Genomic DNA, 72,089 nt, shown 5'->3' on the forward strand with positions numbered 1-72,089 from the left:
TTTCACAGAAAAACGCTTGAGTCTTAATATAAAACTATGGAATGGCGAGGAGTCATTCCACTAATGAAAACAGAGACAGCTGAAAATGACACCAGATCGGCGACCACTACAGGCTTAAAGTCACCTATTGATCAACCGTTAATCAAGTTCTATCATCTACACGCGGTACTATTATCTTTTCAAGCTGGCCTTTCTGCTCCTATCTCGGCCACAATAGAACAAAGGCAGGCGACGTCCGATACCCATCTACCACCATCACCACAACCACCAACATTACATGTGTTCCTAGAGAATGATAACTTCGCTTATCTAAACATCTTTTTTTAATAAAACCGGTCTGGGATTTAACCGTCGTCTGTATGTCGCTTGAAGTCATTCATTTCCCTCTCACAATAACAGGCGCGAGACAGCGGCCGCATCTGACAGCTCGTTTGCGTGTCTGGCGCGCTCATTGTCAGACAAGTTGGCGCCGAATCGGTCGTCTGGCTGTCTGGCGCGCCGGCGACCACGAGCAGAGCTCGCCTATTTATCTAACCCGAATGGCGCCGCATGCAGAGTCGAGCCCAACTCACTTCGATTTTCGGCTTGAAGCATATCAGATAAACGCTTCGAGGTCGGCGATAGTTGACAAGGGTCTGGAGAAAGGAATAAAATTTCATTCAGACGGGACTTGGATCACATCTAAACAAGTTGCCAGCGACAGTGTGCTGTGCAACGATCTATACATTCAGTGTCGCTGGCAAGTCCATATCGCCCCAGTCCGCTACAAGAGATACTCCAGGATATTTACTTGTGACCATCTACGTCAGGATATTCTATATACTGGTAAGTACACCAGCGTAGAAGACCTCCAATATGCCTCTTCATCTTATCTCCATCACCATGTTCCGTGCACGTGAAACAAGACTCTATCACTGATATGTCACCACATATAGACATGACGGGTTTATTCTGTTCCTTCCAAACATGTATTGATATATGCTAAAACAGGTTAACAGTGAAAGAATGGGTTCAGATTTATATATGTATTATTTACATATATACAGTCATATTTCAAATCAGTCATGTTTTATTTACAGAACGATTGATGCATTGGGTATCGTAAACGTAGTGGAACCATGTATATAAGAGATAATATCTGAGCTGACTTGTTGCATTCTGACTATCTGTTCGGGGGTTGCATTACAGTTTAAAATTGATCGATGCAACGAGCGCCAACGTTTTATCGGTTTTACCACGCTTGTTCGCTTCCTATTTTTTACCACTTTAACTGAAAAAACACGTGGATTTTGTTGATATTCATCACAGTTTCTCGGATTCAATTTCATTTACATGATCGACAAGTGTGCTGTCAAGCGACTTGTCTTTTTGTATGCGAAAAGAATTAAGATAATATTTTCTATGTGTCAGTTCGTGATTATATGGTAGTATAAAGTATTGTCAGTAACAAGAAAACAAAACCTGTTTGAAATGAATCTGTTTTGAATTTATTTGTACTGACACATACCATGATGTACTCACTCCGCGGATCAGGGTTCTCAGAGATAGGTCAGATTTATTATCTTTCAAAGATGTCAAATATGTAAACGTTTAAGCATGACAAACGTATATCACAGAAATGTAATTTAAAGGCAATCAAACTGCTTCGTCAGGTAAATATAGGATGTACATATGTCAATATCGGTGTACTTTCTTGATCGCATAGATCATGGCATCAGACATTCAGTACCGATTTGTTCCCAGCGAGCTTTCTGACAAAGCTCAAGGCCTGTCTCTCAAATGTCTATTTCTACTCGGAGTTACTTCCGCACGCCCTAGACACCTGCTCGGGATAACAAAGAAAACCCCTAGGGACATTCCCTGCAGGGTAGCGGGTTAACAAATGGGGGTAGGGACAGACGCGTGTAGTGGTGGTTATAACCTACCCCCAGCAGGGGGTATATCAAAGGAGAGACTAACGGTCTCAGAATATTGTAGTATCTGTGATTTATTTATACGTCTCTCGTACATTCAGTGAAAGGTGATGGTTTGTATTGTAGATAGGTTGCAGTTCGTGTATTTAAACATACATTGTACATTGGTTGATATACTTCTTACATTTTACATAGTATTGGTTATTGAATTTGTTAAATTAAACAGATCGGAACGTTGGTACGTTTCACTCATTGAACCCGATTCTGGTTGATCGATTTCGATTATTCAATCCCAAGGTTGAGTATTTAATCCAGTGGGTGAGTTTAGTTTTAGGCCGCTTTAGCACTGTTCTAGCAATAACACGGCGGGAGACACCAAAAATGGACTTCACACGTATTAGCCAATTTGGCAATTGAACCCGGGTCTTCGGTGTAATGAGCGAACGCTTTAACCACTAAGCTACCCCGCCGACCCATATTACCCAGCACCAGTTGATCAGATTATAATTTATGTAATCAGTAACATAACGCGTCTGTCGTATGGTTACGCGTATGATATTGATCGAAATGGTGTCGCAGGTCATAATAGTTCATACAACTGGTTCCTTTAAAAGTATGCGAAAGGAGACCGAGCAACAAAGGGACTTAACCCACACTGTTGGTTCACATCGCGGTTTTGTTCCAACTGATATACATATAATGAATTTGTATGAATGTAATTCACATTGACTTGACAGAGCGTGGCTTACATCATCGACGTGAAGAATAATAACTACATTATTCGTAAGATGTCACTAAGACCCAACGAAAAACAGAGATTCGTCTTTGCAGGATATGTGTTGTATAACCTCATTTATACCACACAACATGATATTTTTGTTATGAAAACAATGAATACACTTGTATGACTCCATCAGCTCTTAATATTATTTTTCTTTCAATTCGCAGACTCACTGTCACCAAGCGAGACTAAACCGTTGCCTGAAATCTATTAAAGGTGTTCGGTGCTATGTGGGGTATTTAGTGGAATCTTCACATTACTGAGATGATATCGGACGCGATAGCCGGCGTGTGCCAGACAGTCTGCAACTCCATCCCGAGTGACGTGGTTTATCCTGGCGCCAATACTCAAGCGAACCACGAACAGCGTTCCCCAAGCTCCAGCCAAGAACTATCGTTGAAGAAGACGCCCATGAGGTCCGGGGCTAAGGAATCTGATAGTAGCAGTGAATCAAAGACATCAGATCTTTTTCCTGACGAGAGTATACTCGGAAACGACTTTAAGAGTTGTGAGGACAATCTCATGCGGTTTGCGGAGATCCTGTACAAGTGTACCCTGTGCACCAGCCTGCCATCAATATTGACTTCAAAAGGCAGTTTCCTAGCTCATGTCACCAGTCAACATCTGACGAAACAGGCAAGCTTTCAAGATTGTAGCCAGTGTGACTTGAAATTCGGCACTGATGAAGATCTACGTTCTCACATTGATTGCTCGCACGCCATGCCCCGCGGGGAGAGGGTAGAGGCAGACAAAGTCTCCGACACGGAGTCTGTGGACGACACTACGACGCCGTCTTCAGGCATGGAGGAGCGACTGTCGACTCCAAGACCACCGTTGTATGTTGCGAGCCCAAGCAACAAACCTAGATTGGAATCCCCGAACCAAAACAAAAAAGACTTTCCTTGCAACAAGTATCAACTTGTGAAACAGACTGCTCCAGTTGTAAAAGCGAATGACCTTCCTAAAAGTGAAAATATTTCAAAAATCCAGAAACTGACAGATCAGATCGTTCAAGCCCAAACCCCGGGAAGTCAAGCCAATTTGTTGCAATCGTGGTCGTCAATGTCCAGTTTTACTCCCGAGTTTGGACGATATACAAAGCTTGTGAGAGAAGGTGGGAACATTGTGTACTTCTGTCAGGTGTGTAATTGGAAATGTCAGGTGAAAGCTGCGTTTCAAGCTCACTGCAATGGTCCTCATCACAACAACAAGGTTAGAATAGCAGACCAGAATAATCCACATCGCAAAAGAGGCTCTTCGTCCAATGTGCCCTCATCTAATTCTCCAGGCCTAGCTGGTGGATCACCTAGTCACTGTAGATCTCCCACAGGACTGCTGACATTTGCGAACAAACCAGAGCTTGAATCGTTTAGAGCGGACACTCCATGTGATATCCAGAATGGAGGTACTATGGATATGAAAAGATCGGAAGGCGTGCCTTTACCTTCCCACGTGTCAGGCAATGGAGTTCACGTGGGCCCAGGCATGTCCGATATGCCGTTCCTACAGGGCCTGTTGTCGAGTCACAGACAAGAGGACAAGAGGGAGTCAGGTTCCAACTTTGTGTTCCAGAAACGATGGGAGAGTGATGCTTCTCGTGAAAACAGTTGTCAAGATTCGCAGTGTGAGAAGGCCACTAGAGCCCTGTCACCTAATACTACGACTCCGGGCAGCAGAGAGCACTCCCCAACAGAGAAAGACTCAAACTCAACACCGAGGAACAAGAGAAAGAGACCAGCTCCTGTGTGTCTTCGAAACCAAATAGGATCTGGAAACAGTTGGTCTGATTCCGATTCCGATGAATGTGCAGACAGAGAGAAGAACTGTGAGTCTAGTTCCGACTCTGACCAGCCAGACGCAAAGAGGCCAAAACACGCGGAGTCCTCGCCGGTCCTCAGGGATGACTTTCATAGCCGACTGATGAAGAAAGCTCTGTCTGGACATGCACACGTTGAAAAAACAGCGGGGAGCTCTCAGCCTCTTGGTCATTCAGAGCACATGACACCGTATTTTCAAAATTCATTCAGGAATAGGTTATTTGCGAGTGCATTTGGTGCTAGCTTTGGACCTATGTATGGGTGGTTTGGACAACCAAATCCTTTGTTTCAATCCTCAATGTGTTCCAGTGAAGACAATGTGTCCAGGGAGAAGGCATCCATTGACCACCCATACGACAATATTGTTCATTATGGATCCAAATTATTCCAAAACTGTTTCACCCCATTCAACTACAGTGGTAAACATCGCCAGGTAAGCGAAGCTCTTGCTTCGCGACATGACACTCGCCCACAAAGTGACACTTCCGACAAGGGGGATAACTCTCCCAAATCGGACGACGCATCTTGTGACAGGACAGTTTTCAAGCAGGAACCCACAGATAGTGATGAGACAGTGTTTCGTTGTTCAATGTGCGAGTTCACTTGTCAAGACATCGTTGACTATCGCCATCATTTTATGGCCGAACACGGTGTGGACGGGGCAGACAGTCTACTGGGAGAGAGTCAGTTTAGTACTATGAATGAGGGCTGGAAGATGTCCAAGATCAGGGACACTTTGCCAGGTGAGCTTTCTATACAGATACCCGGTAGCAACACATTTCACTACCGCGCCTACCAGTGCTTCTAAGATAATACAACTGCTGATGGTTTACACAGTGACAACACTAAACTACTCACAAAATGTAGATATTTAAAGTCGTATCATTTAATGTATCCAAGAGGGATGTTTTACCGGGTGCAACTTCGACATAAAGAAAGGTCGAGTTAGCAGTAGCTATATTTTCATGTTTGTCTTTCACGAATTTCCCCGTCTTGGAAGCTCTGGTATTTCGGAGTTGGTAGAATGAAATGTGATGTGATGTGTGTGTACTACGCTTAATGTGTTGTCGACGCTTAGAAAATAGGATCATTTCTACAACGTCTGAACTCTTGTCTACCCTCGATCTCATGTATACATGTCATGTATATAAGACCATGGACACGCCAACGTCTGTCACGCATGTATCGTATTGTGTTCACTCAAAGCATTGTCCCAGATTTTTATTTTCTATTTATTTCTTGTACACGAAGTGTATATAATTACCGAGTGCTTTTCACCTCTATGTATATTATGAAATATTCATACCTCAGGCGTTATCAATGTGCATATGTTCCATAAACGCTATCCTGATAATAATAAGCATAATAATTTCTTATCAGTTTGTATTATTTTATTGCTATTTATTTTTATCATTTGTCATTTTGCCATTTTGTGACACTCACGAATAAACTATTTAAATCTAACATTCTTTTATAATTTGTGTAAAATTTCATTTGTTAGTAAGTGACATTCTTGTCAGGAATTCTTGTCTAATAGTTCGGATCTTAGCCACGAGCACTTATGGTTAGGATTTATCCATGAAGCGATTCTTTTTGGGGATGGGTCTGCATCTAACACACGGTTAGTTTGTGTGGAATAATCGAAAGCTGTATAGTTATTATAAGGTATCCAATTTCCCTGTCATTTTAAATGGAACATATCTTATAGCGTGATGTACATGATTCCTTCATGTGTTTGTGATGGGAGTTACTGTCACAGATATGTACTATAACTGTCTGGCTATTCAACAGAATTCACCGTGGCGGCATAAGCATGTTTTCAATGCCGATTTGACTGATTCGACAGGAATACGTGTTTTTTTCATAGGACATACCATTATTTGTTCTACCTGAATTTTATTCAAAAGCGTTTCGACCAGTGCGAAAGATGAATTTCTGTAGCAACATTTCTGTGAAGATAGTAGATATAAGAGGCGAATCTTTCCATTTACCCAAAGAATCCTGGATAGAAGCATACTCGACCGTACCGTTCAGACTGCATATACACAAGAAGAACATATATATATCTATGAGGCTAGTCTCACACACTGGCAATGGTGCAAGCTTCTTGGAAAACCAAGTCAAGTTTATGAACCAAGCATTGGTCTGTTCCTGTTTCTTTGTTAGTTCCCATGCCCGCTTCGTAATTGGCGATAAATGATCTGGAACTAGTATTGTAGCCATTAAATATTATCACCAGAAATATGACCGTATCACATGTCAACACCCCCGACGTTTTCTGGAATACGTTAAATCATGGTTACATTTTGCAACAGAGATGGACGGAATATAATGCTGATAATACAATGGACAAGCATGTAGTCTGGCGTCGCGTGTGTGTATGCATGGTTTGAGTGAAGATTTGATCCAGTGTAGCGAGATGCAGTGTAGGTAGTGGCACGCGTGTCACTGTGTGTACCATAAACTGGTATCGAGAACAACATGACGCGGAATTACTTATCTCAACACACGATTACAAGTGGCCCGTGTGTGTGAACAACACGCAGGTCACGAATCAGGTGATCAATATGAAACGGAGAATAGATGGATGGGTGACCCGCAGCCTCAGTCCCTTACCCTACTGCATCTGTAGATATAGGTATATTGCCATTAATCTTTTGGCCATAACAGACAGCCTTGGTCTGATGCTCACCATCTGCTCTGTTGCCGGGGTAATGATATAATTGCTTTGAAACTGCGCGTTATGCAAGAAGTCAAGCGCACAGATTTACGTTAACACCTTGATTATTAGCTGTCTGGTAGTCTAGTAGTTGTACTGTTCTCTTGCCATGACGGAGGTCTTGGTTCGCTGCCTTACAGACGAGTGAATCTCATGTTTTTCTCAAGTCTCGCGTTATTTCTGGAACATTGAACTGATAGGCTGAATCCCTACCACATACAATGGTCCGTTCCAAGATGACAGATACAAACCAAGGACACATAAAAATTTATATCTCATACTGACCTAAGCCAACACACGGGGAATTACATCACATACTGACCTATATCAACACACGATGACCTATATCACATACCTATACCGACACACGATGACCTATATCACATCTGACCTATACCACCATACGGTGACCTATGTCAGCTACTGACCTATACCAAGTTGTTTCAAAGGCATTTAGAAGTTGGAGGAATCAAACTAAAAGTGCTTTGTGGTTCAACTTCTTTATTCTACAAGGTCACAACGTTTCGAGACAGATTCTAGTCTCTTCTTCAGGTGAGGTGAGGGTGAAACTAAAGGGTTGCAGTATATATACACATAACAGTAGACTGATAACAATGGGTAACAAGATATACAGGTTTCTATTAATTGATGTACAGGCTTCAATTGATAGATGTACAGGCTTCTAATTATGTACAGGCTTCAACTGATTGGTGTGCAGGCTTGTGTTGATTAGGTTAACGAGTTACAGGTAAAGATGTTTGGATAAAGATTAGTCACTGAGGATAAGGTGGTTCCATGCATTGGGTAAGTAAACACCTCCGTCTCTGTTGATTGAGGGATTGTTCCGCTTGATTGCAATGGCTTCTAGGAGCTTCCGTTTTTTTAAGTCATTGGCGTTCCTAACTAATGTCCTGGTGTTGTCCCAAACAATCTTGTGATTGGGGTTGTGCATGATGTGTTCACATACAGCAGACTTCTGATCCAAATTTTGAACTGATGTTTTGTGTTCTTTTAACCTGATAGCCAGTGGTCGACCAGTTTCACCAATATATGTCTCTTTACAACTGCATTGGATCTGGTAGATGCATCCTGCTGGGTTGTTGCATTTAGGTGTTGTTGGCCCACGTCCATTAGCTGATAGTAGCGTTTTCAGGTTGGTGTCGCTACGGAAGGTGACGTCTATTCCTGTTGTTTTCTTGATGAGACGGCTGATGCAATGACTTATCTGGCCAGGGTATGGTATGTTAATTCTGATTTGAGAAGGTTCTGGTTTAGTTGACTTGGGAGTTTCTTTCAGGGTCTTGGTGATGGTGTTGCTGACTAGATGGGGTGGGTACTCGTTAAGGAAGGTTGATTTCAGGTGTTTTAATTCGCTGTGGAGGCTGTCAGGACTGCAGACTGCTTTTGCTCTTCGTGCCAGGGTAGCTACTATGCCTTTCTTGATCTGGGGATGATGGTTGGACTGGTGATGAATATACTGATCCGTATGTGTTGGTTTACGGTAAACACTGGTGGCTATGGATTGTTGGCGTCGGTGGAGAAGAATGTCCAGGAAGGGAAGCTGTTGGTGACAGGTTAAAAGAACACAAAACATCAGTTCAAAATTTGGATCAGAAGTCTGCTGTATGTGAACACATCATGCACAACCCCAATCACAAGATTGTTTGGGACAACACCAGGACATTAGTTAGGAACGCCAATGACTTAAAAAAACGGAAGCTCCTAGAAGCCATTGCAATCAAGCGGAACAATCCCTCAATCAACAGAGACGGAGGTGTTTACTTACCCAATGCATGGAACCACCTTATCCTCAGTGACTAATCTTTATCCAAACATCTTTACCTGTAACTCGTTAACCTAATCAACACAAGCCTGCACACCAATCAGTTGAAGCCTGTACATAATTAGAAGCCTGTACATCTATCAATTGAAGCCTGTACATCAATTAATAGAAACCTGTATATCTTGTTACCCATTGTTATCAGTCTACTGTTATGTGTATATATACTGCAACCCTTTAGTTTCACCCTCACCTCACCTGAAGAAGAGACTAGAATCGGTCTCGAAACGTTGTGACCTTGTAGAATAAAGAAGTTGAACCATAAAGCACTTTTAGTTTGACCTATACCAACACACAAGGCCTATCCCAACACACACTACTTAAACTTCTTCACACAGTCTTACAAAACTTCACATTAAAAGACAGACAATTTTATAAACATCACCCATAATGCTGTACACGTCAGCACAACGCACAGACAAACACATTACCACACATTACCGCTCACAGTGTCATACATTACAGTGTCGTACCCTACCACTTAGTGTCATATACGATTACATCAGTGTTATACCATACCACACACCGTGTCATGCACTATCACACAATGTCATACTCTATCACACACAGTGTCATAACCTAACACAATATACACAACCACACACTATGTGATTCACTACCACATGTTACACACCGCCGTACAGTGTCACACACAATGCCACGCGATGTTTTACAATACTATCGCAAATCATGCTCACAACCCAATTTCATATAAGACAAGTAATTAGGCTCTTCACACTCTCGTTTACTCGGATATCATATAAACTATACTCTTAAATTACGAAGGGATCATGAAATATCAGTACGACGTATTAGATTCAGATAAAGGTGGACGACAAACGCCTTATACACTTTCAAGGCAGTTCGATCAATCTCTGTGGAACAATATGTCTGTCAGTCTGACAGACTGAGGTCATCATGCAGTTGTGATTTACTTGATTTCTTCATGGTTTATGTATGAAGTGGCGACGTGGCGTCCACAACGCTCGGGGTGTCTACTGGCTATGCAGGAAACTGTCAGAACTCCGCGTCCGTGCCCAATGCGTTCAAGGGGGACAGACCCGGATTAGCAAACTGTGGAACAGGCACCAATAAAGCTATGATGTTGACGCCCAGAGCGCGCGAGCTCAGCGACAAGAGTACGGCACCGATTGTTCCAACACCAGGCTCTACGACGTCGAGTTCAAACGCCGAGTCAAATTGTTCAAACTTTCATTTAGCTTTCTGAAAGACGAGTCACGGGTCAAACATGAAACTAATCCCCACGTTTGATGGCCCCTTAAATCCATATATGGCCGACAGACGTGAACGGTATCTTCAGTTTCGGAAGTGAGGCAATCGTCGCTGGTCACAAGATATTTTGGCAGATGTGTCCCTGGTCACATCGCACTTCTTTGATAAACATGTCTGAAAACGTCGACATGAACGTCAAAGTCAACATGAGACCCCCATGAAAGATTTGGCGGAGGATAGATTAGGGGGTCACTGTGACTCCACATGATGCATGTAAGGGTTATTTATACTTTCTGGATAGTACACCTTGAGTTATGTCCTATTTGCAAGGATCAAGCACCGGCGGTAGACGTTCTGTCTTTCAGGGTGTCAACAGTCGTATTTCCCCTACAAACTGTACAATATCAACATGCAGTGATGCAATTTACCGGAGTCTTTCCCCAGTCTCGGCGTCATACTCCAACTGCTCCAATGGTTGAGCTTGGCCGAGCGCTTCAGGAGTGAGACGGTCTCATGCACAGCGTTAGTAAGTTAGTTTAGTTTTACGCCGCACTCTGCAGTATGCCAGCTATGTGGCGGTAGTCTGTACATAATCGATTGTGGGCCAGACAATCCAGTGATCAGCATCATGAGCATCGATCCGCGCGATTGGGAACCGATGAAACGTATCGACCAGGTCAGCGAGCCTGACCACCCGATCCCGTTAGTCGTCCCTCACGACAAGCATAGTCATCTTTTGTTGCAAGCATGGGTTGCTGAAGACTTATTCTACCCCGGAGCTTCATGGGTCCACAGCGAGAGACTCATATGCAGTACGAATGGACGGTTGACAAATCGTGACGGTCTCACGACCTTGTGATCCAAACAATTTCAAGTTTGAACATTCCCATATTACGCTAGTTCTTTCAAGGCATCTATTGCCATACACATATGCATGCAGGGGGCGATGGGACAGCATTTTGGTTAAGGCTTTCGCTCGTCACGCTGAAGACCCGGGTTCGATTCCCACATGAGTACATTGCATGAGGCACATTTCTGGTGTCCCCTGGCGTAATCTTGCACTTTTTAAAGATATTATAACACAACGAAACACAACAACAAAAAATACAAAATCAATGCCTCTTTCCACAGAGGTTACTCCTGTCATATGTTCCTACGTAACCTCTGTTCTAATACAGCCATATTTCCCGGTCATCGAGAATCCCTCTAGCGGCAAAAATCACAACAGGAATTATCTCCCTTCTTACTATCCAATCAGAACACGCGTTAAATAGACTTAGCTCCAATATGGCGGCCCCAATGGAGTTGGTTCATCAACGTGCGATGGAAAGATTCGGTATTTCATGTTTAACTGAAAATCAGAAACTGGCAATAGAGAGTGCAGGGATCAATCGCCATGATGTGTTTGTAGAAACAAAAAACTGGTGGTGGCAAGTTTTCCCGATGCATTCGGAAATTACCGAGATCTGAAGAATGATCACTTTTGAAACGTCTCTGATTAAATTTGAACGCTTCCAATCGCGAGTCTTGAAAACTCGCACCATGAAAGGGCCGTATTAGAACAGAGGTTACGTAGGAAGATATGTCAGGAGTAACCTCTGTGGGAAGAGAATGTACCTCTTTCAGTAATGAAAATTTCACGCACACGCACACGCACACGCACACGCACACGCAAGCATACGTACATTGAGTAAACTGCCCAGAGAATAACCAGCCTCGATTATCTGCTCGGCTCCACACCATCAGAGGGTTCGGGGAAAGTATACAAGAATCGATCATTGAGAGGCCCCTTTTTCTCGAATCGAACTGAAGTCTGAGTTTGACTTAAGTTACAGTTTTTACTCAAATTTGAGAAAATACTTTTTCCAGAATGTACTCAAATTGATATTAAACTCTAAAAGAGTACACAGTTTTGAGTTTTTTAAATATAATTTGCATAAGTTTTTTTATTTTGAAAATGCAGTTGAGTTAAAATTACAGCTGTTTTCAAACTCAGTTTGAAATCTGAGTGAAAACTTAAGTTTGATTCGAGAAATCGGGCCAAATGTTGGTGTCTGGAACACTACTGGATAATGCATTAACGTTACTACGTGACGTCACACGTCAGTCCTATTGCCACGCAGGGGACAGTTGGATAGCCTGGTAATTAAAGCGTCCGATCGTCACCCGGGTTCGACTCCCCACATGGATACAATGTGTGAAGCCCATTTCTGGTGTCCCACGCAATGATATTGCGGGTGCTAAAAGCGGCGTAAAATCATACTCATTCACTCACTCATGTGATGAAACAAAACACGATATGTAAAGCTTTAAACTTAAAACACGCAGCTTTCGTTGAAAGTGAACTCTCGCTACAAAGTAGAACGTCTCGTCCGTGCGCCCTCGCCACACGCGTGACATCTAAATCGACATCTCGTGGCAAGGGAAACATGTCATCTAAACACTGTGTAAGAAAGGTCAGGCATTTTATTAAACATTTGGTGCAAGATCGAATATTCATAAGGGCTGAATTAAATTCAGTTTGTAAAATTCTCGCCGTCACAAACCTGTTAATTAATTTCAGTCAAGAAAATATAATCAACCCTGCCATTTCACATTCATAACAACAAACACTTTCAAGGGCCAATAGATTAAAATAGAAGAAATAGACCTTGTCAGTCTAAATAATATAACATCTTTTCAATGTTATCATTTATTTCATTTCATCATTTCTCCAGTATGAAAATGTGCATAGTGTATCTTGTTATTGAAACACATTCTGATAGTATATTATATTTGTATCGACCGCCGTTTTCCATTAACACTAAACAGGCGTGTATGAACAGACAGCAATGTGCAGTAGACCATACGTCTGAGAGACAGTTACAGTGCACGAGCTGACCACAGCATTAGTGCGAGCACTCTGGAATGCCGTGCACCTCTCATGAAACATTATGTCTGGGGTGAGGGTATTGTGGACGAACTGCAGTCAGAGATTAGGCGACGAAACAGGTGATTGAAGTGTTGTGAAGTTCCACTCATTTCAAAGCAATAACCCTTGGTCTGATAGATGCAAGGTCCACTGTGTGTGACATTCCATTCTGGTCGGACTTTGCCATCACAGTAGGGTCACCATTTTCCAAACATCCAGGATTGTAGACGACGTGGCAAAATGACTCCTCACTCACTCACTCGCTCACTCACTCACTCACTCAAAGGGACCCAATAGACAGGACGTCGCAATTCGTTCTGCACGTCACTGCCTCTTGGACTAGCCAGAAACCTATGATTGTGGGTCTGAATCCACCCGTGAGTTTCACCACGAGAATCAACCTGACACAACGTGGTATTCCTGAAATATTGACTTTTCAGACAGGAATTACTCAGCTCCAGGAATTGAAGTTTTGGAGTGACATAGTTGCTGCATCCTCAATATCGCCACGGTATACATTCCTCCAAGTCTCCACTATACCCTGGATGCATCAACAGGTCGCCCCGACATTACCTCCCTTTGCCAGCGCCGGTTTCTCACAGTAGCCAGTCGCCATTACAACCGAGGTTTCCAGTGTCAACAAGGATAGCCTTCACAGTGCGACCCAGACTCTTGGGAAAATCATACAGACAAATTAACAGGTCCGAAACTTTAGAGTAAATATGCAAGTACTCCTTCTATCTCTTTCAGAGAACATCTGCATGGTATGTGTTGACAAGTTTAACCGGTTAGATAATTTAAAAAGCGAAACTGAGTTGTGATTTGTTCGCAGAACTTCCCAGCCTAGACATCTGATTGGCTAGGAAGCCAACCAGGGAAGGTAAAATATTCATCGGGTTGAGCTTTAGATGCATCTAGGGTACAGTGGAGATTCATCGGAAGGTATGCTCTGGATATATCAAGGATGAGTTGCTGAAGTGGAAGACCATTGTCAACCCTTGTGTCGATCCCAACATAACAGGTTCGTTTGAGTACAACAGACTCGCGTTAACTCGACCTCACGAAGTAGATGCATCTATATGTCGATGTAATGCAATCATCTGTGATCCTGTTGGTCCTATTTTGCCGGTACGTCTCCACTGGAGCATGACTGAATTATGTCATTGGCCTGGACTCTGATTAAATGTTACCCTGTAGACCGCCGGAGGGTTCACCCAGAGACAGTACTCACAGACCATGAATAGCTATGGCTCACGGACAGCACAGTCTCACTATCATCAAGTCATCAGAGTTACTTTGGACAACAAATAGATCGTGCTCTCGCAATAAACAATGTAGTAATAAAGAAGTAAACCGTATTGGCACATAGAAGTAAACAGATAATGTCAATCAACAAACATTCGGTTCAATGAAAATTAACGAAATTCTGAAAACAAGAGGAGATCGGCAGTTTGGTATAGTCTGGTTCATAATTATTGAGAATTTTTCTTTTTACTTTGAGCTATCCTAACACCTCAACTGATTCACTGATACTTAAAACTAAGTAATGGTATAAGGGAGGTAACTCATCTTGGCCTACTGAGTATAGTACAATTAGAGTTACCTCCCCTGAATTTGTAGCAGACGTCATTTTCCTCAGCACTATCAACAATGTCTGCTGAAGATAAAAGAAGGTTGATTTTTGAGTTGTGTAATCAAGGAATTGATGATGTAAATACATTGGCAGAGAGAACAGGAACTCCTCTTTCTACTGTGTATAGGATTAGGAAGAATTTTAAAGAGGGAAAGGATTTCGGGCACCAGAAAGGAGCAGGGAGACCCAGAAAATTGGACTTCTCAGATCGCGTCCGGCTGGGAATTTTAGCGTCTAAAAAGCAAAGGGCAAGCATCTCCAACATCAGGTATGAAATGATAGAAAGGGGATCAACAGTTGTATCAAAATCTACAGTTAGAAGAAATTTGATTGATCTTGGATGGGAGAAAAAGACTGGAATTCCTTCTCCTCTCATGAAACAAGAACATAAAGACAGGCGTGTTGAGTGGTGTTTGGCACATGAAAACTTTGACTGGGAAAATGTGATTTTTACTGATGAAAGCTCAATATGGGTATATCCCAATAATGTGAAAATATGGACAAAGTCTGCGTCAGCACCGTTGTATCGACGACCTAAATACAGCCCAAAGGTTCATGTATGGGGAGGGATATCCTTATTAGGAACGACCCCGCTGTGTGTGTTTGAGGGAAATCTGACAAGTCAACGCTACACTAACATATTAGATAATTTTCTCCTTCCAAGTGCACATGTGTTTTATGGAAATGACTGGATTTTGCAGCAAGATAATGATCCTAAACACACCGCAAAACATGCCAAGCAGTGGTTTCAGGAGAAAAATGTGACTGCATTACCATTTCCTGCATATAGTCCTGACTTAAATCCCATTGAGAACATTTGGGGGGTGATGAAGGAATGTGTGAATCAAAAGGGGTTGACAAAAATTGAAGACATGACGAGAGAAGTGGTCCGATACTGGGACAGCATAACTCACGAGACACTAACCTCTCTGATAGGAAGTATGCCTGCCTGTCTTAGACTGTGCCGTGAAGCTCAAGGAGACTTGATAAAATATTAAATTGTTACCTACACAACATGAAAAGGTCAGTTCACTTTAACAATACATTCAATTTTATCTGATTTGTTCTCGTTTAATAATATGAAATGCTTTAGCTATTCTCAATAATTTTGAACCATACTGTATATAAATTGCAGTTGCATAGTGCCGCAGTCAGTAATGCTACAGCGGTTTGATGGCTGTTAGTAATCAGGACTGGACCAGACAATCCAGTGACTGACATCATAATGATCCAATGAAATGTCATGAACCCCTGACTAAGTGAATAGGGTTTTACGCCTCCTTTAGCAATATTCCAGCAATTTAACAGCGGGGAACACCAAAAATGGGTTTCACACATTGTATCCATGAGGGGAATCGAACCTGGGTCTTAAGCGCGACGAGCAGACGCTTAAACCAATAGGCTAAGCTACCGCCCTGGTCATGAATCAAATCACAGGCCTTGACCTCCCATGTAGCCGCCCCCTGTGACAAGCTTGAGTTCCTGGGAGCAGTACCTACCCACATTCCCAGGGCAGCCAAGGTCTACCGAAGTGCGCTATCTTAATATGAAACAACTGACAACGGGCAATTGACAAGAGCCATAAATGGTGCGAATCCGGGATTCGAACCCCCGATCAGCGGTTTAGTTGCGATGTCTTAGACCATTAGGCCACTCGTTGCTGAAGTAGACGTTGTGGTGTAGTAGATCGTGAATTACACAACGAATGCACTTATGCAAGCCCTACGGTTGGAGGAGGAGGGAGAGCGGGGATAATGACCGTTTGGACCGGGAGAAATGGCAGACACATGTAACCAGGGAAGTAACAGAGTGCAGGCTGATGTACACCATCTTATTAGAAGGATCACCACCAGTAACCCGAGTTGTACCTGCAGGTCGTACTTACAGTCAGTCATTACCAAATATCTTTACGTTGAATTCAGGTCCAGACTCTGTCTAGACAGAGCGGTGCGGAGCAGACACAATTCTCCCGATAGAAGCAAAGCGCGTCCACGGTCAGTCCAATGTCGACCATAAACAAACCTCTATCACATATATCCCTTGGTCCTTGTGCTTTCTGCAGAGTATTGTTAACTGGAGTTAAAACGGCGTCAGCTAACCGATATGTCGCCCACTCCTGCATTTATGACATGACCTGAGCCAAGCGAGAGTGTCAGCCATTGTGTGGAATTGTCCCTTGGGATACGTGAAGTGTTGAAGAACCCACAGTGGCGTCGCTTAACAGATACACATTGCTGCATCAAACTGTGTTTGTATGAGTATGACATTTGCAAATCCTCACCCTTCAGTCTTAAAGCGATTGTGGTTACTCGGACATACGGAAATATCTCTGCATTCTGTAATGCAGATAATCTCCTGAATTCGTTACAATTTGTTGGGGCGTTTACTTAATGTCACGTGACCTTGGTGGCAGCAATGGCGACATGTGTTCTTTTGACGTCATAATGTTTTTTTCATTGTTTGTCACATAGGAAGTGCACTTACTGTATATTTTTTCTATGTTTGCTTTGTCTCGATTAAGATTTATCTGGTAAACACTTTCATCTTATCGCACTTTTGTTTCATCAGCTGACAGTGCGACTACTACCTCCAACAACAGTATCAGTGATGTTGTCAGTACTAATGTCTATTATAACAGTATTAGTGGTGCTATCAGTACTACAACTTATAATAACAATATTAATACTACTATCAGTACCACATCGTATAATACCAGTATCAGTGTTGTTGTCAGTACTACTGCCTGTAATACCAGTATCAGTGTTGTTGTCAGTACTACTGCCTATAATACCAGTATCAGTGTTGTTGTCAGTATTACTGCCTATAATACCAGTATCAGTGTTGTTGTCAGTAATACTGCCTATAATACCAGTATCAGTGTTGTTGTCAGTACTACTGCCTGTAATACCAGTATCAGTGTTGTTGTCAGTACTACTGCCTATAATACCAGTATCAGTGTTGTTGTCAGTACTACTGCCTATAATACCAGTATCAGTGTTGTTGTCAGTATTACTGCCTATAATACCAGTATCAGTGTTGTCAGTACTACTGCCTATAATACCAGTATCCATGTTGTTGTCAGTACTACTGCCTATAATACCAGTATTAGTGTCAGTCATATTTGTTTTACCACTTACTGGTTACTGTGTTACTCTTCTGATACTACTACCATCCACAGCTGCTACTACCTTCACCAGCTGCTACTACCTTCACCAGCTGCTACTACCTTCACCAGCTGCTACTACCTTCACCAGCTGCTACTACCTTCACCAGCTGCTACTACCTTCACCAGCTACTGTTATTACCACTACAATCACTGCTACTGGCCCAGCTGTCTTACATATACACTGCCTTTAAACATCAAAAAAAAGAATTATGACATTTGGGGAACAAATTCTGTTGGCCATGGAGTAAACCCCACAAATGGCCAAAACACTGCCCTAAGCTAGTTCTTGTTTTATCCATTGGTCTGACACCACTGACAGGAAATTCAGATACACAACATAACCGTGACTATGAACTAGCGACTAAAGACACTCAAATGTCTATAGTTTCAGGGCATTTCTCATTATCCGTATATTCAGATAGAAAAGCTCGTGACCAGACAAAATCAATCGTGGTACCTACCACTGTTCAATTCATCGTGATCTAAGTGTCTTGTGCAAGGAAAAAATTGTCATGATGTACTAGTGCGCTGGTTTGCAGTTGTTTATGACATGGGATGACATGTGATGACATGGCATGACGCACAGTTGTGTAAACCTTTCGGACACCTCGATATACTTAACATGTAGGTGAACTACAGTGCCTATATTTATATACTCGGACAAATACATAGAGCATAATTTAGTTCTTATCTCTACAACATTACTGTGGAAATGTCGGGATTCACGGGAGAAGATATACCATAGACGGGCAATATATCAACTGCTATCATCTCTTTCTCGTGATTTCACTCCTTCACTTCTGGTCGGGCCACAATAAAGCTGAACAATACGCCCAGTCAATGAAATGTCTATTGTAACAGTCCTTATTTGTTCTGTCTTGGAGAGCTATTGCCCAGGAGGAGGTGTAGGGAAGAGGGGAGGGGGATGTGTAGGAAGGCAGACCCCACGATAACGGGCAACGGACAGACATGCAATTTCCGACAGTTTGTGAAGATAATGATTGTTCAAGAGACAAGATTATATATATTCTCTTTCATCCGTAGGCAATGTCAGATTGACATAGTTTGTACTATCATGAGAATGCAGCGTTTAGGTTTTATTGTGTATGTAGAGGGCGTAATGTGCGGGTAAAACAGCAGTACTGGATAAGATATGCAAGATATCAGTTTAATGGCCTAACGGCAGTTGTATGGTGTCTCCGTGGGTGCTGTTCAGTTTACAAGAACGTTTTGTTTTCATTTACGCGCTTCCAGAATGGATTTATAACAGTAAGCTGATAAGATATTCTGTAAATCATTAGGAACAGACCAAGTTCTCCACTAAACCGACAAATAAAACATTTACGAGGAATTCTCAGGACCAGATGGGGAAATGTAGTCAAGAACGCGGATTCCTGCCCGCTGGATTCTTGCGTTACAGGTCGATCCAAATTGGCATCAGAATTTGAAACACATTGTGTTATCAAAAGATAAACTTTCCTAATTGTGAGCAAATTAATACGGGCTCTCAGGAAACAGAACATTCCACATCAAAGAGATCACACACACCTCCCCACGTGTTGAACCAAAGACCAGCTCGTGTTTACAGGTCCATTCACTACACCCCTATCTAGGCAGGTAGTGTTGTCCCAAATACCAAACAATCAAGTGTTGAAACTCGGGAACTCCCGATCGCTTTAATACGAACACACATACAGAGTCTGTGAGTCATGGCACACATACCAAGGGACAAGATCTTTGATGATATGCATATGTTGCACGTTCATCAGGTGGACATGTTGCCCAATGTACCGCGTTCTTTGGGTCGTGTGTTTTGTCACCCAAATGTCCGATCTGGAAACGGATAGAATATGCTGCACTTCCCCTTTTTAAAGAATTTAATTATTTCTGTAGACAATGGTGTGTTTGTAAATTTTCTGGAAAAACACTGTGAGTGGAACAATGGCAGAATATGTTGCAATGCATATGCATATATGTCGCATTAGGTGTATAGGTTAGCATTTGTTTTTAAAATAGCATCTCTTGTTGCTAGAGCTGTTGAGATATCGTATGTAATGTATTATTTGTTTATTTTTCAGATCTGTTGGTCGAGTGCAGCAAGGGTAACGTATCACGTGACCTGCTATTACAAAAGATCAGCCTCCTTCTGGGTCTGCCTGAGGTGATACACTGGGGCCCAGCGTGTAACAAAGCGGTGAGGGAGGTGTTCCAAAACAGTCTGGCTCAGAGGAAAGGCAAATACAAGAAATATCCTTTGTACAATGTGTCCATTATATCAGAAGCTGCGTTCTTTTGGGCACAAGAGAAACCAATGATTTGGGTTCAATCCCGGGTGGCCTAAACTTCGTGTCGATATTTCCTCATGGGCCCCACAAAACGTGGACAGTGTCTGCGACCTGCATCGTATTGGGTTTTCCTACCCCATGAAGGTGACGAGGCTTTAAACAGATCACTCACTCACTCGCTCACTCACTCGCTCACTCACTCACTCATTCTTACAATGCCTTTTGAATTCAAGTGATTTTAAATACATTAATAGAAACTTGTTTTTATTGTTCAATAAACCAGTGTATACGTCCATTAAGGATTTAAATTTGTAATTTTTAAATGCACACTGGTTGAAATAGGGACATGACAACCTAGGCATTCCTGAGACGAGTGAAATTCGAGGTTAGAATAGGGACGGAAGAACCTATGCTTGCCTAAGAGAAAGGACATTCCGTGTGGGAGGCTGGCGTTCAGCAACAACCACACAAACCTGTGATTGTGGTAACTGGTAACTATTATGATGATGTTGAGTATGATTCCTCTGTTGTGCCTTAACGTCTCCACGACCTACTTCTTCGGGGTGGCATTGATCGAGCAGCTTCAGGAACAGGAGGAGCTGAGTGACTCGGAGAATGTCACGTACCAACCACTTCGTGACATGTCACAGGACCTGGAGCGGATACTCGAGCACCTGCCGGGTAGGTGGGTGATGTTGGGTAGATAGGAGGACGCTTGTCTGGTGGGTAGGTTATGTTGGGTAGATAGGAGGACGCTAGTCTGGTGGGTAGGTTATGTTGGGTAGATAGGAGGACGCTTGTCTGGTGGGTAGGTTATGTTGGGTAGATAGGAGGACGCTTGTCTGGTGGGTAGGTTATGTTGGGTAGACAGGGGAATGCATGTCTGATAGATGTTTCTGTTGGATAGATAGGTTGTCTGGCAGAGTGGTCATCCTGGAGAACATAGATGTATCTGTATCTGAGAAGCGATGTGCTGGGCGTGGGTATTACGTGCGTGGTTCTTTTACAGACTTAGTGTACTGGACGGTGGGGCGTGTCACGTGTGTGCATCAGATCTAGTGTACTGGACAGGGGTGTCTGTCAAGGGTGTATCTGTGTTAAAGACCTAGTGTACAGGACGTGGGATGTTGACACGTGTGTGTATTTGTTACAGACCTGGTGTACTAGACGGGGGAGTGTGACACGTGTGTGTATCTGTGTTACAGACCTTGTGTACTGGACGGGGGAGTGTGACACAGGAGTGTCTCGGGACGAACTTCTGGAGCTACTGGCTGAGAAGATCGAGGAGAAAGATGTCCAGCACTGGGGAGTGCAGTGCAACAGAGCCATGAGGATGTTATTTCCGGAAGTACAGATGAAGAGGAAAGGAAAATACAAAACATATCCTTTCCGAATTTGAAACCAGGCAGAAAATAAAATAGCCCTTCCAAAATGAAAGCCATGGAGAGCAAGTCATTTAGGAACAAATTAGAGCAGCTTTTTCATAAAAAAAAATATTTTTCAAGGATCAAATTTCCGTGTAGGTTTAACAGTTCTTAGGTTCCGTTTGACCGGCATATTTGAAGTTGATGAGTGATAGGGAAAGCATAATACTTTATGGATAACAGCTTTTTTCATTTTGATACGGCGTTTCGGTATAGTTACTTATAGGTGTATAAGTCGGATCTGTGCCGTGTGACGTTTCTCTTTCTTGACAACGGTATATACCTAAACGTTTAATCGTAATGAAATATCCACGAACTTGTTAGTCATGAAGTATTATATTTTTCTTAACTCTTATGTTTTCTGTAAAATAATTTCATCTCTGAGACTAAGTATTATTTTATCCAAATCCCTTTCCCCGTGTTATGTCCGCATGTGTGACGTCGGTCAGTTGCCTCGGAATGCTGGTATACACTGACTGGGAACAGTGAAAAGTAATTTGGACGGCTTGATGCCGGTGTCCGTGTCTAGACTGGTTACTTGTGTCCCCGCTGTGTGAATGTGGCGACTCGGTCTTATTAATAAGGTCGTGCGGCTATTTTCACTCGTGTAGCAGAGTAAAACACGTTTGTAGTCAAGTGTCGTTTGAATATACTGACGGGCAAAAGAAAATTTACACCAATGTTTGCTTGGTGCTGAAATGCAAGAATATGTCGGTTTTTATCGTTTTCGATTGAAATATATCTGGCATGAGTATCATGGGAGGGGGGGCGGGGGGGGGGGCATTCTGCTGCATTTCTGCTGCTTACAGCCTACCTTCAAACCTGATAATGCATGCAATTATAATTCAGATATTGATACACACAGTAAGCAGTATTTTCACATCTTCCTTAACTCTTACACTACAGTTTTCTTTGGTGTCGATTACTCCAAGAATCTACAAAAGCAGGTATAAATTTGAGTGAAAGATTATTAAAAACTTTTACTTCCATCTGTTTGCCATGATCAAATTTATATTAAAGATACATGTTCTTTTTTAAATAATCGTCTTCAAACAGATTACAATATGTGTCCCCTGTAGGGGTCCGATCTACCTTCATATCTCAAACATTCATTTCCAACGTTGTTTTCCGTGCAGAGTTTTATCCCCACCAAGCGAGGACGTCCCAGGAAGCTGAATGACGACGAGGACGATCAACCCTACTCCACCGTATCCAACACCCCCTTCGACAAAAGCATGCTGGCCTGGAGAGCGCAGGTACCCTCTCCCCTCACCCTTGGGTCACTCCCTGTCGAAACAGAACCCAGCATGTGATGTTTTGCCATTGTATGGAAGATGTGTTAGTTTGTGGATTTAAACGCGATGTTCTAGTTATGTCAATCTGCAGATAGTCCATTTGGGCCAGATAATCCAATGACTGATATCATGAGCAAAGTCGATGGCGTCAGCTTACGATGACGCACAATCGGGTAACTCACCGGCCAATCCTTTCAGTCACCTCTTAGGTGGTGGTGATATGTTTTAGGGCGACTTTGACCGGAAGTAAGATTCATCTGCGCAAAGTTCGTCTCTTGCCTATAGGTACAGGTTACCTCCCCTTATAACAAAAGGTTGTTGGGGATTATTTCCACGACGGCTAACCTCTCCGGGGAAATTTGCCTTAGATTCCATGACAACGCTACATGCCTGTTACCGGGGAGACTTGTGTGGATCGAATGAAAAAGCACAATGTACGATTGTTTGATTGGTTTGGTTGGATTGGTTGATTGTGTGTGTCACAGAGACCCAGTCGTGCTCAGCTATTACAGCTGGTCTGCCTGAGCCTGGCTCAGTTTTGTACAGACCCACATGATGTAGCTGTAAACTGGGGGCATAAAACAACATTCATACTGTGATATTTAACATGAGATCGATTAACTCCCATCATGTCTCTAAGGCATTGTGGGGCGTCTACTACAGAGTATGAGTATGTCAGTCAAATGTTATATTTCTCTTTGGGTCCTTTTCGACACAGCGATTGTACAAATGTCGTTAGTCTATGTCAAAGTATGATGGCACGCTCGTCGTAGTAAGAGCTATAATTTGTGTGTAGAAGCGGTTTCCGTGTAGGGCCAGAGAAGTTTTTAGAAATAGGTCCCATGTAAACTATCAAGATCGAAAACATAACCAAAATAGACGGAATGCAACTGTTATTTGTATGTTATGGTCGTGACGATTTGTAGGGTCGGTTGGTGACGTAAACAAACTGAACTTATTTTAGTTCTGTATGGCAATCACATGTTGATAGTTATTTCTGAGTTGATTTCCACAACTTTAACTAATTACGAACAAGAATGATGTCGTCGATGTAACATATTTTGACTTACATTACCTCAGCATGATACAGATTCTAGAAATTTATTAGGTTGAGTACCATCTTGGATTCGAACATACACTCTCTGAATCAGGCACCTAATCGACAGCGCCCAAAGCCAGCCATCACCCACAGAGCTGTCTTCCACAGAAGTAGAAGTCGGACAATTGGTAGTTGTAATGTAGATCACGAAATATTTGCATCGTCGAAAGCGTCTGTAGCGTGCGACTGTTGCTGCATAGCTCTTTAGAGAGACTATAGACGTCACGGTGCATTGCGAGTATTCTGGTTCGACTAAGACCCTGTATATTAATGTAATTAGGGCTATCGGTAACGCCTGATTGAGCGACATTGTAGAAGTGGAGATTGTAGTCGACTACAGTGTTTAGGGCCCATTTTTTAAACAAAATATCAAACTGTTTGCCGTCACTCTCCACTACAATGGAGTAAATCGAAAAGCGCAAATTATGCAGAACCGAACCCGCTAAAATAAATTAAATTTATCCGTTAGGTTTGGACCGATCGCGCGAAACTCAATAATGAGAACTATGAGGTTAATTCTGATATCAGTTGCAACAGACAACCTTCAAGGTGTTGTAGTCGCAACATACGCTGAACAGCTTAATTATATAGCGATACAGGTGGTTTTTCATTTCAACCCGGAGCAGTGAACAACTCAGTCACGTGTACGGCCTTTGTGTTTTCATTTCCATATAAAGCGGTTAATATAGTAGAGCTCTAACACCCACGAGGATGGGTATCACGCATTGTCCTCGTGATGGGAATCGAACGGCTCTAAGCCACAAGCTACCCCCATCGCGCCTTCAGTGTAGTATCTAAACCACAAGTGTAGTCTAGTTTCTGATGAGTGAGCTAACTACACTCATTTGCTGAAACATGTTCATCTAACATGAGAGAGTGAATATTGTTTAACGACTCGTTGCGCAATGAGTTAAATAACTGTGTGTCAAAAAATACCCACGGGGTGATGCAGGAATTAAATATGCATTGCATGAAACTGACCTATACGGTGATGGCGTTGACAAACCTAGTCGGGGAATCGGGATTCGAACCAAAGTTCAGAGGTGTCTGTCAAGGGACTACGGTGTCTGTAACGACTCCGCCACAACCGTCCAGATCTAAGACGTGTAGACCGTCGTTCAGCTTATCGAAGGGTAGATATGTACATTCACTCGAAACACTACAGGTTTAGCGTATAGTTATAGAAACGTTTACGATAAGACTCCCTTCCAAGATGCATGTATCTTGTGTTTGTTTCTATACAAACAACTTCCTTTTGGGGGTTTGCTAAATTGCCGAAATGGGTTGAGAACAATAACAACATTACTAAATAACTTTAACGTGAGTCATGGCTTCTTGACTGGTGCAATGTTCAATAGATTGACAGAATAATTTTATTTTGGTTGAGGAGCTGTACATATGGTTGTAACTTTGTTGTATTGTGTCACAGTGTTGGAATTGATGGGGGAATAAGGTGTCGTCCAAACGACGTATCACTGTCGGTAAACACGTTAAGATCCGGGTAAGAATTGTTCTTCAGCACCCGATGCTTGTCGTAAGAGGCGACTATCGGGATCAGATGATACGTCATCGTATCCCAATTGCATAGTTCGATGCTCATGATGTTGATCACTGAATTTTAATGGTCCAGATTCGATGTTTTACAGACCGCTGCTATATATTGCTGAGTGCGGCATTACACCACAAACGAACACTGACTGATTACATAACAACCGTCGTAAATATACTATACTTTTAGTGTTAGTAACGAACCATAGTTCGGTATATTTCAACATTTCGACATAGTCGTACTTCAACTACAAAATACATCACATGGTCGGAGAATGTGACAGGGAAGCATTGTTCGTAGCATATGCCAGTTCGATGTTAGCGTATTTTACCGGATTTCCTTCAATAAACTCGTCTGTTTCAGATGCAGCATATGAAATACCTCTCCCAGCCTCGTTTCCAGCATCACTGGAAGGGGGAGGATGGCAGCCCTCTCCTTCCCTCGCTACCCCCCAAGGAGGGGACAACAGAGATCTCTAAAGACTATAACTTCCTAGCAGCGGAACTGAGAGGTTCCTACACAAGCTACCACCCACCACACTTCGGCTACAACCACGTGTACTCATCCACGGTACAACACAAACCGGAAACAGAGATCGATACGGATACAACCAGCATTACAGACGATAGTGATCCACGATTGGATAAAAATGAACATGGGTCCCCCAAAGAGGAGGAATGTGTTGGGAAGTAACCCCTGTGTCTGACGACGGGGTATATATATTCGTTGAGATTCTGTGTTCTCGGTGAAATCGATTCAGTCAAGGAGGTGGTAAATACGTCGAGAGAATGATTGCGTTGGTCGTGAGAGTGGGGAATAATCGTGTCGGAGATGATTTGCTATGAGGTCTGAACGTTTTGCTGGACGTTCTTGAGAGATGTATACAGAATTACTCCCAACACTAGCTTATATCAGCTGAAGGATATGTTGACCAGAAACAAGGATGTCAACTGTGACGTCATCACCGAGCTTCCAACTTCTGGCAACCACAAAAGCATCCATGTTTCTGTCTGGTGAACAGGTTCCACTGATCTTGTGATACTAATGAAAACACGAGGAGCATGTGAATGCAGCTGCGTCTTCTATATGTCATGTGTTACATCAATTCGGATCTGATTTTTGTATGTCCATGTGCCACCTCATTAATTGGGACTTAAACAGATCTCACTGTATTGTTCACAGTATTGTCCTGGAGACCTGAAACTAATTGTAGTGTTATCATGGTTACAACAGTTGCTGACATTTGCTGCAAGAGTACTTACAAATATCCCCGAAGACATGTAACGCCTATGCACCTCAGACTAGTTTCGGGGAAACAGTATTCAAGTTCGTGTCATTCCGGGACGAGCCGAATTGTGAATTAAGGATGGTGACGAATGTCACAAAAAGTCGTTAGCTGAAAAAGTGAGGACTAGTAAAATCAACAGCTATCCGCTGTTTGGAACAAGAAATGCGGACATCTGACTATCACGCCGTAGGAGACTAGACGGATCGGCCCGAATGACCTGGTCTGGAACTGTACATCGTGTTGACGTTAACTGGGTTCTACTGTTAGTCAATATTACATGAGGTTACCGTTCAGTTTATTGTGTCAACGCTGGTCTGATGATTAAGAAATGTCAATTAATTATTTACACATATTTCCCCAAATTCTCTCTCATGTTGTAGCGTCCACATGCATTGTATACTACTCACACTGCTAAGGATCACAAAAGTGAGTGAGTGAGTTAATATTTAACGTCACATTGACAATGTTTCAGCCATATCGTGACGAGAAGGATCACAAAAGATCACAACTTTGCTTAAACGCACATTCATGATTTGAAACTCTATCCAACTATAATTGGCTAAATAATTATATGATAAACTCCGTTTAGCCAAACAGCCAGTTTAATTGAACCATATATGCATGATACATCAGTAACCATAGAAACGGTTTTCATGGCACTAATCAGCCATTTCGCAAATCATGGAACGAGTCACTTACAATTACACAACACCTGTCAGTAGCAGGTATAGGGTACACCAAATGAAATGACATACTTTAACCTAGGGTCCTTGCTTACAATAGGCTTAGATATTTAAACCAAATTTGACCCCACATAATAGTTTTCTGTTGAATCCACGAATTGATCCTTAGCAAAGTGTGAGTACTGTATTAATTTCTTGCTTAAATTTCTTGTCACTGATCAGTCACGAAATCTTGCTAGGTCAAGAATAGAAATTTTGTTGGCTTGCACTTTGCACCAACATTTCAATTTTCTCAAACACCACTGGTGCTTTCAGCAATAGCATTATATTGTGCAATGGTATATAGTATATATAGAACACCTTCACAAACCAAATACATCATTCACGGTGAGTGCGCGGGTGGATGAGTGAGTGTGCGAGTGAGTGTGTGAGAGGATGAGTGCGTGAGTAGGTAAATGGGGAAATGATACAACTGTAGTCGTTTCTGTCAGACAATCATACTTCATTAGGGTCAGCATCAGAAGATGCACCAAGATGCACTCTTAAATGTACGTTTTCGTAGAGCCAGAGAAAATAATATACTGAACAACAAAAGAAACGCAAGTTTAAAAAAAAATTACATCAGATAAAAGTAAGTGTTTCTTTTTATGTATTCTATTTAGAAACTTGACAAAAACAGAGTTGCGTTTCTTTTGCTGTTAGGTATATATTAAGCTATGGTCGGAGGCTGCAATAGTTCGATAACTGCGGTTTGTTTGTTTCTATTTTCCAACAGTGCTTGATACTGCCAGGAACGATTCACGAACAAAACCGCATGAAATGTAACTGTGGCTTACTGTGCGCTTTCTCAAAATGCTGTATCCACCCCTGACGCCTGACTACCTTGGGAAGAGTGAGTGAGTGAGTTTAGTTTTACACCACATTCAGCAGTGATCAACAGCATGAATATCAATCTGCGCATTTGAGAGCCGATGACGTGTGAACCAAGCCAGCAAGTCTGACCATCCGATCACGTTAGTCGCCTCTTACCGGGATTATGTGTTGCAGTATGTCAGTGAAGCTGCGTATATCATTGAAGCTGCGTATATCATTGAAGCTGCGTATATCATTGAAGCTGCGTATATCATTGAAGCTGCGTACCCGGGTAAAATACGCATAGAAGATGTCCACTTACGGATTGAAAAATTATTTTTTGCGTACCAATTACTTACTCATTTATGATGCTAGGTTCGCAAAATGTTTAAAACTTATTGTTACGGAATAATTATATAAAAATCGCTTGCTTAATGAAAAAGACATTGATTGCTATCAAGTTGTACCGTTAGCATGGGATGGGTGACATTTTATGAAATCATTTCAATTACATTCAAGTTGGTTCTGATTAGGAATGACATAACGCAGTGCATACTGGATAAGTAAAGTTACTGATTAAAATCACTGAAATACTCAAAAATTTGAAAGCAGTGGGTAACGAAATATAAAATAACCGCATAACATTCATAATACCCGCTCCCAAAATACAGTGGGTATCGTACCCACATTACCTAAATCTTATCTTGATCTTCACGGGTTCCATGGGAAGAGATGGCTGGCAGGGATATCCATCTATAGCCGCCATTGTGTTCACCCGATCCACAGTTACGGCGATAGAGCAGACAGAGACGAACTGCCGATGTGTAGTTCTAAACATTTGTGTTACAACAGTCGCCACCCGTGCATGGGACGATTACAGGTTGCGAGATGAGAAAACATGAATCAGAGGAAAAAACATATCGAGGTTTACGTACTCCAGTTCAGGGTTTAAATATTCTGATATATTTTTCTTGGCGTTTTTCGATAAACACTGATTATTGTTGCAGGTTTGTCTGCACCGATGTAAACTTGATCTTCAGTAATCTATTCTTGTCGGAAGACGCGACTACCGGGATCGGTTTGTCAGGCTCGCTGACTTGATTGATACATGTCTTCGTATCCTCATTATTGGCCATGCTGATGATCACTGGATTGTCTGGCCCAAACTCTTATTATGTACAAGCCTCCGCCATATAACATGAATATTGCTTAGTGCGCGGTTAAACTAAACTCAATCACTTTACGTTATCACACTCACATCCCGAAAATGTGAAGTATACTGTCCAAAGGTAAACCCAGACTACCCTCATGTCACGTAGAATGTGCCGCGGATTGCGAGCAGGGTTTGTTGCATTTGTAACTACTCGTGTCATTCGGGCAAGCCGGATGGCTTGTAGGTCACGGAAAGCGACGAGTAGTTACGAATGGGGTTTGTTGTTTATGGTCAAAGGGAGACAACTTTGCGGACACGACACCCCCACAGCATGCCCGGGAATGGACCGTTCAATGACATCTGTTGTGCAATCAGCAAGACAAAAGTCAACAGTACTTGAACCTAATAACTTCTTTCGTTTGGTCAGCAGCCAGGTAGGCTGCGTTTGCTCAAAACGCATGTATAAAGTTTTCATCATCAGTGTACCATGTCACGTAATTTTACGAAATTGTGACATATTTCAGCCATTATGCCAATGGGCGCAATTCTACTCAGTAATAATTGCTCATGGGTATGGTTCGAGCCTGCGGCACAAGATGAAAATACTCTACAAGACCTGTCAGAGTAGGAAACAAGTCTTTCCGAGATGTTACAGCCGTCGTCAGGAGTGCACGAATCTGTAAAAGAGGAACGGGAAAAATGAAAATGAAAGTCTAAAGTGCTCATAGCAATCACTTTTATGCGGTATTCGTGAGTTGGTGTTACCTGTAAAATAGTTCTTTTATCACCGATAATTACTGCTGTTGTTGGGGTTTTTCAAAGATGCTATTGAGAAGTTTTTAGTAGGACCTCAAGAGTCCAGATATGTTGATCCTTTTATGATAAATTTATATTTTAAAAGGACTCGAAATTGTGGCTTGCGATTACGAGAAGTGAAGGGTCAGTTTGTTTTGGCCTTTTGAATCAGTTGTATTGTATTCAAACAAAACCTTTCTTGTTAGAAACACTCCATACTTCTTTTGTACACATCAGACTTTTCCACTGATCCAGTCATTCAGGTGTTCGGGAATGCTCGCACCGTTCCGGTGTTAATGGCGAAGTTTGCGGAAATAGGCGAAAGGTGGCGACTTTTGCCAGAAGTTGCATAATGTAGGGGTTAAATGAGAACTGGTTGTTTCACTGATTGTAAATATATATTGTTTTTGTGCAATACTGATCTCAAGTGTCCTGGACACATTGCATAATGTATTTATTTACAGTTTATATATGTGCGGTATATCACAAAGTTCTTGTTATAAACGTTCATCTGACATTAAAGCATGGTATACAGTGTTTATTCCATCATTATTTCACGTCATGAACACGAATTGCAATATTTTACGAATCCATGATTTGTAACGAAAGGTGAAGATGCTTTTTATTTACAAATGGCTACTAACAGGCAGTTTAATTTTGATTATTTTACCTTTTTCCGAAGTAATATTTCAGAGAATATTGACCAACAAATGATATTGACCAGGGCCCATATTCTCGAAACGTTCGTAGCCGTACGAATTCCTAACTTCGATCGTAGCCAGTGTGTTGAGACTGGGCTTTAGAAGTTCGCATGGCTACGAACGTTTCGAGAATAGCTATACTGCTCGTTTACAACACGAAACAGTTTCCTTTAAATTAATACGAATATTTGAGATGGGACCATATATTGACATATCATCTTTATGGTGATTTTTCAACTGGCAATTATTTTTACTTCTACCTACGTTCAAGGTTAAGAGAATTTAATCAGTGTATCTGTTACATGTTTTATTACTGGAGTAAAGTATCGGATAGAGACAGTATAGTCGCCATGTGTTATATGAACAGTTGAATTTGATGCTTCATCAGGTTGCATTTCTGTGATTTTGACAATTCGATATAAACTTGGGAGAAATGAATTAAAAGTGATTCTTTGAACAACACATTTCATTGCTTTTACTTGTCTTTTCTGGGTCATACCGGATCCGCCCGCAGTAGAGTTGCCTCTCTGAGTACCAAGCATCAATCTGATTATAATCTGCAGTGTTTCAATGTCTTGTTTTGGTGTGTTTCAGTGGTAAACGTTCCACGCCCTACTCTATTTTGTGTCATACTAAGAAACGCTACCGGACAGCAATATACTTGACATCAAACATAATATACGGAAGAGGAGGCGTTTTTCCATACTTTGTTCGATTCCCGTCTTTAACGTAATGAGTGGAGCCAATGTCTGATGTTCCCAGCCGTGCTGTTGTTTAAACCGGCGTAAAACTGAACTCGCTCACTTATAAAATAAATGTTCCAAGCATTAAGAGTGTCCAGCGAACTGTCATGTAATATTTACATATTGCCATCAGCTTATGATGATGAGAAAGTTTTGTTTAGTAGGTTGTAAAACGACGCTCAGTGGATATCTTAGCTGAATACATCCGTGCCGGAGGGTTACACTGGAACGTAACACACACGCACACACGCACGCACGCACACACACACACACACACACACACACACACACACACCTTTCTCAGAAAGCAGTATCCGCCCCTGTGCATACGGCGCTTCTGAAATGAAGCATACGTACAATCCATCAATCCTTGCTTTGTTTGGCAACATGATGCGGTTTGTTAGTGTTCGAGTCTGGACCAAACAATCCAGTAATAGACATCATGCGTATCTACGCTGTTGGGATGCTGTGACATGTGTCGACGAAGTCAGCGACAATTGAAACCGGTGGACAATTGAACCCGGGTTTTCGATGTGACGAAGGGAAGTTTTAACCTTTCGGAAGTTTTTCCCACCGCCCGGGATACAGCGAGCGCACCAAGGAAGATGCACTCATAAGTACTCGTGGTGGAGACATAGCTTAGTGGTTAAGCCGTTGGTTAAACAATTTGTGAAGTCCATCTCTGGGTCCTCGGTAGTGATATTATGTTACGTTGCTGCTAAAACTCCCTCACTAGTTCAGTGTGTGGGACTTTCCTTTGCATTCAGGTCGTGATATCACTGGATTATCTATAATCCGTATATTGATAACACCCTGAAATGACCGCTCACGCATTATATGTTCCTCAGAGATACGTCTCGACTCTAGACATGAAATCAAGTTCTAGGTGAGTAAAAGTCTATACATATTCTTGGGAAAGGAAATGTATGTTGTGGTTAATTCGTAATTGTATTAACAAGTATCGACATTTGCTCATTGTGCTGTTTATTTTTGTAACTTAATTTAGCAGATGAGCAATAGTAACTTAACTTAAACGCAGAAAGAAAGAAACAGGATATTACTATTAAATGGTGCTATTAACATGTACCAATAACATGGTAATATTAGCATGGTGCTATTAACATGTACCATTAACATGGTACCATTAACATGGTGCTATGAACATTTACCAATAACATGGTAATATTAACATGGTGCTATTAACAAAGTTCATTGATGTTATTAGACTGTAAATATCCCGGAGTCAGTTGGCGTTCTGTAGTCACACAGAGACCCAACCATTGCGGTGGTTAAGTTCAGTGAATCAAATGGACAACTACTCATGCTATTTATATTTAAACCCCGACGCTACTGACAACACCCGCCGTGGTGATTGGTGTATACAGGAAACACTGAGACAGTATTTGTATATGTTTGGACTTAATCCGGATTATTAAGAAATCGGCGGATTATTTACTTCATTAGCGTTAATTCATTAATCCCTGGCAACCGTGACGACATACAACGCTTGGCGACCTGGCGAGTAGTCAGTACGTTCGCTCTCCGGCTCTCCGCACTGGTCAGGATTTTCTTGAACAGGTAGGTCATACATAGCATCGCTGTACTGGGATTTAACTTTTACATTTTTAATGATGTTTCTAGCTCTGTCAGCAAAGCCTCACCGACGTTGTGAGCAATCTAAATCGGCATCACTTCGCTAGTTCCTCTGACACCCTCCTCCTTCATATCACTGCGATATTGTTCAAAGTGGAATGAAAACTAGTACCACCTGTTTTAACGGAAAGTGCTTATTGGTGAAAGGATATACCCAGACAAAAACGACAAGCCAGTGTGAAAACAAAGCAACCCAAATTCAGTAGTTTCAGATGATTGTGTTTACTAAAGACAATGCTACTTTTCTTTCGTAGCTCCTCAACTTTAATATATCTACCCATGGAGGTCTAACAGCTGCAGGTTGTTAGCAGATGTCATGTTGCCATGGGGATTGCACACTCAGTTTTTAAAAGAACGACTGGTCACATTAGTGAACTCACGGTGAACTCACGAGTACGAGTGTACGAGTTAGAACGTATTGTATAACTGCTGGTGTTTGGTTTTCGAAAATAATGATAGGTTTGCGGCATTCAACAACCTACGTACAAATCATAGTAAGTCGTACATTATTTTCAGTTTCGGCTCAGTGTCAGGAGTGAAATCTAGAATATTGTTGACGTCCCTTTCAGAAATAATCACCGATGATAACCAAACCAAACTGAGATTGAAACTATACTGAAGAGCAAAAGAAACGGGTTTATTTTGTCAAAGTTTTAAATAGAAGGCATAAACATGAACGCTACTTTTATGATTTTTCATTTTTTCGAGACTTGCGTATCTTTTTCTGTTCAGTATAGGAGTTCAAAGGGGCGATGTAAAACGAGTTATAGCTCAGTGCATTTATATTATATCAGGCAATAAAACACAGTTGTTTACATATATCATAGTTCAGTTTACTCGTTTACCTTAAACTGCCATATAGCTGTGATATTGCGGCGTTCAGTGTTTAGCATCTACCAACAACCAGTCTTAACCCTAGGAAGCGTGACCTTTGTGTTGGAATAATTAAATGAAGTTGATTTGGTAACTTAAAGTTCACAGGTACAATTCTGTTTTCATCATTTCTATATTCACGTTGCCATAGAGACGCTACAGTCTGATGATATTCTGTCTAGGATACCTGAGAAAGATCTCAAGTGAGTGAGTATGGCTTTACGCCGCTTTTGAAAATATTCCAGCAATAACACGGCGGGGGACAGCAGAAGTGGGATTAATTTCAACCCCCGAAGCATGTCGCTAGTAGTCACTAATGGTAAACGTTTGTTTGACGCATGTCATCGTGTCCCGGACACCGTAGATAGACACTCTTGATGTCAGTCACAGGATAGAGTGAACTCTTGACAAACATACGTCATGTGACTGGCATCTTGCTGACTGTGGCGTTCGCTCGACAACAGATGTTTTGGAGCTGAGTTGACACAAAGGCTGCATTGATCGTTTCACACTCTTAATCACACGTTTGTTTGACCGAAACTCATTAATTACTGACACAACTGAACTATTTGTGAATGCAGCGTAAATACAATTCACCTAATCACGGCTTTTCACACTGACTCCTTAACATAGCTTAACTTCAACCCTTTGATATAAAGCAATAGTAAGATGATGCTAAATAGAACGTTTGAGTTACCCAACGTTACCGGTGGTGCCTTTTCGTGTTTTGAGTGAGTCAGAGAGTTTGAATTTTACGCCGCTCTAACCAGTATTTCAGTAATGTCACATGGGGAACAGATGCCAGTGTCTGAAGTGAACTGCGGGCTTTGCAAATTTCCATGGACAAAGTGTTCGTGTTTATAAAGGAACAGGTGTTTGTAATTTTGGTGACTGTGTGACTGCCTTGTCCACATGGTTTAAGGCAATGTTAACTCCCTCACTATAGATGTGTCTGCGATGACTAACTTTTGCCATCACATGGTTTAAGGCACTATTCACGCACGCACGCACGCACGCACGCACGCACGCACGCACACACACCTCACTATAGATGTGTCTGAGATGACTGACAGTTGCCATTTCCGTTGCAGTATCAAGTGGCATAGTCTCCTAGCTACTGCACTATGGACGGGGGCTGGCATCAGAAGTATCTGGAGACTCTCTCGGAGGGAATTAAGTACTTGTGGACAAGCGGTCACTTCAGCGATGCCAGTATTGTGGTTCAGAACAAGCGCTTCCGGTGTCACCGAGCGGTCCTGTCAGCAATGTCACCTCATTTCGACGCAACCTTTTCATCGGGCATGCGGGATAACCCCGATGGGACCTTGACTTTGCTGAACATCGACGTCACGACTTTCGACAGCGTCTTGATCTTTATGTACACAGGACGTGATGTTGTATGCCAGGAAAATGCCGAGAGTTTGCTTCGGGCTGCGACGACGCTCCAAGTTAAAGGTTTGATTGACAGGTGTGAGGAGTACCTGTGTGAAAACCTTACGAAGGAGAACTCGATACGAATGTGGAGGTTAGGGCGCACCCATAACTGCCAGGACCTTGAGGAAACAGCGTGGCCGTTGATCCTTGACAATTTCCTTGACCTGACAAAGACTGAGGATTTCAACGATCTGTCCGTCGACGAACTGGCGGCAATAATCAAAGATGACGAATTAGTGGTGTCAAATGAGGAGATGGTATGTGAAGCTGTTTTCAAGTGGATCGCAGTGGACTCTGACAACAGGAACATGCATTTGGCGTCTATCATTGAACATCTTCGTCTTCCTCTGGTGAGTCCTGAGTATCTCCTCAACATCAGTACCTCCCAGGGCCTTCTTCGTGACGACATGGTGTGCCGTGTGATGCTGGAAGAAGCCAAGAGGTACCACATGCTACCCGCACGTCGTCAAGAGTTCACGTCCAAGAGGGTTGCCTTCAGGAACAGCTTTGACCCAGAAGAAGTCCTCGTTGTTCTGACAGGAGGCTCCACACAGACCAAGCCTACTGACGTCCTCTGCTACAGCTTCAAACAGTTCAAGTGGTTCTTCCTGGCCCCACTACCATACGACCCAGGTGTGGAATTTGCTGCATGCACTTACGCCAGTAATATTTACATTTCCGGAGGAAGCCGGAAATGGCCGAAGTTGTTCAAGTATAACAGCGAGAGTAACGACTGGCGTGAGTGTGAGCAGATGGCTCAAGGTCGTTCGAGGCATGGGATGGTGGCAGTTCGGGATTCCCTGTATGTTATCGGTGGATACAATCGGAACCTCCCCGCTGGAAACAAAGTCATCTCTTCCATTGAGAAGTACAGCATCAACACGGGGAAATGGTCCATAGCGGGCGAACTGCCAGTTCCGGTTGAGATGGTATCGGCTTCTGTGATTGGAGAAAAGATCTTTTGCTTCGGGGGTGCCCAGAGAAACAATCGGAACACACCAGCGATCCAGTGCTTCGACACTCGGATAGGCCAATCTTCCCATTTCGCCGATCTTCCATTCGCATGTCGTCTGACTCGTACCGTCGTCTGTGACGACAGTCTCTTCATCATCACCACCGATGGCGACGTTATAGAGTTCTCAGAGGACAGCGGTTGTCGTACGATTGGTAAGATCGAGAACTTCGGGAGAGTGCACTTCGGAGGAATTCAATATCGAGGAAATGTCATTCTTCTAGGTGGTAAAAGAAGAAACGACAAGGCTTGTGATACCATGTTGAGCTTTGACCCTCTTAAAGCTGGCGCGGAAACTCTCCCAGATAAACTACCCTTTCCGAATGTCATCGACGCATGCGTGAAGACAGTCATCAACGGCCACTATCTGAGACAAGAGTATATCCCACGCACCAAGTCTCAGCTGAACAGTGTCAGCTAACAGACTGATGACATTTCACAACATCACGACCAGGCTGAAGATACAGAATCAAACTCATTTCAGAACAATTCAGAAACCTGTTGTCATTGTCCACATTACACAGTATATTTGTCAGGTAATTTCGTTTTAAGGTCTGTCTATCAAACTTGTATGATGATTATTTAAAACAGAGGTCACAATTCTCCCTGAACACACTCAAAGCTCTTAAATAGGTTTTGATGTCCTAATATTCTCTCTGTCGATTCTGTATCACAATGCTCATCACAGGAACATTCTTCGAATATTTTTGTTTACCTGAATGTTGCTGTGCCATCAACATGGGGCCCCATGCGAAGATTCCAACGTGTTATTATTTATTTCTGTATCTATTTATATTTTTATTTATTTGTACATAGCATTATGTGAGTGAAAAGAAAGCGTGGCAGTTCAACGTAGTATTTGAATTGTGTACATACTGTGACATTTTGTTAAATAAACATACTTAAGAAGTAGACCTGTTATTTATGCACGACAATACTTGTGTTCGTGCCTCTTTTCATAGAGTCATCAGAAAAGTCTCGGTGTCCGTCTCATGTTCTTTAATGCCTCAACGAACACTACACACGTCATACTGTATATAAATGATAACATCTGAATCAGGTTATCCTGTGAGTGATGTAATGAGCACTGCTCACGATGATACGTTGGTGGATAAGGTACCTAACCTGAGTATCCAGTTGATTGGTCTTCCTCTTAACAGAAGCCACGGGATCTAAACAGGTCCCACTAAGACTTTAGCGTCAGAGTTTTACTCGAATCGGGATCTAAACAGGCCCCACTAAGACTTTACCGTTAGAGTTTTACTCGAATCGGGATCAGTCAATTCAAGTGTCTGACCTGGCCGATTGTGTGTGGTTGTTAAACATGGACATTTGCTCGTGATTTCAATGACTGGTTGGTTTTGGATAGGCAATTTAGTTTACTGTTGTTTTAACACACAGTGCCGGGCAAACGTATTCATACACTTAACAGGGATTAACTACGAAGTTAACAAACTGAAAACGATTAAGAAAATACACCAAACGTATCGACCAAAACACCACCACTTTATAGAATACATATTACCTATTTCCTATATGTCCCCGCGAAATAACAGTGAATTTCCTACCGGTTTACATTGTACATCGCGAAGTGAGTGAGTTTAGTTTTAGCCTGTCTAGTTTTTCCCCGTCTAAGAGCACCGACAAATGCTCGTCCTACAAACTGTACACTACGAATTGCATGCACTCCACCTGTCCCACTTGAACCCGACTGCAAGATTTTACACGTTTTATTTATGCGTTTCATGCAGTCAAGTGTTTATTGCATACATGCTGAAAGAGTGAGTAAGTGAGTTTAGTTACGCCTCATTCAGCATTCATTACAGCTATACGGCGGCGGTCTGGAAATAATCTAGTCTGGATCAGACAATCCCGTGATCAACATCATGAGCATCGATCTGCGCAACTTGGAACCGATGATATGTGTCAACCAAGTAAGCGAGTCTGACCACCCGATCCCACCAGTCACCTCTTAAGCATAGTCGTCGTTTGGGTCATTTACTGAGGTAGACTAAACATAGATTTAAAACCCGCTGATGTTAGCACTTTTAATGAGGACATGGGAGTTCCGTACAAAAGTGAAGGTTGTCTTACGTTTTCCACGATTTCACGGCATCGTATGGAATCCGAGAAGGGACATTGTCGCGTTGTCGCCCTCTCAAAAACAAGCAAAATGATGCAAAAATTAGCCATAGCGCAACAATGCGACAACGCGACAGTTCGCCCATTTGTCGCATTGTCACGATGTCGCGTTTCGCGTGTCGCGTTGTGAATAACATTTTCTCTGTTCCTCCAAAGTGCGACACGCGACAATTTTCAAGGCCACAATATGTCGCATTGTTGCCCGATCTAAGATGTGTAAAGTAAAAACTAAACATTTACTAAAACGTGACACGCGACAATGCGACATATTGAAATGTCACATTATCGCGTTTTCGCGTTGTCGCCCTGTTCTATTACCGGTGCGCATGCGGAAGGAAAAGTTTGACTCTATTTCACACTTCAGTGGTCTTATTGCCACTTCCAATAGTTTTTAAAATGAAGTAGTGCTCGAAATGGCAAATCATCATTGTTGGTTTGAAAATTATTTTATATATAAATGTATTTAGCCAATGAAGTGTGCGTCTAGCAGCAAGACAATTATTTGCGCAACTATGCATTGTAATCACGGCACACGGTTGCATTGTCATTCAAGGCGGGGCAATTTGCTGTGCAGATTATTGTCTCTTAGTCAAACCAGATAACTATTATCATAAGTTCGAATCCCAGCATCATACACATTAATCACTTTGGACATTTCGCCGACATCAAGATGACAGGTTGTGAGAAACTGAAATATTGTGAAAATTCAGGCCACATCGGCAAAAACATCAGGTGACATCCTCGAATGGGTCACTATGTTCCATAGTGAGGCCCCTGACACAGTTTCATGGTACAGTCCTGTCCGACGCTGATGAATTTATTCGAGATATGCCTCTGTTCTGCCAGCAGTGGATGGATACCGGGTAGAATGAGATATCACTTAACCACCCGACACCCCAAAGACAGCAAAGGTCGGCTTTGAACGTGGTAGTAGCAAACAAACCCATTTATAAATTGAAAAGGAGACCTACGGAGACCAGACATTCAGGGGAAACCGGTGCTTCCTTCATTTAGGGCTTTATCACTGTAGAGAGGACGAAGCAGTAGGGTAAATAACGTGGTTCAGAAACCGTGAGACAGACTAGGATTTAGCATTGTAGAGAGGACGAGGCAGTAGGGAAATAACGTGGTTCAGAAACCGTGAGACAGACTAGGATTTAGCATTGTGGAGAGGACGAGACAGTAGGGAAATAACGTGGTTCAGAAACCGTGAGACAGACTAGGATTTAGCATTGTAGAGAGGACGAGGCAGTAGGGAAATAACGTGGTTCAGAAACCGTGAGACAGACTAGGATTTAGCATTGTAGAGAGGACGAGGCAGTAGGGAAATAACGTGGTTCAGAAACCGTGAGACAGACTAGGATTTAGCACTGTAGAGAGGACGAGGCAGTAGGGAAATAACGTGGTTCAGAAACCGTGAGACAGACTAGGATTTAGCATTGTAGAGAGGACGAGGCAGTAGGGAAATAACGTGGTTCAGAAACCGTGAGACAGACTAGGATTTAGCATTGTAGAGAGGACGAGGCAGTAGGGAAATAACGTGGTTCAGAAACCGTGAGACAGACTAGGATTTAGCATTGTAGAGAGGACGAGGCAGTAGGGAAATATCGTGGTTCAGAAACCGTGAGACATACTAGGATTTAGCATTGTAGAGAGGACGAGGCAGACTAGTCTGGTCCTGTACAACAAAACAGTTTTACAATACATGTCCAAATGCTTAGATGGTCTCAGTATGACCACAGGTCGTATAATGTATCAGATTGTAGCACCCAATGACGTTAATGCACAAACTACGTATGCGCCAGGACAAGCGCAGCGCAAAGTGTGACTCATAACAACCATCCCTGAAAGTCATCTGTATATATAAGCAGGCCGATGTTGATCAGATCATGCACACTGACCAGTTACTAAACGTTGGAAAATGCTGGACGACGATTGCAGTCACTCGAACTCTATCCTGGACATATATGCTGGTTTACCCGAGGAGCAGGAATCAAAACACAGAAAGAGAAGGAATGGAAATGTTTTGCCACCTCAGTATGTAGAAGATGTTTCATTCGTCCTTTCAGACAACGCCCAAATTCTGAGTTTCAAGCACACGGGCCATGACGATGGAATGACTGAAGATCAGAAGAAACCACGAGAACGTGACATTCAAGAGTGCACAGGGCAGTCTGCTGGCGACAGGCCAACAGGTGTCCGACGGAAGTCAAGTATCTTGAGACACGGGATCAAGAAGGAAAGGACCTATACAGAAGAAAGAAAAAAATCACGGAAACGTTTGGAATCTAAGATGCTATCAACGCAAAAAGAACTTAGAAAGATGACGATGCAACAGAGACATAGTGCAAAATGACATTCAGAATGTCTATAAACATTGATTCGCCCATTCTACAAATGATCCAGAGCAGTGACTGTGTCGCCCATTCTACAAATGATCCAGAGCAGTGACTGTGTCACCCATTCTACAAATGATCCAGAGCAGTGACTGTGTCGCCCATTCTACAAATGATCCAGAGCAGTGACTGTGTCGCCCTTTCTACAAATGATCCAGAGCAGTGACTGTGTCACCCATTCTACAAATGATCCAGAGCAGTGACTGTGTCACCCTTTCTACAAATGATCCAGAGCAGTGACTGTGTCGCCCATTCTACAAATGATCCAGAGCAGTGACTGTGTCGCCCATTCTACAAATGATCCAGAGCAGTGACTGTGTCACCCATTCTACAAATGATCCAGAGCAGTGACTGTGTCACCCTTTCTACAAATGATCCAGAGCAGTGACTGTGTCACCCATTCTACAAATGATCCAGAGCAGTGACTGTGTCACCCATTCTACAAATGATCCAGAGCAGTGACTGTGTCACCCATTCTACAAATGATCCAGAGCAGTGACTGTGTCACCCATTCTACAAATGATCCAGAGCAGTGACTGTGTCGCCCATTCTACAAATGATCCAGAGCAGTGACTGTGTCACCCATTCTACAAATGATCCGGAGCAGTGACTGTGTCACCCATTCTACAAATGATCCAGAGCAGTGACTGTGTCGCCCATTCTACAAATGATCCAGAGCAGTGACTGTGTCACCCATTCTACAAATGATCCAGAGCAGTGACTGTGTCGCCCTTTCTACAAATGATCCAGAGCAGTGACTGTGTCGCCCATTCTACAAATGATCCAGAGCAGTGACTGTGCCGTTTGCATTTGTGACAACTAACAGTATGACTGACTGCAATCAATGTTCCGTGACAACATATCTAAATGGTGTTTTTCATTCAAACTGTTCAGGCGTGTAAGAGTTTTAGCTTGGTTAGTAACGTGCTAGTCGATACGCCCGTCATTTTCTGCTCTCATCTTTCACTAATGAATTGGTCGATGAAATCACGTCCACCCGTATATGGCATTCAGCTACGCCGTACCTAACTCGGGCTGTACCTTCCTGTGTTTCCCGATGACGTCGTTCTGTTGTCTGGTATTGTAAGTGGACTCCAAGAGCAAATTGATATAGGCAATAAAGAGTATCGTTATCGCGGTTTCGATGTCTTAATTGGGATCTAATGTATTTTAAAGAATATGTCAAGCTACTGAGAAGCAGTCCAGCAAAATGTGTGACAGAGATATAACTGAGGATGAATGTCATGTCCTGCCCACTGTATGAAGGTGCAACCAGGCATTACATACCATCTAAGCATACGTCCTATCCCACTTGTTACAAATTCTGTTAAGTAATGTCAACAGAAAATGTACAGCGCATTCAGAATATTGCTACGTTTACACACCATGCACTGTAACAACGCCAACGCGCTTGCATCACTCATCCATAGTAACTGTTTGTACCTGTATTGCAGGCCTCTGGCCTTCAGTTCAGAAATAAAGAAGATGTGTAAAACACGCTAGTCGATACACCTGTTATTGGCCATCACGGTAATGTATGGTGATGCCTAATGTATGTACATACATGTATATAGAATCTTTGTCTTAGAACCTGTACTTTCGCTTTTGATTAGTGTTTTGTTTTGCTGTTTGGAAGGGTGGTGTTTTGTTTTGCTGTTTAGAAGGGTGGTGTTTTGTTTTGCTGTTTAAAAGGGTGGTATTTTGTTTTGCTGTTTAGAAGGTGGTGTTTTGGAATGGGTAGGGAAACATGTTTCAATTATAATTTGTAAATGCTTTGTCTTTTATAGTGTAAAGTTTGACATACGATTGAATAAATTCCTCAAAATGATCAGAATCTTGTTGGTTGTTGATCTAGCCGGGCTACAGATTGAAAATATGCTGTTTAAGAAGCTTTTCATTGCTGTAATTAGCAAAAATAATTTTATACAGGTCTGTACTGGAAACACAAGGGCCGATGCACTGTCGGTGAATGATAATACACGCACGCAGGCACACGCCCTTGTTTAAAACTTCCCAACTAAACACAGCAATAAAGACATCATTGTTTATTCGTACCATCATGACCATCACCTAGGCTCGCAAGAGAGAGAGGCAGAGAGAGAGAGAGAGAGAGAGAGAGAGAGGAGGAAGAGAGAGAGAGGAAGAGAGAGAGATGTCAAACCTGTGATTATATGTTGATGTCACGCTTGAAGGGATTAATTCGATATGAGCTGTACAAAGCCCTATATACGAATTATCACTTTTTTCATCTCTGCTCAGAACACCAAGTCTTCACTTTAAGTTCCCAATGAAAAAAACTGACCGATTATATGCATGCGACATGACTGACACCGGTCATTATTCACGCTTACTGATGTCCTTCTCAAACGTGTTCTCGTTCAGTTTTGATGTTTATCCTAAAACCACTGGTTATCAGTGCTGATCTTTTTTCATACAAAAAAGCTAGTCATTGATACAAGTATGTGCTGTCTCGATATTTATATCATTTCGAAAACCGAACTTCCTCTTTTGTGGGAGCCTGAACAAAATAGTAAATAGTCTTTAGTTTACATAGTGGAATTTGAATTTTGTTAATACGATTTTCTCATATATATAAATTTATTATTTAGATTTAATCTAAAACAAACTGAAATTTTATACGTATATAATATTTAATGAGTCTAATATAATGTGATGTAATTGTCATCGAATAACAGAAGCATAGTTTTTCGCATAGACACACGAAGAAATATCCCCCACGTTCTTTTCAAAATTCCTCAGTTTTCCAAATACCCTAGGAACTCCTTTTTCAGTGGCAATTCTTTCTATGAACAGGGATCTTACGGTATCACGTATCTGTTTTCTGGTATTTTGGAAAGGCATTATTTAACTTTTTATCTCGTCCCATCTATAGGAAAGGTTATTCTAAAATTAAACATATCCTATCTTTGGCCGCACCTCCGCCATTCCAAACAAGTGTCCGACATACTCATTACGGCGCCAGATCAACACCAACATGGCCCGCCTTGCAGCTTTCATGGTCATCTCAGTGCTGACGAGTGAGTATTGTCTTCGATAAATCGTTGTTTTTCTTTGTCTTAAACTTCAGGAACAGCATTGATAGAGCCTGGTAGGTCTTCGATATCATTTCTACCCTTGAGGAGAAAAAATGTTGTTCCGATAATTAGGCTGTTAATTATACACATATCTAGTGTCAGGTGCAACCACATTCCGGGATTTTCCTGCCTCGGTAAGATTGTAGGACTAGCCAATTAAATTGAATACCTAACCATGAGATTAGCAAAGTTATTAACAAGGATATTCAATACAAGAGAGACCAAAGTTTAATCCCAACCGTGGGACTTTGTATCCCATACATTATTTCGCTATGTATTTGTCTACCCCGTTATTAACAAGGATATTCAATACAAGAGAGACCAAAGTTTAATCCCAACCGTGGGACTTTGTATCCCATACATTATTTCGCTATGTATTTGTCTACCCCGTTATTAACAAGGATATTCAATACAAGAGAGACCAAAGTTTAATCCCAACCGTGGGACTTTGTATCCCTTACATTATTTCGCTATGTATTTGTCTACCCCCCAAGTTAATGTAGCAAGTCTAAATTACTAATCAAGAAGTTTGTAAACCACTTATCATACATTATTTTTCTATGTGTATATTTATTCTTCAATATGTGTTCATATACCTATGAATCTTTGCAAACGAAATGTATCGCTATAAGACGTTCACGCCACAATACAGCCTGTATTGCCATGTACTCCCAATCTCATGGCCTTATACAAGAATAGAGTCTGTCTGTCTTTCTGTCCTTGAGAAGTAATATCCAAACATGTTTATCCGTTATGATGATTTATTTGTGTAGATTATGTGGCAAGGGTGTTGGGAGTTGTCCTGGTTCCTTGTTGTGGACTGTAACAAATGCCCACCAGCTCATCGGTCAGTGCCCCTATCAATCACACGACTGTCTGGTTCATTATTTACAAAGCTGGAATACAGCTAAATTCAGTTAAGACGTTCCGACTTTACCCTTTCATTTAGCTAACACCCTAGTGAAACTAATATACTGTATATCCGATGTAAACCGACATACCGTTTACAATGTTGGTTTCACACAAAGCTTTATTAAATGCAGCATCATGCGACGTTGAAATAGGGAGTTGATAAGTGACAACAACAATAAAACTGTTTCGATGTCTACGACAGTATACGCCAGTGGCCAGCGTCATTGCTACAGCTGTAATGATCGTGAACGACCCCAGGACTGCGAGAACGTGGCTACATGCAGTGCTGGAGAGGTGAGTGAAGGACTTTGACATTCAGGTAAAAGTTGCCATCTAGACCGACCTTTAAGTCATCGTCTGGAGCCCAGTGGTTAAACTGTTTGTTCATCACGCCAAACCCCGTGGTTCGATCCCCCACACGGGTATAATATATGAAGCCCTATTACAACGTAAATTGTAATGCTTGGAACAAATTGTAATAACCCTTGACATAAATTCTAATAGAAGCGTAACTTGTTATGAAACATTATGTAAATTGTAATAACTTTAGTTGTTGTAAAATGTAATATGTATTTTGCTAGAATGTAACAAAAGTTATAATCATTCGTAAACACGTGTGTTCGTTTATCGTTGCATTTCATACATCATGTAAGCTTGTTATACGGCGAGGGCGAAAACTCGCGCGCGCGCACACACACACACACATATATATATATATATATATAGAGAGAGAGAGAGAGAGAGAGACCGACGGACGGACAGGCGGACGGACAGACTGATAGATAGATAGATGCATAGATACATAGATACATAGGTAGATACATATGTGTGGACGTGCAGTTGGGTCATAAACATGACTAGACAAGAGCACTCATATTTATCATATTTATCTTAAAGTTGGCTACATTCCAACCAGAATAAAATGTCGTCAGATATTGTAGTTATCAACGTTCCAAAAGCGTCGATACATCGTGGCACCTATGATAAACATACACAGCCTCACGACTTGATGTTAACTGACAACGGTTCATTCAACCATTTTATAAGGTTTTCTGGTTTGAATGACGAAACTCATTTCAAAATCCATCACCAGCTTTTTTTAGTGCCTGATAAAACATTTGAAAATGTGGGTCATAAATACAGGATCGTTTTTATTGATGTATGATAGATATACCCGTTAGAAAACACCACCATCCCCTGTATGCCTTTAAATATGTTAGAGCGTTAGAGCACATCGCTTACCACACCACTATGTGTAGGTCTGACTTATGAAGGTAACCAACTAGTTTTACTGTACAAACTCTTGAAGCGAATTTTGGCAGACTTGTTACAATTTTTGCTGCTTCACGCTGAACCAAAGTCTATCCAAAATATCTGGGACAATAATTTATTATCCCAAACCTCAGAGGCATATCCTAGGATAGGTATAGCGTGCATTTACTACATGCTTTACAGGATATTACCTACTAGGACATACCTTGGAAATGAGGAAACTATTTTAGGCTTTTAACATTACAGCAATTACACCATGGGACTACATTACATTGTGATAAGATAACCCCAATATGCATATTCTAATGTACACACTCCAGATGTCCATTATTGAAGACCAAGTTAGGGACTTGGAGCCAGTGTCCATGACTGAAAAGCGTAAATGTAGTATTATTAGGGTTAAACGTAACTAACCACTTTTCTGCCCGTTTATTCAATTGGGCTGAGCCAGGGTTGAGAGAAGCTCCTATGGATTTTACATCTTTTCCCTCAACACCGACTGATGCGTCATCGGAAAACATTCTTGTGATATTTTATAATTCTTCTGGTAAATATATACAAGGATCACAAATGGACCAAGGACAGATCTTTGAGGAACCCCTGAACTAAGATTCAGTTTTTTAAAGTATTGTTCCATTAACAGAGACACGCTGTCGTCTATCAGATAGAATTTGTTTGTACGTACTAAATACGTTTCCGCGAACACGAACAAAAAAAACGTTAATGTCAAGCCCCCTAAAAAGCTTTTGAAATGCCACAAAATACCATTCAGTAAAGGTGGCGATCATCTGGGACTAAGCATGTATTGTGATAAATCTAAGATATAGTAGAATGACTAGATGTAATGGACTTACAATGCTGTTTATGGAACTGCTCATGCACATGCTTAAACATCACTCTTTCAAGTATATTCCCCAGGACAGACATTAGCTGTTAGGAATTTATCTCCTTCTTTCAAAACAGGAGTAATATTCCCCGTGTACCAACTTGTAGGAAATGCAGTCAGTGAGGCCCAGCTATCGATGTACACAATGGTGTTAACACTCTCACGATAATGACATCAGGTCATCTAGATGTGTTTGCTGGTAAGGCCTGAAGCGTATCAGATACCTCCTTTTCGATTACAATGACATTTGTTATGCTGTTGACACCGCCATTGATAATTTAACAGGCTGCCAAGTCTTGTCGCCATTGTTAACATTTGAAACATATACAGAATATTCGTTTGATGTTTGAGCTTTATCCAGATATGTAAAAGCTGAAGGTGTGCTAGAATCATCCCATACAATAGATCCCGATACCTACCAACAAAACCTTATAGCATCAATATCCACCTGATTGTGAAGACTGAGGTGATACGATTAGAATTGAAATGAACGTTTCCCTGGCTGTTCGTTTCAGGTTGTTTATTTTATTCCTTTGCTTTGTATTTCAATAGACCAGAGTATTCAGAGATCGAAATACATTTTCCTTTCGACGTTCTCGTATATCCCCTCTAAGTATGTTACGAGGGGCGTTGAAAAAGTAGCCAGCCTATCTATGCTCTTGATGTCAAATGTTTGAAAAGCTTGAACAAGCGATTGCATTCAAACTGATTTTCTGTGCACTTTAATCGAAGTTTAATTCTAGCAATTCTATCAATCTCAAACGTACAGAATGTTTTTACACATTTTGTATCCTGAAGTTTGTGTTGCATTTATTGCAGATTTTGCGTTTTCTGTGAGCACCAAGATAAGAAGCATAACGAAGTAGTGATCGCGAGGCTGGAGCATAGCAACACAAATTTACTTGGGTTTAGCACGAGAAAAATAAAACATAAAAGCAACAGCGTTTGTATCGCACTCTGTGTGAGGCTGACTACTTTCTGAACGCCCGTTACATATACCCGTTAGAACCCCCTCCCATCATTTGGATGCGTTAGATATACCTGTTAGAATCCCTACTCTTTATATATATATACGTATGAAAACTTCGACAGATATTTGCCAAAACATATAATACAGAGGACAGTTGGAGATTTTATATCAACTGGACATTACAACTGACGCAAATAGTTATATGAAAATTCACATAGAAATGCCTCTAAATGAGTTCACTTGGACCTCGCTTAGAGAAAACAAAATGTATTGGTGACATGTTGGAAGTGTTTCCACCACGATGAGAATAATGGTTTTAAAGTTAAACTTCTAACCTGACGAATGCATATTTCATTCCAGCAATGCATTACTGACAAGTTCATCAGCGAGGAAGGCCATACGTTTTTTAACCTTGGTTGCCGGCCTGGAAGGGTGAGAACTGCGTTAGTAACTGTGTTATTAATTGTGTTATTAACTGTGTTATTAACTGTACTAAACAATGCAGCCATGGCCTGCCATGGTCCTCATGTGTAGGGAGGTGGGGTAGCCTAGTGGTTTAACTGTTAGCGATCCGTTTTCGATCCCCACATGATACAATATGAACATTCCTGGTGTTCTCTGCCCTCATGTTGTTAAGATATTCCTCAAAGCGGCGTAAAATCATACTCCAACTCACTCCTTTGCTGTGTTTTACCAAAAGTTGTATGAGTGAGTAAGCGTCACAGCCAAACTGGCATCTGTGTCACCTCTTGTGTCACAAGTGACCTTATCATACCTTAACATATACACCTGTCAACATGTTTACTGGAGGATTACTCCTGGAAAAACATCCGCTGCCACGGTAACCGTCAAACTGTCTGCCGAGAAGTGTATAACAATCGTTTGACGTCATAGTATGACGCATGCAGCTATAACAGCTGGAATAGTTGTTGATGAGCTCACGATGTATGGATGTTTGGTTGGGCGTTTTCCATTAAGAAAATTATTTTCTTTCAAAGGTGTGCCAAATTCTGAACCAGTTCGGGAAACGTGCTCTCCCAGGGTCCATCAGCCGCCACAAACGAAATGTGATCCATCTGTGCACAAAGTGCTGTGACTCCGACTACTGCAACAAGGACCTCTGCGCTGATTGTAAGTCCCACTAGGCGACACCAGCTGAACAATTCTCAATGCCAGTGGTGTTTCTGCTGCTACTGTTTTTATCAACGAAAGTAAATATCGTCCATTTAATCTGTGTGTATCTTCTTATAAGTAGTTCGCTCACATTTTCCGCTGAGTATAACCTATAGTCCTGTTTCAGCAACCCCTCCTCCGACAGTACAGAACCAGTGCTACAAGTGTGATGACCTGACCAAGACTTCTCAGTGTGAGTTCCTGGAAACCTGTGAACCTGACGAGGTATACAGCATATACTGTTCCTTAAAATATCATGCACCTAAAAGTGTCTGTGCGTGCGCACGCTTGTGTGTGTGCGTGCGTGCGTGTAACGGTGCGTTCACTTTTGCAAAAACATTATGAATATGAATCTTGAATAAAGTGACTGATGCTGGGACCTAGTGACTGATGCTGGGTCCTAGTGACTGATGCTGGGTCCTAGTGACTGATGCTGGGACCTAGTGACTGATGATGGGTCCTAGTGACCGATGATGGATCCTAGTGACTGATGCTGGGACCTAGTGACCGATTATGGGTCCTAGTGACTGATGCTGGGACCTAGTGACCGATTATGGGTCCTAGTGACTGATGCTGGGACCTAGTGACTGATGCCGGGACCTAGTGACTGATGCTAGGACCTAGTGACCGATGCTTGGAATTAGTGACTGATGATGGGTCCTAGGGTTTGGTGCTTGGTCCTCAGACATCATGGTAGATGTCACCTAATCGTGCCTCTCAACAGCACACCACCCTTCACTATACGAAATAGAGGACCTGACATTTTGTTCTGCAGAATTATGTCCCTTAGCTGTGTCAGGAACCAGTGATCGGAGTTTGGGATATGATTAAAACCCCAGGACTACCAGCACATAAACCGTGCTAGTTTGTTGCAATAACGGATAAGCGGCGCTGAACTGGGTCATATTCTTTCAGAAATGCGGACACGCCTTGGTTTTACTTGTGCAAAATCGGCGTGTAACTCAACACAATAAAAACCCCGCCGATATTACTTTATGAAAAGTATACATGAGGGTTTTTTAACCGTTAGTGAGTACGATGTTTAACCATTCTCGTAAAATCCCAAACCACATTCCAGGACTACACTGTAAACTCTATGAAGACATGTTTACTTTCAGGTCTGTTTTAGTGAGGAATATTTGAACGACAATGGCGAGTTCCGCATCAACCTAGGGTGTCAACGTAAAGTGGTAAGTCCTGATGTCATGTCGCTGAACGGACGCAGATTAATTGCGATTTTAACGGATCTAATTACTTGAATTGTGTAATAAACACTTTTGGATTTATTACATGTTTGACTCAATAATTAGTGATTACATAGATGACCTAATGAATCAATCAAAGGCTTATGTCCGTACAATGGCCACTTGGACCATCATATATAGTTTCATACATACAATAAAATACATATATGTATAGACGCCCAACATGTATACAAATACTCACAACATAGAATATGTATAACATAACGTATTCCTCTGGATAAGGTATACTGAACAGCAAAACAAACGCATTTTTTAAAAAAATGAAATCTCATAAGAGTAACTGTTCATCTTTATGCCTTCTATTTATCATAAAGATATGATATAGTAACACGAAATTATAACATGATATTTAATATTGCCGTTCTTGCAATAGCTTACTTTTTCGTTCATAAGAGTACACTATATATATATAGGCTAAGCATTTTCAAACTATGTTAGCTATATGTGTCAAAAGTAGTTTCTTAAAGTCATACATATTCTCTTTGAAGTTACTTGGTAAATGTTTACAACGTAAAGCATCATAGCTCGGATAAAAGAAAGTAAAATGGTAATTGTCTTTTAGACCCTCGTAACTACGACAGCGTAATAGGGCCACGGTGAAATGGTTTTAGTCTAATTATCTCTTACGCAGGAGATACTATGATATATGTTCTACGTAGGACACATTATTTCCTGCGTAGGTCATCGTATCTCCTACGTAGGACTTAGTACTTAGTGTCTCCCAAGCAGTACATAGTATCTCCTACATAGTACTTGGTATGTCCTACGTAGGAGGTAGTGAGGCCACTTCTTTTCATCGTGGCCCTCCTACGCCTCCGTAAGTTACAGATTGATTTCAAATATCTGTTAATTTTACACCATCGTCCTTCATTAAATTTTAGCCTTAGTAATCCAGCTCTAAAGGTAGCTAAATATATACGTAATTAATATTCTGGAATTTCTAAAAGGTATTTTCCAGGACTCAAAAAGCCTTTGAGTTCCCTGTGCAAAACGTATGCTATTGTCGAGATCGGATCTTCAATTGTTTTTTTGCAAACACCCACAAAAACGCGTTTTAAACATTCTGATAAAACCGAACCGATTCCCAAGTTTGTGAAAGCCAAACAAATCCAAATCCACAAGATAAAAGGACAAAAAGTTGGGGGTTTTTTCAGGTCGTGATCATATTTTGATTTATTTAAACCAAACATTCACTGCGTCGTTTATCTATTGTTGATTATTTACATGTGAGCGTTACGTTCATGGGTGATTCAAAAATAATATTTTCATTGCAACTGAGTATTACGCTCACGTGCATAGATAATCCATAATCTGGTGTTAATAAATCATATTTTGATTTACGGGAGCACAGGTGACCATGTGATAATGTTGGGACTTTCATCTGAGTAGAAATGACGACTGTAGGTCAACTGCCATAATATTACATATCATGTGATATAATCGTGTACATTAATGTTGACAATGCCTATTCTTTTTTTTTCAAATTATTGTATATAATGCAGACAGCTAGACAAGCAGACGGGGGACAGACAGATTTTCTGGTTTATTTTGGTTCAGTGAATTCTAATAACGAAATTGATTGTTATTCCATGGTAGAATATTACAACACACAATGCTAGCTCCGTGCGCTCGTTCAAACTCAGAAACAACGCATTTCAGTGGTTCAGGGCGCTAGCTTCTCTAAACATAGTCAACAGACTGAAAGCTTATCTGGAAAATGACCCAATGTATCTGATATCTTGTTGAAATAAAGTACATGCATGTTTCCGAGACACTGAACTCTTCCGTTAAAGGGGCTGTAGGGTCGCCAAATGGTAAAAACGTTCGGTCATCAGGCTGAAGGAACGAGTTCAATTCCCCACGTGGATCAATGTGTGACGCCCGTTTTCGTGTCCCTAGCTGTGATATCGCTGGAATATTGATAAAGCGGCGTAAAACCATATTCACTCAGTCATTACCCTTAAATCCTAATATTAGAGTCAAGCATAACCAATCATCATCGTATCCACAAGTTAACTGTCTAAGAGCATTTAATGCTTGACCCACAAACTGTACACTGCGGATTGCATGCACTCCACTTGTCCCACTGGAACCCGACTGCATGATTTTACAAGAACGTTTCGTGCTGTCAAGCGTTTATTGTATATATGCCGAAAGAGTGAGTGAGTGAGTTTAGTTTAATGCCACACTCAACAGTATTCCAGTTATACGGCGGTGGTCTCTATATAATCGAGTCTGGACCAGACATGTGGCAACCAGGTCAACGAGAACGACCACCCAGTCCCTTTAGTCGCCTCAAGTAAGGCAAGCTTGCATGCCGAAAGAGTACTTTGAGGAATTACCATCACATCTGCATACAGTCTAGGCTATGGATGTATTCCATGTCAACACAGTTACTGCCTGCCCATTGTGGGAAAGTGTTTGCCTCTGTTCTGCTGATTCCGTTGATGTTTTGAGTGCTGTTCGTTCTACAGGTTTGTGACGCCTTGAGCTCTGCATTGAAGAACAATCAACAGGCAGGACGTGACACCGGCGTCAACCACTTGTGTAACGCCTGCTGCCGCACCAACCACTGCAACCTCACCCCCTGTAAAAATATCAGTGAGTATCACCTGTCCCGTCTACACAACTGTAAACACCTGCCCCGTCTATTGTAAACATCTGCCCCGTCTAGTGTAAACATTTTTCCCATCTACACAACTGTAAACATCTTTCCCGTCTACACAACTGTAAACATCTTCCCCGTCTAAACAACTGTGAACATCTTCCCCGTCTAAACAACTGTAAACATCTTCCCCGGCTAAACAACGTCCACAACCGACCGTCTTTTAAAATTTTGGACGTAATTACAGTCACTTCATTTGAATATAACACATGGTTAAGATATCGAAAAAGTCGAATTTTTAGTCTCCTAGTTTGGAAATCTATTCCCCTTTCTTGCAAATTTGATGTAAGGAATTAACATAACGGGTACCCGGTTATCGTAGGGTAATAGGTGGCGGGGTAACCGGGTGGAAAATTTGGACCCGTTCTTGCCCGACCTTGTTGGAAAAAGCCATAGATCGTCATGACGAAGGCATGTGTTCAATTCCCAATAAGGACGCAGCGTTCGAAGCCCATTACATCCTCCACCGTAATGGCGCTAATATATGCTAATAACGGCTTAAACCCACGTAAAATATTTTATATTTGGGATTACACTTTCTTACTAAAGTACAAATTCTAGTACTTTTGTTTGGGTACAACCCAAATTCAGAGTCAGGCAACTAATCGCCAGCATAGTCCGCCGTCTAACCCGCTCAGCCACCGTGACTTCCACCATCCGAATCCCTGATGGGACGGCGTTGCTCACATATCACGTCTGTCCTGCACATCTCTAATGAGGTATTTGTTTTTCTTCAGCAAATGCATTTGTGGCTGGGAGACGATAGTTGGCTATCAGAGGACACTCCTTCTGACGTGTGGCATGTCTGGGATGTGTTCACTAAACCATTCTCCATTATGAAATGTTCTGCAACGCAACGATGTCCTGCAGCATATGTTTGTAGTAGAAGACGATTAAATGGATCTTTGTAACCGAATCTTGGCCACAGAATTCAGTGTTTGACAGTATGATCCTCCATGGTAACATACAACGTCTTCGAACGCGATATCGGGTTCGTTTGATCTCATCTTACAAATAGCCCGTCACAACTGAAGCGGAAAAGTGTCTGGAAAATACTGGAAATTCGAACTGAATTCTAAAACTTCTTACTGCATTCCGAATGCATTCTAACTATACGGGTGAATTTTCGTAACATGCCCGAGAGTTTTCAACACTTCAAAACTCTCGAGGCACATTTGAAGCTAGTGGTAAATGTCGAACGGCATTTGAGGGGCATTCGAACTGCATTCTAAGTATTTTACTGCATTCTAACTGCATTCGATGTATTCTGAGCATATTCGAAGGAGAACATAAAAGACAAGCCGCTCAAATCCTAACAGAATGTCTCAAAGCGTCTCGAATGAGTCGGAATGTATTTCGATTGCTCCTTGAAGTGGAATATTCCTCTAGTGTATGGACATATTTCGATTGAAGTTAGAATACAGCTTGAATGTACCTCGAATACACCTGGAATGCAGTCAGAACGCAGTCGAATGAGACTTGACACCATCGAAACACCGTCGAATGGCATAAAAACGTGGCCACACTGAACGTGTCACTGAAACGTCAGACAGCATTTGGGAGTCGCATTCTTACAAAGCTTCCTGAATATTTCTTCAGGAAACGTTTAACGTCATCACACACAGATTCAGAAATCAATGAAATATTTCTACTCGAAACACCTGGGTTCATCGGTGTTTGCTATGCTATTTTATCAGAGTCACGTGAACCAATCAGACTCGACATTCTTACTCGAGACTAGATAATGGTTCTTAAACATATGATATTCCATGTCAAAGACACATGTTCAACACATGGCACATTCGGATATTCCATGTCGTGAACACATGCATGTTAAAGACAGTATTGACGTGTCCCTTTATATCAGATTGTGGAAGCGGAAATGGAATATTACGTAGTCGAGTTTAAACACAAACATGTTTTATTCGTTTTGTTTTTATATTGTTCCCAAGAGTACATATTAATTCACACCTTTTGAGAATTTGTATGGCAGAATTTCTATTTGAATTTGAACGCAAAGAATTTGGATGATCCTCACATAAATTATCCACACGAAACTACAGAAAACCCTGAACAGTATTTTGTTTGTATGCACATTAAATGAAACCCCGCGAACATGTAGGGTTGGTCTAAGTTAACGATCATCACGTACCGCTCGTGCATTTCTTTAACTGTTCCAACTACTGCGCATACCCCCTTGAAATATGAACCAATAATGATATGAAACAATGATCGTTATTGAAACAACTTTTATCCTATGACTGAGACTTAAATCTTCAATTGGCAAGGTAAGGTTTCGACGATTCGCAATCTCAATTTCTCTTTATTTGGTTTACTTATTTTGGTTCACTGGTACATTTTCACTGCAAACATACTATAGCTCTGGGTTTTCCGTAGACGACTGGGCTCAGGAAACCACCCTTCCGCATGATGGGGTGTGTGTTCTGGTGTTCGGTAGCCCAGTGGTTAAAGCGTTCGCTCTCCTCGGCGAGCATCAGGGTTCGATTCCCTGCATGGGTACAATGTGTGTACATGGGTACAATGTGTGTACATGGGTACAGTGTGTATACATGGGTACGATGTGGGTATATGGCTACAATGTGTGTATATGGGTACAATGTGTGTACAATGTCTGTCTGTCTGTCTCTTATATTATTTACCTTGACAGGTAACTGAGACTGGGCCGTAACCATTATCTACAGACATTTTATCGGCTTAATTGTTCTGGACATGCTCTTGCAGAAAATAACTACAGATATTCGTTGAAAAAAGCATCAATGGAAGCAGCTGCCGAATACATTTTCTCAGTAAATACAACCTCAGTTTACTGTTATAAACTGGAACCTGTGCGTGTGCAATCGATCGGTTGGACATTGATACAGCGTCACCAATCAGTGTCTGATACGACCAAGCAGTCTGGATGTTCTCGGTACAGGAAGTCATCCCACCATTGTACAAGCAACGCCCATTCTCACTAAGCTTTCACATTTCGTGTCAGAAACAATCAGAGCAAATGGTTCGTGTCATGCAGTAATAAACTACCATGTTATCCGCCTTCCCCAAGTTGGTGTCTGTCGGTCCGTGAAGTGTTCAGTGATGTCTGCCGTCAAGGATGACCCGTGATTGCCACCGTGTCTGTCTACTCCTAGGCGTGGATTGCTTGCACCAGACTCGCCTTTTCACAGACAGCAGACAGACTGGTGAGTGCGGCAAGCAGCATGTCGTGATTACTTTATCACAATAGTAAATACGTCAGCCGCCGAACACGCGCACTTGTTGGTGAACTCTTGTGAGAGATTGAGTGTGGTTTTACGCCGTTTTTAGCAACATTCCAGCAATATCACGGCGGGGACACCAGACATGGAATTTACACATGAATTGTGCCCATGTGAGGAATCAAACACGGGCCTTGAACGCTTGTGGGGCAGTGGGGTGGTCTAGTGGTTAATGCGTTCGTGGTTCAAGATCCGATTACGATTCCCCGCATGGGTACAGTATGTGAAGAACATTTCAAGTGTCCCCCGCATCTGGAAATGGGACATAAAATTCTCACTAGCTCACTTATGAACGAGGCACTGGAAATCTTGTGACATGGTCCCAAAGCAGCAAGGTAAAACGAAGAAAGCAAACAAACCATAGTTTAGTAGAGAGTACAAGCACCGGGGTAAATGTTATACTAAACGTAGACAGCTTTCAATATGTATCGCTAAGGAGCAAAGCATTGTTGAAACAGTCAGAGTAACACGGACAAACATTGCCCGATCGTGTTGTGGCTACCCGAGAAAAACAAACTGATCCAAGAAACATTTTGTTTTGAAAGAGATTTGGCTTGTATTATTCAGTTTTCCTTGAATCCGAGAAAGCATTAAATTCTTAAAAAGTAATAAGGTACGTGGCCTAGATCTTTTGGTCAATAGTTACATTACTGATGCTTTTAAAGATTTGGGCCATTCATCACAGGTATTTTTCCAGGCAAATAAGCCAATATTTCAGCAAAGATCTGATCCAAACAATGACTGCCCAATACCCAGTGGTTTTGGTAAACTCTGTGCTGGTATTCTAAACTTGCGATTAACTACTTCAAGGTCTTGAGATTGCTACGGGAAGGAGTGGTCTAAATCCTGTACTGACTGCCACCATGACAGCGTGCAGTAACAGTGATGTCTTGGATTGGCCTTCTAGAAGTTGAGGAGTGGAAAAATGAGTTAATGTCAGAAACATCCATCACCAGTCTGGCTGATATAGTTTATTGCTGTGCAACACATTAAATACTTGTATTTGAGACATCACGAAATATCGTGTTCAGTTAATTATCTACGTTACCCATATGATGTTTTCTTACTGGCGTGGTGTATCAGTGCAACAATTTCTGGAAGATCCACTACTCAACTGCATACACGAAGCGTTATATTTGAATAGCGTGTTTATTTGACATCGTGACTGAAATTCCATGACATAAGCTCCCCATGGTGTTAGTTAAATATCAAACAAGTCATTGCAAATTTGTGACTTTCACATTTACTGTTGAAAATGATGTCGTAATATGCTAAAATATGACCCGCAACACAGAATTCCACGACGTAAGCACTTATATTAACACCCCATGGTCATCAATCCGTAACGTGATGCATGACGTGTCTACACATAGTTATGACGCAATGCGTTACGTGTCTGCACAAAATTATGACGTACTGTATGACGTCTCTGCACAAAATTATGACGTACTGTATGACGTCTCTGCACAAAATTATGACGTACTGTATGACATGTCTACACAAAATTATGACGCACTGTATGACTTTTCTACACAAAATTATGACGCACTGTATGACTTGTCTACACAAAATTATGACGCACTGTATGACGTGTCTACACAAAAATTATGACGCACTGTATGACTTGTCTACACAAAATTATGACGCACTGCATGACGTGTCTACACAAAATTATCACGCACTGTATGACATGTCTACACAAAATTATGACGCACTGTATGACTTGTCTACACAAATTATGACGCATTGTATGACTTGTCTACACAAAATTATGACGCACTGCATGACTACACAAAATTATGACGCACTGCATGACGTGTCTACACAAAATTATGACGTACTGCATGACGTATCTACACACAGTTATGACGAAATATATGACGTGTCTACACAATTATGACGAAATGTCCACTCGTAGTCATGACGAACATTAATGCATGACAGGATTGGGTGATCAGGTTCACTGACTTAGATGACACTTGTCATGGTATCCCAATTGCGTAGATTGATGCTCATGCTGTTGGTCACTGGATTTTCTGGTCCAGACTCGATTATTTTCGTACCGCCGCCACATAGCTAGAATATTGCTGAATGCGGCATAAAACTGAACTCATTCACCATCATTTAACAACAGTTGTATCTCAATGGTGACGTGCCCTTGCGCACATGGATCCTTCGTCAGTTCATGTCGTGTCCTCACAAACAAACAGCCGCTTGTCATCAATGCTGAGATCTACAGTCAGGAGGTCGTTTGTGTCAGAGGAGTTGACGGTGGTCACGATTTTCCAGGGGAGGGGGTATGTAAAATGGTTGTAAATGTTATAATCACTGGGGTAGAGCTTCGCACTGTCCCACGTTGGGAGGTCCAAATTGCAACAACGGTACCCCGCCACCCACACATTCTGGTTCTGTGTTGCTGAAACGTAGAGATAAACTATACAATAAGGCAACTCTCAGCTACCCAAGATGTCTTTGTCAAATGAACTCCAGGCCACAGAACAGGGGAAACCAGCCTGCAGTATATCTCTTGTAGCTCCAACCACCCTCTCAAGGCAAATGTCGGCACCACCCACCCTGATGAAAAGTACCAAGTCTATCTACTCAGTCAACCTTCACAACAGAGTAGTAGTCCGTTTGGCTCGTCAGCGGACCCATGAATCGCAATCTAACTTGAAGCATCTACCAGCTATAAAATATTCAATGAAACGTTGATCAGATTCAAAACATCCCAAGGTATGGGAGGTTTTGCAGAATTGTTGTCCTAAAAACAAGAAAGTTGTTATACAAACTATCCTCAAAAGAAACAGTTCACTATTTGTTACGAGTGAAGAGTGCTGAGGTGTGCGAGAAAGGATGGAGACGGTACAACAAAGGTTAATGAATAAACATCCTTGTTGGCTCTTGTGCACGTGCATCTCGAACACCCGGCTGTCCTTCTCTCTGCCATCGGTCCGCGTTTGGGCCAAACGGACCTAAACCCAGGATACTTCAGCCATTATTCTCTCTCTCTCTCTCTCTCTCTCTCTCTCTCTCTCTCTCTCTCTCTCTCTCTCTCTCTCTCTCTCTCTCCCTCCCTCCCTCTCTCCCCACCCCCTCTCTCTCTGTAGAAAAGTGCAAAAAAAGATACACCATAAAGAAGATATGACTGAACTATACATATTGCCCTGCGTCCTCTCACATCTCACATCAGTTTGCTTTAAACTGGTATAAGGATCGCCATAAAGATATTAAAGAAGCTGTAAGCCATACAATTTCTTCACTGTCATCAAAGACGTCACTTGCAGGTACAAAAATAGTGTATACTATTCCTTGCTGTCTGGTGAAACATAGACCTGAAGTCCAACCGGACCATCTCAGTCAACAGGAGGACAGTTCTCGTGCCTGACGAATCGATGTACGCCATATTCAGTTAACGATACTTCCGGAGTAAAAAGGAATCCAAGAACGAGCCCCCAACGTTCTGTTTCCAGTTTGAGTTACCTGTGTTTGTAAAGGTCCAAGATATGCACCACTTCGTCGGGATTACCTCCCACATGAAAACAGCACATCTTGAGGTGATTTATGCACTGTTCAAACGGGCAGTACATCAAACTTACAACACCAACACTCTGTAAGGAAAGTAACAGCTGATGTAGGCAACCTACCATTGATGGTTCCCAGTTGGTTTCTGAGCGCTGTTCTCTTAGCCGAAGTCTCCAGCCTAATCAGCCTCTTTCCACGCCTCAAACACTCTGCCTCGGCGTCAAGCCAGCCCATGGGACCGCTCGTGTAGATGTCGTATGCCATGTTGTTCACGGCGTCCGTGTAGTGTAGATACGGTGTTGGTGTCGTAGTAGTAGTAGGGGGAGCTGGAAGAAACAAATCGTAATATATACTGAACAACAAAACAAATGCAATTGAAATCAATGAAATCTGAGAAACGTATGCTTTCATGTTTATATTGTCTGTTTTAAAAGTTGACAAAAAACAGATTTGCATTTCTTTCATGAGTGAATGAAGATATTTGATAGCCGAATGTCTTAGTGTTTGAAAGATCCGAATATCACCATACATTCGCCGGCAAGTGTTTATCGCCTTTTCTAATAATAGGTCGTCACACTCCGACACTAAAACACATTGCATGATGTCTCCGTAGAATGCGATGACGTCATGATACCATTGATGGCGTCACATTCTCCACTGGTAACTGAACTCGTCTGATTGTTTCCAATTTGGGACATAAAAATGAACAACTGTGATGATAACCGAATTATTTGAGAGAGACTATAAATGAGCTACACACGTTCTACCCATGTGAGACATCAAACCACGATCTTCAACAAGACGAGCAAACACTTTACCCGCTAGGCTACCCCATCGTGCATGACTAAGAGGCCTATAGGCAATATTCATTTCGGAGATGTATCCCATCAGATGGGCCTCCTGAGTACACCAGTCGTGTAACTGAAATACTGCTTAAAAGCCTGTATTTGGCTCTTTCAAACAAAAATGTAGGTTTCGAATTATACTTTCTTACTTAAAAAGCTTGATCACACTTAATTCACGAGGACATGTGCTGTCTCCTACCTGGTGGTGTGATTTTCGCAAAGAAAATGTTGCCGGACTCTGCGGTAGTTTCTGAGGCTGTCACAATGACACTGTGACCTTGACATTGGTGGTTATTTGGGTTGTAGAAGACGCTTTTGCAAACCACGCTGCTGAGACACATGACAACACAGGCAACGTCTGACATGCACGCCTCATGTACCCACAATACATCTGACGATGAGCGCCGGTCGTCCATAACGGTGTCCCTCGTCCACATCCCGTCCCTTGTAATGTCCCCGTTGCCCGTGCCCAATATGATGATTACTAAAAGTGTACATAAAAGTCGAACCATGTTCACCAATCGGGTGGGCATCAGATCCGCCATCTGGTCTCCAACAACGAGATCTGAATCTTTGAGAACGCGCCTTAATAGGATGTATTGCATAAAAATGCGATCTTCGGGAATCGACTCCGTACTCTTAGCTGAGTACTCCTTGTTGTCCGATTACCTCACTCCTAATTATTCAATTCCGGAACGAGTTCCACGAACACAGATGTGGAAAACAGTCAACCTTTGAAGAGAAACTATGTTAGGAATGAACAAACAATGTAACAAAGTGTAAGTGAGCGACGATGGTTTAAGCCACTCTTAGCAAATATTAATATTAATATTAGCAATAATACGCCTAACAATGAACACAAGACATTGTAATTCTCCTACAATGACAGACACTGAAGATAAACACTGTATGACCAGATAATTTACTTTAATTGTCTAACCATTTGATTTTAATGCCTGGGGATTTATTGTCCTTTTTACCCCATAAAGATAATTATGCTCCATACTGTTGAGGGTAAATTGCCAGCAAGCATAAATATATTGTTGCAAAATATGTTTATAGATAATTAATACGATAGTTCATAGGTTCCAATAAAAGTATATTTAGTTCTTCGGGGAAAATTGAAAAAAAATGTACCTGGCCTCAAGACAAAACAATAAATAATCTGAACAAGTATTGTGCACTGTAGATGCCGCGGAATCATAACGAGGTATATCAGAGAAATCTGTCCAATCATCAGTGGAATATTTCAACAAACGCTGAACACCCATGTCTTATGGGCAAATATAAATATACAACAGTATCCACCAGAAGGTCCGTGATGACAAGAGGTGTTCGCAAAAAAGGGGAGCCCGACCATTCGCAAATTTCCTTAAAGATGAGAACTGCTTTGAACAATGTTTTAGTTGCGGTGCATCGTGTCAGTGAGTCTTAAAATGACAGAAAGTTGGAAGCACATATAAGGCAGACTGCAGACAGTGTAATTTTGTGAAATCCACGGACATAAATTATTCTGACGAACCAAATTGTTAAATTTCACAATTGGGAATCTGGAATCATGACCAACGATTCACTATAAAGAGTATCAACATAATCAACATATTAAGTTAAATAACACGCAAATACTTCATGCTGGCGTGACATGATCGATAAAGTTAACTAATAATGATTAAGAATAGTTGGTTCAACAAGCTATGCTGAGGTTGAAAGTTCATTACACAAACCTCTCTGGCTTCCACAAGACAGTAGATACGACGGAATTGTTTTCGTTTGCAATACGAAGTGTGCGCGACTGTCTATACCCTTTCATACCTTGGCTTGTTCCACAAATCTGTTGGATGATCGTGCTCACTTTGATTTTTCTTTAATGCGGTCTGTTACATAACACCAAACCCAGCCTCGACCAAGTAATCCTCCGCCTGAAATATCACACCCGGTCGTTCGGGAATAGTTGCCGTTCTGTCACTTTCCACCCCATTGGAACAATTACATAGCGTCAATATCCAACTTCCAAAGTGGTTCCCTGGAGGATTGTCATAACCGTTTATCTGGCGTCAGCCACCCGTATCGCGCCAATCAGATTTCACGAATGTGATCCATTCCTTCGCCAGTGGACATAAGATTAGTTGTCACGTGCATGGTGCTGCTGTTGACCAGGCACAACCCACACAACAGCTTAATATGGCGTTAATTATTTCCCCATTCTATAAGCTGTCGTCTGCTATCGAAGTTGTCGTTTGTTCTGATTGTTGTCGTCTGCTGTGTTAGTTGTCGTCTGCTGTGTTAGTTGTCGTCTGCTGTGTTAGTTGTCGTCTGCTGTGTTAGTTGTCGTCTGCTGTGTTAGTTGTCGTCTGCTGTGTTAGTTGTAGTCTGCTAGTTACTTCCACTGCAGTTTGATCCTTTAAATGTTCACTGTCATCCTAGCTGTCGTATGCTAATCTGTTAATAGTCGCATGTTGTGTCAGTTGCTGTTAATAGTGTTATTGGATGCTATTGACAAATCAATGGAATCTCGATTAAGGAAAATTTGACATAAAAGCTGAATTAACATGTCACAATTGTGCGGTCGACTCTGCTTATGGCACAGGTTTGTTATGAATGTGGAAAGGGTTTTGACGATTCTATTTAGGCCTTCCGGTTTAAAACTTGTGTAGATGTATGGTTTTCATAACAGAAGACATATCAGCTGGTCAAGCTCGCAGGCTTGGCGAGGTCCGCCGTCGTATCCCACTCGCGTAGAACTATGTTTATGATATCATTCACTGGAGTGTTTTGAACTGACTGGATTATTTACAGACAGCCTTCAGACTGTTTGAATGTTGCCGAATGAGGCGTTAATCAACAAACAGACAAAATTATTTCATACTATTAAACTGAAATTACGATTGTCTATTTATCGATGTGATTTATTCATGTGCTCGACAAATCTCACGTCTCTAACAGATTCAGTTTTTGAAAAAATTGTAACTAAATTTCATTGCAATGCCAATTTCTTACCTTATCAAAGTATGATCGGTTGTGTTAAACACCTGCAAAAATATTACAATGTTGCTACCCTTAATTCAGACCAAATAACATTAAAACTGCCTATAGCACCTTACTACATTCATAAACTGCTACAGTCTGATAAGGGAAGCAAGTTGTTTTATATCACTCTTCTCCCGTCACAATTCAAGAAATCAGCCTCAAACTTAAAATGGGAAACCATACTTGAATCTGACATTGATGAATCAGATTGGTGAACTTACAATATTATTCCATTTAGATGTACACAGAATACAGAATTAAGATGGTTCCAAATGAAAATTATTAACAATATCTTCGGCACGAACTATTATCAACATAAAATAAAAACCAGTGAAATCCCTGTGTAGCTACTGTAATATTTTACACCTTTTTGGGGGACTGCAATGTGATAAATAGATTTTGGAAGAAAATTGAAGAGTGGCTCATGTCTGATGCTGGAATGAGAATGTAAACTTACCCCACAAACTATACTATTTTGATTAAAGGAGAATCGAAATGATCCTTTGAATATTATTTTGCTTCTTACTAAACAAACAATCCTTCGCAACCGAAAACATGGAACAATACCAGACCAAAAGAATATCTTTAGAATCTGCTGTCAGTACTACTATGTTTCAAAATATATAGCATTTACAACTTGTTCATATGATAAGTTTACAAACTTTTGGTCATCACTACATACCGTATTTGCCTAGTAATGTACTACCTGCTACCTACCTAGTCTTTGAATGTCATTTAGAAGTGTAAATACATAAGAATGAAGATTTTATGGATATCAACTTCTTTATGAGAGAACACAACGTTTCGGAGTTAATGCTTACTCCTTCATCAGGTGATTGAGAAAGGGATACAGAGGTGTATTTATATGTACAGGTAAAACAATAACAAATTAACAAGTGGAATGAGTTAACGAAAGCTAGTATAAACAAGCACTGATAGGAAGCCGATAGTTAAGATAACAATGATGGAAGCCAACGGTAATGCATTACAGTTGATTGGATATGTTTACATAACATGATTGGGGATAAGGATGGAAGCCAATGGTGATACATTACGCATGATAGGATGATGTACATAACACACGATAGGGGGTGAGCATGTATACATGAGGGTTGGTGATGTACAAACACAAGTATGTACTCGGGTAGATAGGCTATACATGAATTACATAGATAGAATGTACACAGGTAGATGAGATTAATTTATCAATAAGTCCCAGGCACTTGGTAGGTACACTCCTTGGTCGCGGTTGATGGCTGGTTTCTGTCTCCGGATCTCGATGGCCTCTTGCAGTTTCCTTTGGCGCCAGTTGTTGTTGTTGGTAGATAGTATCCTAGTGTCCTCCCATCGAATTGAGTGTTCAGGGTTCTTGAGAATATGTTCAGAGATGGCCGATTTCTGGTCGAGTTTCCTGACTGAGGTCTGATGTTCCTTCATTCTGGTGTTGATTGGTCTCAGCGTTTCTCCAATGTATAGGTCGCCACAGTTGCAAGGGATCTGGTAGATGCATCCTCTCGGGTTAGGGTGTTCACAGCTGGGTCCTTTACCGTTGGCTTTTAGGTAGGTCTTGATGGTCTTGCCACTGGAGAAGGTGACATCGATGCTGGCTTTGGTCTTGATGAGGCCTACCTGCTACCTACCTGGATATAGTCCATATCTAACACTGAACTTAAGCAAAGACTGTAGAGCAATATACTTATATGTTTATGACATTAACACCTTCACATACCTGTGAATACATATCAGGGCTTGATTTAATGCTTTGTTGCTTGCACTGGCACTAATTTTACCAAATGAACCTACTTATGAATCTAACCTGCACAAGGTGCAATTCAATCTTCGAGAAATACATCAGCAATAAGTCTAACATTATCAGCATACAGTTTTGAAATTTGAACGATGCAGCTGAGATCTTGTCATAAGCTACACCCGCCTGGTGCAAGCAGGATAGCAATATTTCAATCCAGCTCTGTATACTCCTCCGTTTTTGTCGATAACAGCATATAACATGTAACCTGTATCCTGAAAATATGTGCAAATAAAAAAAATGTAAAAGATGGTTCACCCAATAAAAACTTCATTAATTCATTCATTAATAATTGATCTCGCTCTAGATGTGTATACCTTTAGCTCTTTGACGTGTTTGTTTATCTGAAATCGGCAGACTTCTAGTGTCCCGATGTAACGCGTATATTGGGATGACGGTGTTAGTGCTCATATTGAACTGCACCATGTGTTGGGGGAACGGGTGCGGTCAGATAGATCATAGTATGTCAAGCCTGAATGCACGTACCTACTTAACGGTCACTCAACCAAGTTATGACACGGATATAGGCAGAATTGGTAATGATGCATTGATATTCCTGAGCGACACTGTTCCACTAACCTATCTCTGCGCCATCCATGAGAACTGAAATAAGCCAGTCAACGGAATGCAAGAGTCATGCAAAGCGCATTTTCAATGGCAATGTTATGATCCCTATATCATTGTTGACGTCATGCAAAGCGCACGTTGAATCACAATGTCATGACCCATAATGTTGACGTCATGCAAAGTGAACGTTGAATGGCACCTAATTAAGTGCTGACGTCATGAAAAGAGCATGTCAAGTGACAATGTCATGACCCATATTGTTGACGTCATGCAAAGTGCACATTCAGTCACAATGTCATTAAAATATTGTTCACGTCATGCAAAGCGCACGGTCAATCGCAATATCGTGCCTCCCAACTTTATTGTTGCCGTCATAGAAAGCGCACGTTCAATCACAATGCCTTAATCCATATTGTTGACTTCCTGGTTACTGGCGTAAATGCGAAAACGCATCAAACGCTATCACCGTTGACGACACCCACATGGATGAACGACTATGGTGTGATGACACCAGGTGCTCGAGTACGGAGCATGGATGTCCTCATGAAGAACAATTCGGAGATACACACCGCTCCATCTGTTGAACACAATCTCCTCAGTCATCACTGTCCATACTCCACAACAGTCGTCATACACAAGTGATCCACTTGTGGCCTGGTTTACTGACTATACCCATGCGTCATTTAATGTTCGTCGTCTGGGACAGCTGGGACTTTAGCAAATATTGGAACTGTGTGAACCTCTGTATTATGTATATACTAATCCCCTCTCTGGGATGCATAAGCACCAGGTACATGGTCAAGGAGTAACTGGGTCAAGCACAGAAACGTTCATGTTTTCTTAATCCACTTGGCGAAGTGTCGGAGTTAGTTCTACTCAACCCAGAGGTGTACGCAAGAGGTGGCGCAGTTCTGATGGGGTCTGGTGGTTAAAATATGAAAATGAATAGAATCTAACAATTACATTATATTTGCGGATTTTACCCGAGTTTGTTTGCCTCCGCCCATATGTGAGGGACACCATACTCACTCACTCATGAATATATTCGCAAGGTCATACATACCTCTGATGAGGTAATTTTGTAACTTTTATTCTGTCCATTGCTCGAACTGAAAGGGATTCAACAAGGACTGGGTATTCTGTGTCTTAGTGGGGTATCCGCGTTGATTTGTAGTATGGTATTCTCATGAGTGATCAAGGTTTTACTCTTCTTTTAGCAACATTCTTGTAAATTCACGGTGAGGGACACCAGAGGTGGGTTTCACAGACAGTATCCATGTTGGGAATACAAGACAACGCTGTAGCACGAGGCTACACCATTACCACATACAGGCACATACACCTACAATCAGACACGTTAACACTCGCGGAAACACACTAGATGCTCTTTTCTGAGTACAGTCATCTTGAGGGCAATTTAAACCACAGTTTACTGCACCTTAATCAGTTGGGACGGTGGGGTAGCTCTGTGGTCACAGCATTCGCTCGTCACGCCAAAGACCCAGGTTCGAATCTCCACATGAGTACAGTGTGTGAGGCCCATTGTTGGTGTCCTCTCCGGCAATATTGTTGGAATGTTGCTAAAAGTGGCCTAAACCCAAACTCACTGGCTTAATCAGTCAAGAGTCGACTATAATCTGACCTGGATATGTACTCCACCTGGCTCACTATGTTTTTACACACCACTGGATCGACTCTGTGCTTATCTGGCTTGGACCTGGCCCAGATTATCTTGAAAGCAAAACCTTAGAACGCCTGAACCCCAACTCCCAGGACCTGGAACAAAGAATCAGTGTTGGCTGATCATGTCTCACCGGGAACTCGGCATATGTTCACAGGCTGTGGGAAATAGATAGGTTTCTTGAGATGATATGCCATGTGACTAGTTCGGGGAATTTACGACGTAATTGCAAAGAAAACATGGACATCTTGTGTAGAATTATTTATCATGCAACTGTCCTTATGGAAGGCCCGGTGTGCTGAACCACAAGGGTGTGATGTGTCACCCACCAGGACATTGATGTTATTGAAACCATACACACTCTTTACTCGGTGTTGAAACTGAATTATAATTGAAATGGTTTCTCTGTGCAATTTTACTCATCTGTTGTGCTGAATGGTTGATACATTTGAATCGACACGTTATAGTAATACAAGACACTATTATGGATGACAACTTCTTTAATTCTTTTAACACGACGTTTCAAGGCTAATTCTTGCCCCTTCGTCAGGTGGATAATGAACATAGGTAACACTGCAGAATATATATAGGTATACATGAAGCCAGAGAGGTGAGATGTATATACAAGCACATAAATGTAATTAGTTTTAACAGTACATAGTTGTTTACACAGCTGATAGATTGAGAGTCTATGAGTCCTTGTTGACACACCAGGCAGAGGGTAGGTACACGCCTTGATCTCTACTGATCTGAGGTTCTAATCTTCTGATGTTGATTGCTTCCCAAAACTTCCTTCTCCGCCAATCACTGATCCTGGAAGTCAGAATCTCGGTGTTTTTCCAGTTGATGGAGTGGTTTGGATAGTTGACGATGTGTTCAGAGAGGGCCGATTTCAGATCTAAGTTTCTTACTGAAGTTTTGTGCTCTTTAACGTACGTTATAGTACGATGAAATACTGTACACTTGCGTTGACGCCATGACGTAAAAGTCAGTACATTGTATAGCCACCATTGGTAGCAATTACTGCTCGGCACCGTCTCGACATAGAAGGAATAAGTCGACAAAGCGGCTTTCACTCTTCCTGCAATGCAATGGCCAATTGTGACAGTGTCTGAGGCGTGTTTTCCCGTTGATGTACACGTCGGTCGAGTTCATCCCATATTTGTCGTATCGGGTTTAGATCTGGTGACTGGGAAGACCATAGCAAGACACTGACATTCGAATTGGCAAGGTAACGGACCTTGACGCGCACGGCATGTGAAGCAGCATCATGCTGGAACACCTCCCTCTGTTGGTGAATATTTGGACGCGTCAGACGTGCAAGGACTTCCTTGATGTACCGATGTGCTGTCAAATTCCACTGAACCACCAAAACATCAGATCTTTGTGTGACACTTTCTCGACTGAAGCTGTTGACATGGTCGAATGCAATTAGGGGCAAAGCGTTCATTTATCCGAATGAAAACACGTTGTCTTCCATTTTGCCGGTGAAAAAGAAATCGTGGTTCATCACTGAACCAGGCTCGTCGTCAGTTTCTCAGGTTCCAGTTCAGGACTCTGTGATCAATCCGTAAGCGATTACGCCGATAGAGGTCTCTCGAAACAGGGGGCGACAACTGGCCTTCTTGGTCGAATACCCACTTCACGCAATCGATCCTGACAGATTGGTCGAAAATTCATCTCAAACCAGGAGTGTGTTGTGCAGTCTCCACGGGTGTGTCAAGACGATGACACAAGTGAGCTTCGTGAATGTAGCGGTCCTGAACTTGGGTGATGCCATTTAGACCGTCGCTTCTCGGAAAATGATCCTAAAGGCGAGGTATGGTGCTCTGATGAACGTTGAAATGTCGGGCAACTGCTAACTGCAAGTTCCCAACATCAATTCGGACGCCGTGAGAACCGGCTTGTTATTATAGGGTTGTCATGCTTTCTGACACTGTTGATACATGTCGATCCCAGTCGAGGTCGATGCTCACTGACGTGACTGGGCAAGACTCGGTGATGTAAAGATGTAATATTAACGAATGCGGCGTTAAACAACAAACTGACAAAAATACATTTAAAAGTGCATATTTATGACAAAACATTTGCATCACTTACGTAACCATCTCAGCCTACCGGGTACCCATTCGCTGCAAGATGAAGAGGTAACAATTTGACTGTCTCGAAAGCCGTTATCTTGTCATCCACTATTTCATTTCCCTTCGATGAATGTGAACATGAAGTTAGAAACGGATTCGGGATTCGGGATTGGTGATTCGAATCCCGAATCTGAATATTTTTTTTCCGATGAATACACTATGCGATTAGGTGCCTTACTCTGATAGTGTGGGTTCAATCTCTGATGGAACTCAACCCAACAAAAAAGTACTATAATCTGTAGTTTACTGAGAAAGTGTAATCCCAAATATGATAAATGTTAATTTCCCTTCATTTTTACCATCTCGTACCGGTAACTGAAACTTTCATGAAATCATGATCGTGTGCTATCACCGATAGTCTCTTGAAGCAAGCTCATTTTCGGTCCACATTTGTCGAGATTGTGAGGGTTTTTTATGAATAACAGATGACTGACGTATAACACTAGCACATGCATTATGTGACGTAACAAAGGGTGTCTCTAAGCAAAATACATAATTAAAACGAATTTGAAATATTATAATCTGAAGGTAACATAGCTGAACTTCTCGATGTTGTGCAGCAGTATTTGCTGTTATTTTGGCTGCTTACAGTTGAACAATTTATTCAGACTTTTGATGTTTGCCAGTTACTGCTTCTAGAGCAGACACTTCACGAACGGCAACGGTGTTGTTGCAGCCGTAGAAAAATAAACGCCTATAATATGAATAAACTCGATCCACCGAAAAAATACAACCTTTCCATGTGCTATTCAGTGAGCGCATCAAGCTTAAACATATGGCCACTTTGATCCAATTTATATTATAATACTTGTTTCATGTCAATCGCCGTGTACAATGTTCACGATTTTGTTACAAAAAGGTGAAGTTTCACATAATTGTTCAAATCATCTAAGCACAATAAATCACGAGAAAGCAAAACGATGTATGTTGAATGTACTGAGAGCAGATTGGTGGCATCAAACGGGATATTTAATGTTTCGTCATGGTAGTCACTATCAGGAATGTTTATCAACAAACACTCATAATTTAAAAACAACTGATTTTTGCATGAAATCTTTCTCACACAAAATACATTTGTGTGATTCAAATGATCCGAATAGGTTCCACTATTTCCCAACCAGCCATATACAGTTCGGGTTTCCACAGCCATAACCATACCCCGGGGGAACCCTAACGCTGACAGTAACCCCCAGTGCGGCTCTAGTCATCCCTCTAACCCCCAGGCATCCTCTGCCTAGACTGTACCCCATGGTGGTGGAGCTACCTGCTGTGAACTACAACTTTAGGTGCACATTGAAAGGAGAGGTGTTTGGCTCCATCACGTTCCGATCAATCAATTAACGTCATGAAACTTTCCGGCAGTGAGAAAACTGCGTTCAAGAATTTTAGTGTTTTAATGTATTCCGTTCGCAAATAGAGAAGCTGAAGGCATGCAAATAGGGTCGTAAAAGCTTCCCGTTGTTATATATGATCTGCTTCTTGACCACAGCAATCGCAAAATTTGATTGCACAGTCAAGAATTCTGATTTCCTTTTCATACAATTTATTGTATAACAATATGCTGTTTTGTCATTGAATAAGGAAGTAAAACATTTG

At 41.8% G+C, this 72,089-nt stretch overlaps 3 protein-coding genes across 3 annotated transcripts; all 3 read left to right on the plus strand.

Annotated features, from left to right (window-relative positions):
• The first annotated feature begins 634 nt into the window (after positions 1-634).
• LOC137272241 (uncharacterized) lies at positions 635-26,358 on the plus strand. The gene is made up of 8 exons (XM_067804601.1): positions 635-825; positions 2,862-5,254; positions 20,092-20,260; positions 20,846-20,979; positions 21,504-21,678; positions 22,624-22,669; positions 22,859-22,978; positions 26,029-26,358. The coding sequence occupies exons 2-8, from the start codon at positions 2,959-2,961 to the stop codon at positions 26,356-26,358; spliced, it is 3,270 nt and encodes a 1,089-aa protein (XP_067660702.1). The 5' UTR covers positions 635-825; positions 2,862-2,958.
• A 9,172-nt stretch (positions 26,359-35,530) lies between these two features.
• Positions 35,531-37,292, plus strand: LOC137272242 (kelch-like protein 24). The gene has a single exon (XM_067804602.1). The coding sequence runs from the start codon at positions 35,531-35,533 to the stop codon at positions 37,271-37,273; it is 1,743 nt and encodes a 580-aa protein (XP_067660703.1). The 3' UTR covers positions 37,274-37,292.
• A 7,022-nt stretch (positions 37,293-44,314) lies between these two features.
• On the plus strand, positions 44,315-54,544 carry LOC137272244 (uncharacterized). The gene is made up of 8 exons (XM_067804603.1): positions 44,315-44,428; positions 45,600-45,691; positions 48,886-48,957; positions 49,524-49,656; positions 49,826-49,923; positions 50,817-50,888; positions 53,438-53,564; positions 54,366-54,544. Exons 1-8 carry the CDS (start codon positions 44,386-44,388, stop codon positions 54,392-54,394), a joined length of 666 nt encoding a protein of 221 aa, XP_067660704.1. The 5' UTR covers positions 44,315-44,385; the 3' UTR covers positions 54,395-54,544.
• The last annotated feature ends 17,545 nt before the right edge of the window (positions 54,545-72,089 follow it).

This window comes from Haliotis asinina, chromosome 2, assembly GCF_037392515.1.
Source record: "Haliotis asinina isolate JCU_RB_2024 chromosome 2, JCU_Hal_asi_v2, whole genome shotgun sequence".
Taxonomy (NCBI): Eukaryota; Metazoa; Mollusca; class Gastropoda; order Lepetellida; family Haliotidae; genus Haliotis; species Haliotis asinina.

What these genes read in the sequence shown, in the direction of transcription:
- LOC137272244 (XM_067804603.1), top strand. Translation starts at nt 44,386, where the DNA reads ATGGCCCGCCTTGCAGCTTTCATGGTCATCTCAGTGCTGACGA. An exon ending in CTACATGCAGTGCTGGAGAG is followed by an intron (nt 45,692 to 48,885) that starts GTGAGTGAAGGA and finishes ATTTCATTCCAG; the next exon opens with CAATGCATTACTGACAAGTT. An exon ending in AAACCTGTGAACCTGACGAG is followed by an intron (nt 49,924 to 50,816) that starts GTATACAGCATA and finishes GTTTACTTTCAG; the next exon opens with GTCTGTTTTAGTGAGGAATA.
- LOC137272241 (XM_067804601.1), top strand. Translation starts at nt 2,959, where the DNA reads ATGATATCGGACGCGATAGCCGGCGTGTGCCAGACAGTCTGCAACTCC. An exon ending in GATACTCGAGCACCTGCCGG is followed by an intron (nt 20,980 to 21,503) that starts GTAGGTGGGTGA and finishes TCTGTGTTACAG; the next exon opens with ACCTTGTGTACTGGACGGGG. An exon ending in AGGAAAGGAAAATACAAAAC is followed by an intron (nt 21,679 to 22,623) that starts ATATCCTTTCCG and finishes TAACTCTTACAC; the next exon opens with TACAGTTTTCTTTGGTGTCG.
- LOC137272242 (XM_067804602.1), top strand. Translation starts at nt 35,531, where the DNA reads ATGGACGGGGGCTGGCATCAGAAGTATCTGGAGACTCTCTCGGAGGGA.